This window comes from Nicotiana tabacum, chromosome 10 (assembly GCF_000715075.1).
Source record: "Nicotiana tabacum cultivar K326 chromosome 10, ASM71507v2, whole genome shotgun sequence".
Lineage (NCBI taxonomy): Eukaryota > Viridiplantae > Streptophyta > Magnoliopsida > Solanales > Solanaceae > Nicotiana > Nicotiana tabacum.
Window position 1 is genome coordinate 122,911,949 of NC_134089.1, and position 72,089 is coordinate 122,984,037.

Sequence of the window (72,089 nt, forward strand, 5' to 3'; positions counted from 1 at the left end):
ATGGCCCCGTCAATCCTGTCAAATCTAAGCTCTATATTATACCCTGCAAGGACACCTCGAAGCTAGGAATGAGAATCCTGGAATGCGCGCCTGCATCTGGAAGGCTGACTCTAGTAAGGTACTCACGATGTTGTCCCATGTTCTCTACTAACCCTGCCAACTGTGATCTCAGTAACTGAAGTGTAGCTCGAACCCCAACCCTTTCTGCTGCATGGGCCTCCTCTTCCTGGGTAAATCGATCCATCAACTATCTAAGCAATATCCGTGAGGTGGCCTCCTCGTCAAATACTCCTCTAACACGTCGTGGCAATGGCCTGCTACTCCCCACCCCCCTCGCTGAGTAGACTGTAGCCATATGAAGTACTTATGGGTATACCCAGGTGAATATGGGTCAGCAGCTAAAGTATCCCTACCCATCTTCATTGCATGACGCCAATAGGTCTGGATGTCGACCTTCCTATGCGGCATAGTGTCAAATTCCCTAATGAAGTCACGAGAATCAGGAATGTAGGGGACTTCTTGCCGCCTCCCTAACTGACGCATCACTCTAGCAGGGGTATATGGTCTAGTACACCAAAGTCCAATCAGTACCAAGAAGTCTTTCACGCGAGATCCTGCTAAGATCACGTCCAAATCAATCCATAGGTATGACCACAAAATCTTCTCTTCAGTCAAGGATCCTAAATAATCAACCCAATCCTGAACTCCGAGTGGTAAGGCAAACTTATCGAACGTCATCCTATGCTCGATGCACTTCACTTGATCTCTCAGACAACAGTCAATCACATCTTTTTCAAACATGGTGGCGGGATGTAAGTGTTCCATCATCCGCAGCTGTAGCAATAAGTTGCTTCCCTCAAAGAACCTCTCACCTTCTCGAATCCTGGTCAAAGCACGATAGATCTCTGCCAAAATTGTCGGAACCACGGTGACCTTACTACTATGTTTATCATGGAAGAGTGCAAAGGCTATTGACCCCAGACGCGTGCTAATATGTCTACCCTTCAAAGGAAATACCAGGAGACCTAACAATGCAATAGCGAAGACCATCGGACGCCTCTTCTTCGAAGAATCATATGATATGGAAAACTCATCTACGAAGGTCTCATACCCCGTAGGACGAGCTAACCTCTCAAATAAAAAGTCCAAAGGTACCCAAGATTGATCTAGACATCCCATGTTAGTTTCAAAATCCATCCCTGTGATCTAAGGAACTTGGTGCTTGAATGAGCCCTTGTGTAAATCAAATCCTTGTCTAGATATGGCAGACGAGTTAACCCGGCTATCTCAGCTAAGGTGGGTATCATCTCAAGATTCCCAAACTTGAATAACATTCCCTGTGGGTCCCAAAATTTCAACATTGCTTCTACAAGGTCGGGACGGAGAGTGATGTCCATCAAAGAAATAAAAGCCCCTAATTTACCCATCAAATCATGTTGCTCCAGTAATGTGAACATGTTCCACCATTTTACTAGCCTTCTTGGGACTTTGACCACCATTGATACTCTATCATTGGTGAGTGGATCCATACCTGAATGGGAAAAACATGGTTAATGAATCAAGACATTATGTGACACCACGACAATGCCTAGGAGACGGTTGGGCTATTTCTGCAAAATGTCCTAAAGGGCTAACAGTGGCTAAAAATGCAAACTCAAGAAAGGTGACCTCAAAGACATGGGAATACCTCACTAAAGCTTATATGAATTCTAACTCTTAATAATCATGGCCAAAAAATTAATTTGCAGAAATGACCCATTTTGCATAAATGACCGATATGGCCAAAAGTGGCTAAAGATGCAAACTTGAAAAGGACGGACCTTAAAATAATATGACACCTGGTTGTGGACTCAAGATCCTAAGACATCGGTTATTGAACCATCTTTGCGCAAATGACCCAAATTTGCAAGAATGGCCGATGTGGCCGAAAGTGGCTAGAAATGCAAGATATGGCTAAGACCCCGCAAAGTCAAGAACCTAAAATACTAGGAAGACCGGACCCTATGTGGGTTGCCTACGTATCCCGTCCCGAAAGACGAGAATCAGGTTCACGTAGTTCGGGAAGATCAGACATGGAGGAAAGCTTAAAAAAATGCAACTAATTTGGGAAATTCATTTTTTGTCCTTTTGAGAAATGGTGAAAAATGTAAAATCTTTTTCTCCCTTTTTTTTGAATTTTTTGGAAAATGATAAAAGATGTAAAATCTTTTTGGATTTTCTTTTTCTCCTTTTTTTTGAATTTTTTTTTTTTGGAAAATAATGGAAAAGTGTAAAATCTTTTTTTTGGATTCTCTATTTCATTTTTTGGAAAATAATGGGGAAAGTGTAAAATCATTTTGGATTTTCATTTTCATTTTTAGAAAATAATGGGAAAGTGTAAAATCACCTACTTCATTTTATATTTCACCCTCAAATATCCTTGGTCCGTCAAATGGCCCTTTTACCCCTAAAGAGATGCAACATGTAGCACATAGGGATGATTAAATGTCTTTTTGGGCCATAAGCCCATTTTGACATAGTTTGGGTAGGCCTCCTACCACGGGACACGGTGCCTGGGACCGAACCCTGCTAGGTTTGAATGATATGATTCACATAATTATGACCTAAAGGCTGACCTACGGTTGGGGTTCACTAGACAAGGCAATTCGGGGCGGCACGTGGTCGATGGCGGCTGCTCTAGCTGTCCGCCCACTCCACGCTCCCACGCCACCCCATTAAAGACACGGGTGACTTACAAAAAGGTTGTGTACGCTCAAACGTACTTCGGAAGACTGGTTGCAGAAAGAAGACCCGGGGTTATGCAAATGATGACAATTTATAAAGCAGTAACACATAAGGGAAAAAATATAAACAAATAAGCAACTAGCAAATAAAACGACATAAACAAAATAAAAATCAAATGAAGCAAACAAAACACATAAAAACCTCAACCGAAAATCCTAAAAAGCCAACAAGATCAAGTACTAGCTCGAACCTGCAACTCCCCAGCAGAGTCGCCAGAGATGTCACACTCCTTTTTTTTACCAAACCTCACTAAACCCTCTTAAATTAATAAAAAGATTTAGTAAAGCTTGAAAAGGGATTTATAATTAAAAAGTGACAAAATGTCATCAGAAGGAATAACTCAGAGTCGCCACCTGACATTTGATTTCGGTGAGTCAGATCACCGTTTTTTTTTCTAAAAATAATTTTTCCTTTCAAAACACTTAAGACTCCAAAACTAAGTCTGCACCAGAGATTCGGGTAAGGGGGCTCATTTGGCTCGGGAAGTAGGTGTTAGGCACTCCCCAAGTCCCGTAACTAGTATGGTTGCGTACTTGATCTAGTCGGCTTTTAAAATATTCAATTGAGGTAGAAAACACAAAAAAAAGGAAAATAAACACACAAGAGGTTCGAGGTCATCCCCACCTAAATAAAAGAAAAGGAAAAATTAAAATAAAATAAAAATACTATAAGTTTCTACTTTTGGCCTCCATTTACATTCACTTTGAGGCATACCCCTGAATAAAATATATGCAAATCCTTCGGGACATTCCCTGGATAAATTTAACTAAGGGAAACGACCTCTCGCCTCGCAATTATCAGAAGTCCTAAGCTTGCCTACCCAATGTGGTCGGCCTAACATGCTCAAAACGAGAATAAGTAAATAAGAGAAAAACTAAAAGAAATTCAACTCTGGGTCGTGTTCTATGTATTTAAACCAAGCCCAATTCCTAAAACATGCAAGCAAATTTTAATCACTAATGGGCTGCCCCGCCCCCCTCCCCCCCCCGCCCCCCACATACCCAACAACATCCAAACCAATTAGAGAAACAAAAATATAAGAAAAAGCTAGTAAAATTAAAGGTGAATTTGAGCCATGGGAAGTGCCATTAAAAGATGTATTACCTCTTAATCCTTAGTTAATCTTTCACTCTGTTAGGTCCCAAAACTAGGTATGAAGACTAAATACATGATTCAACAGGCTTACTTACCTTAAACTATTCTCCACATAACTCGATATAAATATTTTAATATGCATCAAATTACTCCAACCAATTAGTATAACAATCTTCTTAAGACTAAAAGAAAAGTTTTGAAATCAGATGTAGCTAACGAAACCAACATTCAAAGAATGTCTCGATTCTCATAGAGCTTCACTTTTGAACCACCTATCCATTTATCTTAAACAAAACTGCGAAAGATATTATTCTAATTTTTTTTTAAAAACTAAGAAAAACTTTCTTTGAGGAGGATCTTAAAAAAAAATCAGAAATATACTTCAAAGCACCTAAATAAATTAAGGATCCGAAAAGAATCAGTTGCCATCCATTTTCAGTAATATCAGAAGATATCAATCTAATGTAGAGGTTTAAGGCCAAAATTAATATTTGGAATCGGACCCAAATTCCTAACGAAGATATGGATCCACACGTTGGGGTCGAAACGTGGAAAAAACTCAACAATATGCAGAATACTCAAGCATGATCCTAATGAACTCAAAATAACTTTTAAAATTAATACTAGTATCTAAGCATCTCCGGGCAAGAAATCAACATCCATTCATAGTTCATATAACTCAAACTCATCCTAAAATAGCTCCTCTAATGCTCAGATTTAAAACACTAATAGCAAGTAAATAAAAGAGGGGAGGGACGGACCTGAAATTAGCTCTTGATTAATCAAAGTTCCGGCAATTACAGAGAAGTTAATAAGTCGCACCTGGAATCAAACTCGAAGCAGCAATGAAAATTGATTGAAACCACGAACCGAACCTCGAGCCCGATAGCTTGAAACTCTCACTCGGACACCTCAAGCAATCTCCATGTTTGCAGATCAAAAATTCAAAGTTGAAATTCCGAAATAGAAAAACAGTAAAGAGATATGTATAATTTTTTTTGTGCTATTTTTTCTGGAAATTTGCAAAGAAACGAAAAAGACTTGAAGAATTTCTAAACTCTCGTTTTCCTTTCTTCCTCCTCTCCCAGACTGACCCCCTCCACTATCTCTCCCTCTTTTTTGTTATTTATCTATCCTTTTTTGCTTGGAGAGGAAGTCTCCAAAAATCAGAAAAAGACGTGTGGTCCCCACTAATAAAAATGTCGTATATTTGTGCTCTCCTTGATTATAAAAGAAACAAATTTAAAAATGATGTGGCATATTCTAGAAGGTAAAAGAAGAAATAAAATAAGGCAAATATAAAAATACTAGATGTAATTCACTAGTAAAATCACGTACTAACATTTTAAACTGTTATTTTCCTATCTTTACTTTAGCTTTTGCCTTTTCATTCTTTTCCTTTTCTTTTTCACGTCTTCTTTATTATTATTATTATTTTCTTTCTTTCTTTCTTTTTTCTTCTAAGATTGAATTAAAAATAGCATTATAAATATACTAGTATATTTAAGATAACACAAATATTAACAGAAAACAAAAAATTACTATATTAATGAAACTTAAATACTACTCAATATATACTAGAACCTACAACTTTAAAATTAAACTAAGTAAATATTTTATTTTATTTGAAATTTTTCTTCTTATCTTTTTATAAAAATAAATAGATAAAATACCAATAAGCTAAAATATTTTTTTTTTGTAGTTTTCATTTTAAGAGAAAATAAAGCTAAAGGTCAAAAATAGGCAAATTAACAATATTAAAACTACTAGAAATATCTAAGCACTGAAATAGTATAAATTTCCAGGAATGGTCAAAATTATATGTCTACAGTGAGTATGTTTATTAGAATTAAAGATTGGGTCTTTTCATTGGATTTGAATAAAATTAAGAATGTTGATTTAGCTGAAGCTGAAACTCGGTACATAGTTGTGGTGTCAATTGTCTTAAGATTGAGCTTTCACTAGAGCTAAATAATACTAAAAACAACATTAAGAAAATTAAAAAAAAAAAAGAATGAGTATTTTACTAGAATATGAGGAGATAATTCTTGGGTAATCAGTTGTCAACTAATAAACTTAAAATATCATAGATACACTTTTCTATATTGGCTTTGTTACCGTTCCAATAAAAAAAGGTTACTATTTTGGCTGAATGTTCGAGTGACGTTGCTTATTTGGTCCTTTATTCGGTTAGTCTGCATTTGCTGGATATAGCTTCTATTTCTAAAGAGTCCATATTGGTTTGGTAGGGGATCATATTGTGATATATTATAAGACTTCATATATGGCTTGCTTCTTTCACCATTCGTCAAGTATTTTAGAAGATGAAGGAGATTTGCTTGTGCTTTCTATGCAGGAATGTGTTTCTAGTGCTACATTTAGTATGAACGTATTATGTACCTATATTGTCGTTATTTAGTAAGGGAAATGGAGTTTTGTTAAGAAAGGTGGCCATCATATTATAGTATGCTTGGTGTTAATGCAAAGAAAAAAGTTTTAGCAAATCCAAGAAGCCTTGTCAGTATTGTCGGGTTAGAAGAAAAGAATAAATTATCGTGATTATGTACACGTTCGCGTGACATAATTATGTTTCTAAAAATTGAGGTACAACTTCGACCAAACTACCTTGTAATAATAAAATTATTCTTACTATAGTTCGAGGTGTGCCATTCATAATTTGAATCACTTATGGCCCTCTTGTTAAGTGTTTTAAATATGGGATTCGTAGTTTGCTTTAGGCACGTTTAATATACTGTCGTGGTTGTGTACACGTTTGCATGACATAATTACGATTCTAAAAACAAAACCAGAGTATGTGTTCGCACAACTTTGGCCAAACTTTCTTAATAATAATAAAACGTTATTAATTATGGACACGTTCGCGTGACATTATTTTTGACGCGCCAAACAAACGTTACACGTGCGCGTGACCTGTTTAAAGATAATTTCTTAATTAAAAGGGCAAATGCACATAGGTTCTAAAATGCGTAATTAAGCAATTTTATTAAGCCAAGTATGATCAAAGTGACCATGCTAAAATCACGGAACTCGGGAATGCCTCCTTCTCCCAGGTTAACAGAATTTCTTACCCGGATTTCTGTGTTCGCAGACCGTAAATAGAGTCAAACTTCCTCGATTCGTGATTTTAAACCGGTGACTTGGGACATCATAAATTATCCCAAGTGCCGACTCTGAATTTTAAATAAATAACCCCGTTTCAATTATTGTCACTTTAATTGGAAAAACTCCCCTTATACCCTTTCGGGGTAGTAAAAAGAAGGTGTGATAGCTCTGGCGACTCTGCTGGGGATAGGAACCCAGAATCTCTGGTTCATGGTTCAGAATTCGAGCTTGTTAATATGATCTATGCTTGGCTTTATTTATTGTTCATATTATCGTATTTGTGGACCTAATGTGCTAACTATTGCTTATCTACCGCTTTGATATTATTTGAATTGTATTAAACTGTCTTCTTACGCCTCCCACCTGAGTCTTCTAAAAAATGATGCACACGTTCGCATGAACCACTTTTCTGTTAGAAGTTATACCAAAGTGAGGCTGGGCCAGCAACAAGGCCGGGCAGACTTTCGTGCTCCCGGTACGTTGCCCTCATCTCGGCTCGAGTTGTCCGCTCGATTAAACAGAGTCTAGAACATAACCCCAGGTTAAATCTAGAATAACATAGCCCCATGCCGGATCCCTAGTAGGAATGTTTGTTTGCATCACGTGCATTTGACCTTGGGGACTCAATACAGGGGTTGGGTCCGTCTAGGACATGTGTACCCAAATTAAAAGACCATCATGATGCATCTTATGTGCTATTGCATGTTGATTGGTTGTTAGAATAGGGAAAGAAAACTAAAAAAAGGAAAATAAATTGAAAAAAATCAAGAGTGAGAGGTAGGTAATCCGAAGCTCTGCTGATATTTTCAAAAAAAAAAAAGAGAAACAAAGTAAGTGATTTTGTTCAAAAGTCATGTTTCCCCTGTTCCGTCAAAACTGACCGAATTACGCGGGTTTGATTCTCATCGGAGGTGAGATACGTAGGCAAACCTCATCGGTTCCGGCCCCAATTTTCAAAATCCAAAAATATTTTTCATTACTTGCTTCTTTAGAAAGTCTTTCTTTTAGACCCTAATTTTCAAAAATACAAAAATATTTTCTTTTAGTTTCTTCTCAAAATCCAGAAATATTTTCATTCTTCTTTAAAAAATTGAAAAGAAATTCAAGATACAAAAATATTTTCTTTTTCTTTAGAAGCATTTTCTTTCATAAATTCAAAATAAAATTCCAAAAATTCAAAAATATTTCCTTTCTTCTTTAGAAGTTTTTCTTTCGAAATTCCAAAAAAAAGGTCGAAATTCAAAAAATATATATATTTTATTTCTTCTTTAGAAGTCTTTCTTTTCAAAAATTTAAAAACAAACAAACAAACAAATCGAAATCCAAAAATATTTTATTTTTAAGTCTTTCTTTCGAAAAAAGTCCAAAATCCCAAAAAAAAAGTTAGTTTATTTACTTTATTCTTAATCTTCCCGGAACTACGCAAGATCTGATTCATGTTTCCACATGATACGTAGGCAACCCACATAAGGTTCGATCAAATGATTTTGAAAAAAAGAAGAAGAAAGAAGGTGAAAAAAAAGAAGAGGAAGAATGATAATAATAAGGACTGATTGAGTCCATTCTAACATGTTTTTGTTTTGAATTGTGAAGAAAGTTGAGGTGGTCGGTTTGTGGTAAGCTAACAACACAAAATCCAAAGGAAAAATGACAAATGACATCGGAGCTATTGCAAGCAGTCATGAAACTCAGGGTCAGAGGATTCAACAAGAGTCTACTATGGTTGAGGAAAATAGAGTACTAAAATAAAAAATGACTGAAATGTGTCAAGCATGGGCCAATGGCCAAGGACCGCCTTTTTCTTCTCATGTTTTCCTAAAGTTCACATCCATCACGACTACTACCATTTCAATCTCATTGTCTGATCAATCTTATCCACCTGGGTTCAGTCCTTATCCCAACTGTACGACTACAGCTGGGACTTCTGTTGCTTGCTCTCAAAGTTTGTCATTCAAAACCAATCAGACAACCTCTACTGTTATGCCCGTCATCACCATCCCACAGCCGACGGTGGTACAGAGGAAAACTCATGAGTCACAATTTGCTACCCAGAAAGAACAATCTCACTCTCCTGAGTACCACACGTCCCTATTTGATCTTCCTGCAAAGATTGAGAAGCCTGCCCGAAAGATGGCACGGGAAGAAATGACCCAAATACTGAAATGTTTAGAGCTACAGTTGAAAAATATGCAAGGGTTGGCAGGTCAGAAGAGTAATGCCTTCAAGGATCTATGTATGTTCCCCGATGTTTGTTTGCCATTTGGTTTCAAGATCCCCAAATTTGAAAAGTATGATGGACATGGAGACCCCATAGCCCACCTGAAAAGGTATTGCAATCAGCTAAGAGGTGCAGGAAGAAATGAAGAACTGCTAATAGCTTATTTTGGGGAAAGCCTTACGGGTGTAGCCTTCGAATGGTTTATGGATCAAAAAACCTCTCACTGGAATGTCTGGGATGACATGACCCAGGCCTTTGTCAAACAGTTCCAATATAACATTGACATCGCCCCAGACCGCAATTACCTTTCAAACTTGAAGAAGAAACTAACTGAAAGTTTCAGGGAATATGCCATTAAATGGAGAGAGCAAGCGGCTAGAGTTAAGCCACCCATGGATGACTACGAATTAATCACTGTCTTCCTTCAGTCTCAAGAGCTCGATTATTTTCAAAACATGATGGCCGCAGTTGGCAAATCCTTCTCGGAAGCAATCAGAATGGGAGAAATGGTAGAGAATTGTCTTAAGACAGGCAAAATTATAAGTCAAGCAGTTTTTAAAGCCGCAACTCAGGCTGTCCAGGTTGAATCTGATAATTTTAGTGACACGAATGAGAAGGTTGAAAAAATCATGATGACAACAGGGTCGAGAAGAGGTCCCAGGAGAACATCTCGAAGGTATGAGCACCCTCATCAGGTTTCCCATGACTCCCCTGAGCACTATTATCCACCTCAGAACCCACAATACTCTGTTGCTCCACCTCAGTATGTTGTCCAGCCACCAAAACACCCTAGAAGGCGAGCATGAGCACTACAAAATCTCCAACAGCCTCCACAAAATTTTCAAACGCCCTATAACCCACATCCAAGCCAGGGGTATAAGGGGGAACAAAGGTTGAAAGATAATTTTACACCAATAGAAGAGTCCTATGCAAGCTTATTTGAGAAGTTAAACCATTATGACATGATTGCACCCATTCCTCCAAATCATGCGGACCCACGTTCAAGAATCTTTGACCCTTCTAAAAGGTATGAATACTATTCCAATGCCCAGGGGCACAATGTTGAAGGCTGTCGGGATTTGAAAAGAGAAATAGAAAGGATGATCTAGGAAAAACTGGTTGTAATCCAAGACAGTGACACCTAGAATATCGTGCAGAATCCTTTACATGCACATGATGATGCACACTTTGTAGGGATGATGCATGGTGACATGGAGAATGAGAATCCACTTGGGAACTTGCCGACTGAAATTGGAAAAGGCCATGGTGATTCTGATGAGCAAATTTGTGACTAAATATCAAGCTTAGCAATTGAAAAGTCATTCCCTCCTCACTAGAAAGGAATCTTGGTAGCTTGTTTTGATGTTTTTTCTATTATCTAGGTTATTTCAGGGTTGTGATCTAGATTTTATTTGTTTTATTGAGTCAAACCCTTTTATCCTTCTATTCTGTTTGTATGAGTCATGTTTGTTTGTCTTGTTGCTATTTTCATTATCCGGGTTATAATAGGGTTGTAACTCGGATCTTAGGTTATTTGTCTTGTTGTCAAACCCTTCCATCCTTTACTCAATGAAATACAGTTTGTTCTTTTGTGTCATTCCATGCTTAGTTCTTTCGCCGCTAGTTCTAGTGATATGACATGCATGCGGAATTTTCGTCCAGATTTTAGAAAACTGATTTAAGCTTGAATTGGATAACCGAGAACAAGATATTTTTGAGGATGAATAAAGAGTTGAAATACTTGGGAACTAGGGTCGAGTAAAATTCACCTTCAAATCATTGTGAGGATCGGGCTGGAGGATATTTAATCAATTGAAGTTTGTTGGAAAATTTGACATTAAAGGATGGAAAGTGTCTTGTGACCACGACACACCAAGAAGATAGACATGTTCGTCAATGTTGTGATCGCGAAAAGATACTATGTTTGGCGTTCTCGAGGCTAGGAGACCCTTTTTTTGCTACCCAAATATTTTATACCCTTTGTTACCCCTTTTGAGCCTGTGTTATTTTCTTTGACCACCCTCTTTTGGAATTAAGTTTAGAGTTAAAAGTCCAATAAAAAATAAAAATGAAAAAATGATGGAAAAAAGAGTTCATGCCCCAAGAATACAAGCTGGGTCAATTTTTAGAAAGTTCAAGTGAATAAAAAGAAAAAGAAAAGAATTGTCAAAGGTCCATGCCCTCAAAAAAAGGAAGCTGGGGCAACTTGTTTTGAAGACAAAAAGAAACAAAAAAAGATAGAAAAAAAAAAGAAAAGAAAATAAATAGAAAGAAAGATGAAAAATAGTTTAGGTCAGATGTTTGAACTACGTTCGACCTGATTCCTTAAAAAAGGATACGTAGGTACTCTCACGGTTCAGTCCAACCAAATAAGAATTCAAAGAAAAAGAAAGAAAAAAAAATTCAAAAATTCCCAATAGCTGAAACTGGGGCAAAGATTTTATTTTACTTTTGAAAGAGTCAATTCCAAGAGTTGTAAGTCTACAACCCTCTTTACTTTGAGTATATTTTGAGCCTTCATGACGTCCTTCCTTTCCAACCTTATCCAAAAACATTTCAAATAAAGATCTCCCGATATGCCTTCAAGAATGCCAAGAGAAGCATGCAATGAGCAACGGTTGTCACGCGACATAGAACACTGTCAAGTTGCTCACAAAAACAAGAAACAAAAGAATCGTCACGAACAAGCCCGACTTCAAAGGTCATAAGAATGGCAAAAAGGAAGATTGGATTAGTTTGATATATCATGTTGTTAAGTCCAAAATGCATGTCATGACCATTAAGGCTAGTTATTGAAAAAAAAGAAAAGGAAAAAAAAAACTCTTCCTTCTGTCCTTCTGACAGGGGCATTTCTTGTTAATACTTGTTTCTTTGCATCATTGTGTCCTTCACTCCGAGTCAGTCTTTGTCAAAACAAGCAGGAAAAGATTTTAAAATTTGCTACCAGCTTTTCAGTTGCATAAAGTAAATTTGGCCAGCACGCTCAGTTGTTATTGTTAATATACCTTGAGGATTCATGCAAAGGCTTCCCCAAAAAGACTTTTGTCAGCCTACTTGGCGCAAACAAATATAACTGGTGATTCTCTATGATAAACAGATTGCTAAAAGTAGAAAACCATCCAAGATTAAAATCATCTAAGCAAAGATCTCCAGTTTGGATAAGGCTGATTGAGCCACAAATACAAATGGTATCGGGTGTGAAACAATCAGGGTTGATGCAGCGTAAAAGTCTGTTACATTCGACTCAAGTTGATTGAGCAGAAGCCAAGCTGCCCAAGACTCAAGGCCACAAACCGACCACCACTTTCAAAACAAATAAAATTTTCTTTGTTTGAAACAGGAATAAAGCAGTGCAAGGATAGTGGTTCAAAAAAAGAGAAAAAGAAACAAAAAAAAAGAAGAAGAAGAGAAGAGCCGACAAAGGGAAGTTTCTCAAATCTTTGCCTTTATTTGTCTTGCTATTGTGCATAAAATCTTGCCATTGATCTTCACATTTTTTTCCTCCTAGGATAAAAAGTCCTAGTCTAATGGATTTTCCTCCCAATCAAGTCTTAGTCTGATGAATCTTTCTCCTAAAATAGAAAACCTAGTCTGATGAATTTTCTCCTCCTATTAAAATCTTAGTCTGATGAATCTTTCTCCTAAGATACCCAAAAAAAAAGAGACCTAGTTTGATGAATTTTCTCCTAGGATACAAATTCTTAGTCTAATGAATCTTTCTCCTAAGATAGAAAAATCTAGTCTGATGAACTTTCTTCTAGGATCAAAATCTTAGTCTGATAAATTTTCTCCTAAGATAGAAAACCTAGTCTGATGAACTTTCTCCTAGGATCGAAATCTTAGTCTAATGAATCTTTCTCCTAAGATAGAAAACCTAGTCTGATGAACTTTCTCCTAGGATCAAAATTTTAGTCTGATGAATTTTTCTCCTGAGATAAAAGACTTAGTCTTATGAACTTTCTCCTAGGATAGAAATCTTAGTCTGATAAATCTTTCTCCTAAGATACCCAAAAAAAGAAAAAAAAAGACCTAGTCTGATGAATTTTCTTCTAGGATCAAAGTCTTAGTCTGATGAATCTCTCTCCTAAGATAGAAAACCTAGTCTGATGAATTTTCTCCTATGATAGAAATCTTAGTCTAATGAATATTTCTCCTAAGATATAAAACCTAGTCTGATGTATTTTCTCCTAGGATAATAATTTTTTTTTAAAAAAGGGAAATCTGAATTTGAAAAAGAAAAGAAAAAGGAGGGGTCAATTTTTAGTTTTCTTAAGTTATCAATGTTTAGTTTTTTTTAAATCTGGGGCCCCACCTGGAGAATAGGGTCAGTCTTTACTTTAGTCAAGCTTAGTTTATAGTTTTCCGCAAGTTCAATCACGTTTAGGAGACACACATCCTAGCGGAGTCATTAATTTTACTCTCATCGTTGCATCATTCAACAGCAGCGTAGGTGATTTATAGTTTTGCTAACAACTCACAAATCTTCCTAAAGCAAACTAAGGGAGAAAATTTTCTTTTGTTGTCTGTATTGTTGTAGAATCAGCGCCCACCTGGAGAACAAGGGAATTCAGTTCAATTTTCAGGGAAAGACAGGTCAAGTTCAGCAATCAGGCGCCCACCTGGAGAACAAGGGAAAGCAGCTCAAGTTTCAGAGGAAAGAAAAGCAATTCAAGTTCAGCAATCGGGCGCCCACCTGGAGAACAAGGGAAGACAGTTCATGTTTCAAGGAAAAGCAGTTTCGAAGGAAGACAGTTCAAGTTCAGCAATCAGGTGCTCACCTGGAGAACAAGGGAAGACAGTTCAAGTTTCAAGGGAAAACAGTTCGAGTTTCAAGGGAAAGCAGTTCAAGTTTCAAAGGAAGATAGTTCAAGACATGACTCAGTTTCAGAAGTTAAAAATAAAAAGAAGGGAAAGAAATGAATCCAAATGCAGAAGTGGATGAAAGATGTGAGCTACTCAAGACATGACTGAAGTCACAAGCATGATATGGTGTCCGATTTTGATCCGAAAAGCTAAAGAAGAATGAACTAGCACCTGCAACTAGCAAGCGTCAAGGTTCAAATCTAAAGTCTGCATGAAGAATCATTTAAGACTCAAGATCAAGTTTCAGAAGACTTATATATATGAATCTTGTAACTCATAGTTGACAGACTTAGTTAGTCTTTTTCATTTTTTTTTATTTTGATGTAATAATAGGACCGCGGACCGGAACCTCGACGGAATGGCACCTCGATCGGCTCTCTACCTCGGTATACTCCATCATCTCACTCACTTTTGAACTACACGTGGCCTGATTCCTTTATAGCCAAGGATATGTAGGTAGCTCAGATGCCAGGGCTCGGTCACATTCTCCTTTCTTTTAGCTTTTGGTCTCTTTAAATAATGGTCGGGTCAAAAAACCTGTCTAGTCGTTCTTTGTCTGAAAATATTTCATATTTCCAGTCAAAGAGGGTCAGCTGTAGACATGTGATTTTTGACCCTCTCTAAGATTTTTCATATTTTAGCATGTAAATCTTTAGTTTAGGCCTAATATCGTTATTTCAATTAGTTTTGACTCTTTTACTTTATTTCGTCACAAAAAAAATGAAAAGTACAAAAATATTTTAGTTTACGTATCTTTCATAAATTTAAATAAAAAATATACAAAAAATAGTACCTTATTTTTATTTTTATATAATTTTAAAAATACAAAAATAGTTTCATGTTTTAATATAGTTTAGTTCAATTAATTAAGATTAATTTTATATTTTTATATTATAAATTGTATATTTAGAAGGAAGAGTTAGTTTTGGATTAGTTTATCCCATTTTGATCTTGTAGTCCATTTTTTTGTCTTTGGCCCAATTTTAAAGCCCAATAATACCAAACTCATACCCCTTAACCTAAAAAAATCTTTCTATATAACCAAAAATTAGTCTAAAAAATAACCTAGACTCTAGGACCCTACACCCCTAGAACGGCGGATTTCCTGATGGTTGACAACGAAAATGATTTTTCAGATGAAAATGGAATTCAATTCCTAAAGCCGAAAAAAGAAAACCGGCTTCTCTAAAAAGAAAACCGGCTAAATCATCTGCTTCTTACCTTGCTGGTGCTCAAACAAAAATAAAACACAAAACAAGAAAAAGATCGGGGAAAGGGACGAAAACAAGAAAGGGGAAAAGTGAATTTGAATTTTGGCTTCAACTTTGGCTAAAAACAGACAAAGAAGTTAGGGATTTTCGGATACAAATTTGAGAGTTTCAGCCAGTTTTTTGTCCCGTTCTGCCTATATAAAGAAGGGACTGAGGTTATATTCCAATTTCTCTTCTCCTTTTAGATTTCAAAAAACATATACACAAAAATGTTTCCATCTTAGAGTATTAGCCTGTAATTGAGTTTTCAAAAGAAAAAATACAAAAAATATTTTTGTTGCTTCAGTCCTTTTGTTTTCGGTTTTGAATATCAAACTATGGAGTTCGGTTGTGCCGATGTTTCAAGTCGATTCGAGTTCTATTCAAAGTCTGTATGAGGTCCTGGACTCCGGTTCCCTCGTAGCTGTATATTGAGCATTTAGTTCTTGTATTCACGAAAGGAGTCAATGTACAAACTGGAGAAGAAGTTGTTGCGAAGCTGGTGAGTATGTTTATTAGAATTAAAGATTGGGTCTTTTCATTGGATTTGAATAAAATTAAGAAGGTTGATTTAGCTGAAGCTGGAAACTCTGTACATAGTTGTGGTGTCAATTGTCTTAAGATTGGGCTTTCACTAGAGCTAAATAATACTAAAAACAACATTAAGAAAATTTTAAAAAAAAAAATGAGTCTTTTACTAGAAGATGCGGAGATAATTCTCGGGTAATTAGTTGTCAACTAATAAACTTAAAATATCATAGATACACTTTGCTATATTGGCTTTGTTACCGTTCCAATAAAAAAAGGTAGCTATTTTGGCTGAATGTTCGAGTGACGTTGCTTATTTGGTCCTTTATTCGCTTAGTCTGCATTTGCTGGATATAGCTTCTATTTCTGAAGAGTCCATATTGGTTTGGTAGGGGATCATATTGTGATATATTATAAGACTTCATATGTGGCTTGCTTCTTTCACCATTCGCCAAGTATTTTAGAAGATCAAGGAGATTTGCCTGTGCTTTCTATGCAGGAATGTGTTTCTAGTGCTACGTTTAGTATGAACGTATTGTGTACCTATATTGTCGTTATTTAGTGAGGGAAATGGAGTTTTGTAAAGAAAGGTGGCCATCATATTATAGTATGCTTGGTGTTAATGCAAAGAAAAAAGTTTTAGCAAATCCAAGAAGCCTTGTCAGTATTGTCGGATTAGAAGAAACGAATAAATTATGGTGATTATGTATATGTTCGCGTGACATAATTATGTTTCTAAAAATTGTAAAAATTGAGGTATGCGTTCGCGCAACTTCGACCAAACTTCCTTGTAATAATAAAATTATTCTTAATATAGTCTGAGGTGTGCCATTCACAATTTGAATCACTTATGGCCCTCTTGTTAAGTGTTTTAAATATGGTATTCGTAGTTTGCTTTAGGCACGTTTAATATACCGTCGTGGTTATGTACACGTTCGCGTGACATAATTACGATTCTAAAGACAAAACCAGAGTATGTGTTCGCACAACTTTGGCCAAACTTTCTTAATAATAATAAAGCGCTATTAATTATGGACACGTTTGCGTGACATGATTTTTGACGCGCCAAACAAACGTTACACGTGCGTGTGACTTGTTTAACGATAATTTCTTAATTAAAAGGGCAAATGCACATAGGTTCTAAAATGCATAATTAAGCAATTTGATTAAACCAAGTATGATCAAAGTGACCATGCTAAAATTACGGAACTCGGGAATGCCTAACACCTTCTCCCGGGCTAACAGAATTCCTTACCCGGATTTCTGTGTTCGCAAACCGTAAATAGAGTCAAACTTCCTCGATTCGAAATTTTAAACCGGTGGCTTGGGACACCATAAATTATCCCAAGTGGCGACTCTGAATTTTAAATAAATAATTCTGTTTCAATTATTGTCACTTTAATTGGAAAAACTCCCCTTATACCCTTTCGGGGTAGTAAAAAGGAGGTGTGACAACTGACAAAGGAACTCAGACATGGACTAGGTCCATCTTGTGAAGCACAGTTATAATCAACTCAAACATTTGATACGCACGTGAAGGAGATAAACCTAACTTACCAAAAATGATATCTCTTGATCCTGATCGAAAAGTTTGCATATTGGATTAGGAGAAAGACTCCTTACACAAGAGAAACACGGCTTAAGAAATGGATAGAGTTAGAGGATCAGACCAACTAGAACTCTTCCACCAAGGAAGAGTAGCATCTGTATTCTAATTAGTCTCTTTTTACTAACTCCATAAATATCAGTGTTGTTCTCTTTTACAGGTAATGCACATAAGCAGAAGTTAAACATGAATTGAGAGCAAAATAGCAAGGCAATTTTGCAAGCAATTTATGTGTGATTCAAGCGTGCAATCCTGAAGCTACTTGAACCAGATAGAAGAACCAGTTCCAAGCGTCTGTCTTTTTATTCTAGTTCAATTGTAGTAGGTGTTTTAATATTGTACCTTTCAGCTTTATCTAGAAGAAATTGTATTAGGTACTTAGAGTTTTCAAGTTAGAGTTAACTTGAAGTTGTCACAACAGTTGAGGATGTGTGCTACAATGAGATTAGAGTTAATCCTAAGTTTACAAAAGAGTTTTTTGTAAATGCAGTATTTGGCTTAGTGATTTTAGTGGAGAGTTTGGGAAAATCCTACTGGAAGGTAGGTCTTGGTTTATTCATCTTTTGAGCCAGGTGTTTTCCGCGTAAAATCTTTGTGTTCTTTAATTTCTGTATTTATTATTCCGAAACAATAGTAGTTGGAAAATATAGAAGAACCATTTTTCTTTTATTAGTTTTTCCTTTCTTTCCTTTTTCTTTTTTTTTTCTTTTTGTTTTCTTTTATTTATTTTTTTATTTTTTTTTTGCAGTAAAAGAAATGCGACCGGATCCGATGAGGATTGCCTACGTATCACGATGCCTACGTGAATCAGATCATTACGTAGTTCGAAACACAAATGAAAGAAACACACATTTATTGTTGAAACGGTCTTATTACAAACTACATTTGCAAAAGAAAAGGCAAACTTTGAAAATAAACCTAGACTCAAAAATAAACTAAAAATCACCCTAATGGGAAAAACAAGCAGAAGATGCTAAGATACAGACTCGACTTATGAGTACATTATGGTTTTGAAAATTGGTGTCCGCGGGGCATCGTTCGGCCTCGCCGCGGTCTTAGGTGTGAGATCCCTCTCAAGTTGCTCCAGCTCATGCATGGTCTGTCTGACATAACTCATCACTGTCGAGAGGACGGTAACGCTGGTCATGTTCTCACATCGTAGACATCGTCTGGTGATGGCATGGGCAATGGCCTTGATTCTATCTCTGGTTTGCTTCTTCTCCATGAGTAGGCGTTTTATCTGATCGCTACACATCTTGAATACCTGAGCATCCTGTATATGCTGATTCTTCAGTCGCCGTACTTCTAACTTCATCTGGGCTAACAAGTCGTACCAGTATCTGCTCTCAATTTGGAAATCCTTGGCCTGATTAGCTGCTTTGATCTCAAGTGTAGCCATCTCTCTTTTTATTTTAACGACAGTTTTCTTGTGGTCACCTTCCAGTTGATTCAAGTGTCGGCGATGCTTATCTGCTCGTGTATCCCACTGTGCCCTGAGCTCTGCTATGATGTTTTTAGATTTCTCTAAATCCTCTTGCCATTCCCTGACTTTGCTTTTTAGCCTTTTTATCAATTGCTCATCTGATCGACGCCTTGGTTGTTTATCCGCATCCATCCTTATCTGTTTGATCTGGGCTCTGAGCATTTCGTTTTCCTGAGTCAACCTGTTCCGTTCTCCCAGACCGGTAGCAACTTGTACGTTGTGATCATATTTCAGGATTTCCACTTGTTGCTTTAACCTGCTGATTTCGGCGCAATAGCCTCTTTCTTTTGCTAACCAATCCCACTGCCTTTGCGATGATTCGGCGAAATTCAGGATGTGGGGTCTCTTAGCCGGCCTTTCATGCTCAAGTTCCCTTCTATACCATGCAAGGTAACCTGGCGCCGTCTCTCCTTTGGCTCGATCCCGCACGCAAGTATCTGATTTCAAATATTGACACTCACTCCAGATTTGGTGAATCTTCGCTTCTGGAAATTGTCCGTTAGGACTTATCTCAACTGCTTGAGTGCTAAGATCTTCCTCATGAGGCACTGTCTGGCATCTTCCGAGCTGTCTCAAAACTCGGTAGGGCACGTAAGGTTGAATGCTCTTAAGCCCCATTAGTAAGAAATGAGTTTTAGCTGCCGACATATATAGGACCTCATCAACAGGCAACCATCCTAGCGTCCATTGTATTTGGCTGGCAGTAAGAGCTTGAAAGAACGAGGTCCATGCCAGGACTCCTTTGGGCAAACTGATCTCTTTGGTTCTCGTGTAAAATTCTTCTATGCAAGTCTTTTCCGGGGAACCACGGCTCAAAATCTCGGAATGATGGCAGAGGTGCTCGGTCATCCATATTTGTAGGAGCAAGTTACAACCTTCGAAGAAATTTCCCCCAGCTTTACAAGCTGTGAGAGCTCGAAAGATGTCAGATACTACCATAGGCGCGATAGTACTGTCACTTTGTGTGATCAAAGTGCTGACGATCCCGGATATCTTCAAATCAATGTTTCCGTCTTTCCTTGGAAATACCAGAAGGCCCAGGAACATCACCATGAAGGCTACCCGTCTGTGTTTGTCCCACTTCTGACGAATACCTTTACTGCACAGTTTGTTGATTGGATTATTGAATCCCTCTTCATGACCGTACCTATCATATATGAAGCATGGAGTACAAAAACCGGCAGCCAGATCCGGGTTATGGACCGTTCTGGGTATCTTCAGCGAATCCAAGAAACGATGTACCGTGACAGCTCTTGGGGCGACCAAGTATTTTTGCCTTAACGGAAGTTCAGCATTTCCGATGTACCCATCCATTTCTTCTAAAGTCGGGGTGAGTTCAAAATCAGAGAAATGGAAAACATTGTGCGCCGGGTCCCAATAGGTGACCAAAGCTCTTATGATATCTCCCCGAGGCTGGATTTCCAACAAACCCACGAGACCTTTCAGATATTTCTTAACCTCATTTTGTCCTTCAGCACCTAGATCATTACACCACAGCCGTAACTTGACAGGGATTTTGGTCATTATTGAAAAATGTTCATTTTGCATTGTGCTCATCCTACACATTTATTAAGGTGATTTTAACAAAAATGACCTGAAAAAAAATATTTTACAAAGGGGATCAAGTTTTGAACACGGCCTTTAAGCACTTCGGGGACGAAGATTTTAAGGCTGTGTGGGTCAACTGGACAAAAATACTAATCAAGACCCAAAAGTGGCTGTTTATGCAAAGTCAGCCTTCCGGCGTCCCTTTCCGGAACATTCGGCTATTTATGACAAAACAGCATCACCTACTTATTTATGACTCTTTTAAAATTTGACACATCTTTTTCTCTTTATTTTTCTTTTCTTTTTTATTTATTTATTGATTTTGGCTATTTTAGCAAAAAATGGGGTTGAACCCGACGAGGGTTGCCTACGTATCTCACATCCGGTGAGAATCAAACCGGCGTAGTTCGGGACATCATGGATAGTGAAAATAAATTAAGCCTAGAAAGCAAGAATTTTTTTTTTTTCTTTTGAAAAGAGGTAAAGCAAGAAAAAAAAAATTTTTAGGAAGTATTTGGACTATTAGTCTGAATTTATAAAAGAGGTACTACGAAAGAAACAACACATTTTTTTTGAATTATGAATTTTCAATTTTTTTTTTTACTTTTAAATAAATACCCCTTTTTTGATTTTTTAAAAGAAAAGAAAAATTTTCATATGCTTTTTTTTTTAATAAATCAAATTAAAAGACAAATGTTGGTTTTATTCCTTTTTTTTAGAAAAATTCCGGCGAGGTTGTGACACTACTTGGACATTGGTTTTATTTTCCCAAAATATGTAATTATCTCCCTTCGCTGCTATTTTTCCTCTTTTTTTAGAAACCGGTCAGCATACGGAACCGAAGCATATAAATGCGCAGAACAAATAGGATGCAGCAGGGTGGTCTTTTCATTTCAGGTTGCATGTCCTAGACGGACCCAACCCCTGTGTTGAGCCCCCTAAGTCAAATGCAACATGATGCAAATAAACGTTCCTACTAGGGATCCGGCATGAAGTCTCGTTATACTAGGTTTATACCCTGGGTATTTGTTCTAGACTGTGTACCCGAGCGGACAACTCGAGCCGAGGAGGGGGCTATGTACCGGGGACCCGCGAGATCGTCCTGCTTTGTAACTTGTCCGACCTCTTTCTTATTTCAGGTATTGACACTAACAGAATAGGGAGTCTCGACCAGCGAGCTTCTCCCCGGAGGTAAGAAGAGAAGGGTTTCGGCACAGTTTATATACAGTTCAGATAATATCAAAGCGGTAAAAGACAACATTTAGCACGTTATGCAAAAACATGTAATAAAGATCAGATAATAAAGACAAATATAACAATTATTCTAAGCTCGAATTCTTGAACCCTGAACCAGTGGTTCTGGGTTACACATCCCCAGCAGAGTCGCCAGAGCTGTCACACCTCCTTTTTGCGCGCCTACCCTGAAGGATAAATGCGTGAGGGAGTTTTTCCAATTTAAGTGACAATATTCGAAATGGGATTATTTATTTAATTCAGAGTCGCCACTTGGGAAAGGTTTGGCTTTTGGTGTCCCAAGTCACCGGTTTATCTTGAATCCCAAATCGAGGAAATTTTCGACTTTTCCAAATGAAGTCTGCGAAACAGAAATTCTAAGTAAGGAATTCTGTTGACCCGAGGGAAGGTGTTAGGCACCCTCGAATCCCGTGGTTCTAGCACGGTCGCTTAAATTGTTATAATGGCTAAATATCTGATTTAAATACATGTTGTGACTTATGTGCTTTTATTAAGTTTAAACCGCTTTTATTATTATTTTTTAATAGAATAGAATTGCAACGTCGTGAAAATGCATCTCGAACCACGTCACAATCAATGCACCCGTGGTCGTTGACACATTTTGACTCCGTTGAGATTTGGATTTGGGTCACATCAATGTGCACCCATGTTTAAGAAGGTTAAATTATTAAGCCGCGCCTAAGGAGTCTAGCGCGTTATCATTTTTGTAGAAGGCCATGAAATTCACTAAATGGCCTATCCCAAATTCTAAAAGAATTACCATGGTTATTTATTGAGGGCCCCGCAATTTTAGCGTTTTATTTGGCGAGGCTCGTCCCTATTTTAGAAAGGATATCCTAAAGTGGTTACATTTCTAATGCGTTTGTCTCTAAAACTAGAAGAAAAAGGTACATGCTAATTTAATTATATGCTTTGGCCTAATCCGGATTCTTATGGTTAATTATTTACAAAGTTGAGGAAACATTACACTTCAATGGAAAAATGCTTTAATTTGACAAAGAAATCCGTTTATTCTAACGAAACACAACATTTAATCCGAACAAACATCTTTAAGTCAAATTTAGATTAACTTGCTTAACAGGGTTAATAGAACTCCTTATTAAAGAATACTACCGATGATATTCAAAACTAGTCCTATAAACTGCCTAAAGAAATCGAAACTGGGTGATTCAAAACTGTATTATATTTGGCTAGATTTAACAGCCATTGGCCCCTACTTATTCAAAGCATGCTGAAAGAGTGAATTTGGTTTTAACAATCGCACTAAATAGTTTCACATTCCATGAGTTATATTTACATCCTGTATGCTACTAAACGAATCAAGCACCACAGTTTCAAATCAACATAAAAATTAATTAAGTACAAACTTATTAAGTATTCTCTATTAGGCTACAAGTTAAAGGATTTATACAACTTTAAAAATATTCGCAAAGCTATAAGTAAGGCAACAGATGATTAAAAATTCTTCAGATCTTTCGATTCATGCTTTTCAATGTTACAATCATCTACACCAATGTGAGACTCGAGATGTGTACCTGGAAATACTGAAAATGCAAAGGAGAAGAGGAAGAAGATAGGGAAATCAGCAGCAGCATGAAACAAAATAGCAGCAGCAGCAACAAGCAAAATAATTGGGATAGAATCAGGATCCCAGCTAGACCAAGTCCCAGAATAAACCAACGAACAACCAGCAGACACAGTTGATTTTAGAAGAAATCAGTATTTGGACAAACAGGTCAAGACCAATGAAATCAAGACAGTAGGAAAGAATGCAATTTCTAGTTTTGGCTGTCTGTGTTATCAAACGAAACTCTTTTCCAGTTTTCTATCTTTCAGAACTTCAACTCTCAATCTCCAAACTAAGTTTTTTGTATGTATTCTCTCAGTTCCCTCCCAATTCTCTCTGTCTGTCTGTATGTGTTAATTTGTGTGTGTCTCTATGTCTATCTGTGTATATCTTCAGCTCTGCTCTTATCTGATCCCCTAATCCCTCTCTAATATCCCCCTTCTCCTTTTCGGATCTCCATCTTCTATCCTTTTTTTTAACTCTGATGGAAGTCCCCTTTTATGAGCTCCAAATCAGGCTACTCGAAACAGCCTGTTAATCAATCAGGTCCCCTCCCATGTGCTATCCTCTTTTCAGATTCCACTTAGCTATTTAAGTATAAACAAAACCCCATGATATTCCCTGGCAGACTTACTTTGAGTAATGTTTATTATTTCTGAAACTAAAGTAGAGTATGGGCAGCAGAATGTAGTCTGATGGCATATGCTGTCAAACTATTTAATTCAAAAGCCCTTATGCAGGACACAGGCTGTGCACAAATGCACATGTGGTGCACAAATGCACATGTTGTGCACAAGTGCACATGCCCTCCAATTTCAGAACTGTAACTAAACAAAACATTGATTTTAAATTTCTGATTCAAATTAACATTTATAAGCACTAAACTCAGTTCCTAATTGAATCAGGCAATGCTTAACAGAAGCAAATCGATTTGTTATTGTTCAGGCGGCTGAAAATAATTGACGACACATGTCGACTCGAACTATATTAATCATAACATGTACAAACGTAGCCAAAATCAGACATTTAACAGTATCGAATCACATGATTTGAATTGTACTAACTAAACAGAATTGTACTCGAGGAATCAGTTGATCAATCAAAATTGAGGTTCGACTAATTGCACAGCACACACATATACACATTATCAGTAAAGACAGAAGAGGGACTCAATCAAACACAGAGGTTCAAGTAAGGTGGACAATTAACAGTTGATAAAAATTCAAAGACACAAATTACAACAAAACATGAACAGGCCTTTAATCAGTACATGGAATAAGGAAAAGAAAACAAAACAAAACTCACCTTAAATCCTAAAAATCAAAGAGCCTCAGGTTGGATTCGAACAGGCCTTTCTTAAGGCTGAACGAACTTTAATCGAAGTGTTTCTCATCTGTGGCTTAAACAGGTACGGAACAGGCACGAGGTTTAAACCTAATCTCTTGGTTTAAACAGGCACGGGACAGACACGAGGTTAACCCTAACCTCTTGGTTTAAAACAGGCACGGAACAGGCATGAGGAACAGGCACGGAACAGGCACGGAACAGGCAAGGAACAGACACGAGGAACAGACACGAGGACCCTAGGGTTCAAAACATCAGATCTGGGATTTGTGTTTCCCTGGTCAGATTCGGACCAAACCAAGCATGGTTTGGTCACGAGGGGGTCCGGGGACTATCTGGTATGAAACTGGGGTTAATCGGTGTAAGTTAGGTTCCGACTCGAATCTTCAAATGAAGATTCGAGAAGGTGGGAAGGGATTCGAGCTAAGTGGTTAACAGATCCATGTTCAGGGTGGCAAGGGGGTTCTATGGTGTTAAGGATGGGATCACCGGCGTCCATGCCGCCGGCTTTCATGGTGAAAGTATACAGGGGCGGCTAGGGTTTGAAGGTCTGAAGTCTGGTGAAGACGACCTAAGGCAGGGGGGGTTTGGATTAGGGCGCGGGGTGAAGGGTTGTAGGTTTATATAGTTAGTGGGTAGATGGATTCTGGCCGTTGGATGAGACACGATGAAGGTCCAGGATCCTTCAACTAACGGGAAACGGTGTCGTTTCGAGGGTGAAGGGTTGGGGTTGGTCCGGGTGAGACGGGTCGGGTCTGTTAGTGGGTACGGGGTGTGAGATCTTGGCCGTTGATCATTCAGAGATCAACGGCTCAGATCAGACTCAACCACTACGACGTCGTTTGGACGTCCTTGAAGTAGGCTGGTCCGGACCGGGGCAAGCACAGGTTTTTGGGCTGGGTTGTTTGGGCTTTGAATTTAAAATGAAAATCAGCCCAAACTGATTTTCAAACCAATTCTGCACTTATCTCATATATATTTTTTATTATTTTATTTTAAAAAAACAAAACCTAAGTAAATCAAATTAAAATTAAATAAACACTTAACACTATTATTTGCACACGTATATTAAAATATTTAAAGCAGGTAAAATCAAACAAAACAAAAATCACGGACAAAGATGCATATTTATGATTTTCTTTTTAATAACCGGATTACGGTTCCAACTACGCATGACACATACATTTTTGTATTTTGTTTTAATAAAAATAAAGATGGACAAAAATCATAAATAATTAACCAAGTGCCCCGTAAAAATTCAAAAATTGTACAGCAGGACCATTTGTTATTATTTTTATTTCTTTTGGAGCGATTGTCGCGTAAAACAAAAATCACGTGCTCACAGGTATCATAGCAGGTTATCCTTGAAGAGGCTAACACCTTAGGAACAGATCAAGATGAGTGCACCACCTGGAAACTGGGAAGGGGAATCCACTATTAGGCCTCCACTCTTTATTGGCCAGTACTATTCCTGGTGGAAGAACATGATGAGAGACCACATCATAGGAGAAGACTATGAACTTTGGGACATTGTTACTGATGGTCCACTGGCTACTACAAAGAAGAATGCTGAAGGAGTGGATGTGCTAAAGACTAGAGCTGACTGTACTGTTGAAGATTTGAAGAAGTGGGAAAAGAATGCCAAAACCAACAAATGGCTTGTGTGTGGACTAGGTCCCAGACGAGTACAACAAAATTCAAAGTTGTACTACTGCTAAGGAGATCTAGGACACTCTACAAGTGGCCCATGAAGGAACTCCTCAAGTAAAGAGGAACACTGTCGTATTCTCAATATGAGAATTTCACCATGAAGGAACGAGAAACCATCCAAGAGATGTACACAAGGTTCACAACACTAACAAATGAACTTAAGTCTCTTGGAAGAATTATCCTTGAAGAAGACAAGGTTAAGAAAATCTTGACAAGGGTCTTGCCAGTAACTTGGGAAAGCAAAATCACTGCTATTCAGGAATCAAAGAACATTGCTACTCTCAAATTAGATAAGCTGATTGGAAATCTCACTGCCTATGAACTGAGAAGGCAAACCATGAAGATGGATGCACCCAAGAAGGAAAGAAGCATGGCTCTCAGAATAACTAAAGGTGTACACTTAGAGGATGATGAAATGACAATGATCACAAGGGATTTCAAGAAGTACCTAATGAGAGGAAAGGGTTCTTCAAGAGGCACAACCTTCAACAAACCAAGGGCTCCTGAAAAACAGACCAACGAGGGCTGCTACAAATGTGGTAAGACTGACCACATGATCAAGAATTGTCCTCAATGGGAAATTGAATGGAAGAAAGAAAGGGTTGAACGAAGAAACAGGAAGAATGAACAGGTTCAACCCAAGAAGAACAAAGGCTATGGTTGTTGCTTGGGGAGAAAGCTCAAATGAGGATTTAGAAGATGAGGCTGGAGATGAACAAGAACTTATGGTCATTAGAGAATCAGATGATGAACAAGAGGTCCAAGTGAAGGGAAGTAGCCAAATATGGTACATGGAGAGTGGTTGCTCAAAGCATATGACTGGAAGTAAGAACCAGTTCTTTTCACTTGAGAACCTAAAAGGAGGTAATGTCTCCTTTGGAAATGGTAAGAAAGGTGAGATCATTAGAGTTGGAAAGATAGGTAAGACAGACTCACATTCCATTGAGAATGTCTACTTGATAGATGGCTTGAAATATAGCCTAATCAGTGTATCACAACTGTGTGACAGAGGTAACTCGGTAGCATTCACGTCTACCAAATGTTTTATGATAAATCTTACCACTGCCAAGATTTTTTTGCAGGAAAAAAAAAGTTAACAATATTTACATTGTAGATTTGTCCACTCTTTCAGAAAATAAACTCACTTGCTTAAGTGTGTTGGACAATGATCCCCTCCTATGGCACAAAAGACTTGGTCATGCAAGTCTAAATCAACTTAACAAATTAGTCTCCAAGGACCTGGTGATAGGGTTGCCCAACATCAAGTTTAAGGAAAACAAAGTTTGTGAGGCTTGTGCAAGGGGGAAGCAGGTAAGATCCTTTTTTAAAAGTAAGAAAGTGATAAGCACGACCAGGTCGATAGAACTGGTTCATATGGATCTCTGTGGTCCAATGAGAACATTGAGCAGAGGTGGTAAGAAATATGTGATGGTGCTTGTTGATGATTACTCTAGGTTTACTTGGGTATTGTTTTTAACATCTAAGGATGAAGCATTTAACATGTTTACTGCCTTTGTCAGAAAAACTCAGAAACAACTAGGTAATTAACTTGCATCAATTAGATCTGATCATGGAACTGAATTTGAAAATGCTAAGTTTGTTGAATTTTGTGATGAGCTTGGTATAGATCATAATTTCTCTACCCCTAGGACTCCTCAACAAAATGGAGTAGTTGAAAGAAAGAATAGGACTCTTGAAGATATGGCTAGGACTATGCTTCTTTCTAGTAAATTGCCTCATAATTTCTAGGCAGAGGCTTTAAATACTGCATGTTATATCTTTAATAGGTGCATGACTAGACCTCACTACAACAAAAAATACTTTTAGCGGCAATAAATATGTTATTTACCGGCAATAACTATTGCCGCAAAAACTTTTACGGGCAATTAAATATTGGCCGTTGTTTCCGGCGTCGCTAAAGGATTTAGCGGCCATTATTCCTAGAGCCAGTAAAGATCCCCAATACCGCCGCTAAAAGTACATGATCTTTGGCGGCAATTTTTACTGGCAATTAAAATGGCCATTACAACTCCCCGAAAGTATGCTAGGTCATACATGTTGTGGCCTTCTTTATTGCCGGTAAAATACCACTGAATTGCCGCTAAGGAAAAATATTTTTAATGGCAATTATAACAGCTTTCTTATGGCCGGTAAAGATCCATCTTATTGTCAATAGAAAAGGAATTTTTGATGACTTTTTTTATTGCCTGTAAATAATAAGAAAGGTCTTGCCCAAAATTTATAATGTTAGTGCTTATTTACAATAAAAATAATAATAAGATTCACTTTTAACAACTTCGTACACTTGAATTCACAACAAACAAATAAAACTAGTAATCCATAATTTTTTAAATGACAAAAACACAAAGAAATATTGAATCCAATAACTAATGTCATTTCACGTCTAATAGTTGGTGTTATCAACAGCTATAATACTATACAATGACCATTGAATAAAAATTTCTTCAACTCTTGAGCATAATAAAATCTCCCGATATGCTAAATTTTCGAATACCGTACCGTACGACCTGAAATTACAAAAGAAAAAAAATAAATGTCAACATTATGATTAGATCATGATATATTATCTTACATTTTTTCACTATGCCACAACAATCTCCATGCAACACAAAGAAATAATCTAATTATATCATTATCAAAGAGAAGAACTCCGATCTACATCGTCGTACTAGCTCATAAATCATTTGTTCACAGGTATATAAAAGATTGAAGATGTGATGCCATGCATTAATATAATAAAAAGCCTTTAAAAAAGGAAAAACTAAATGCAGCTCTAAGGGAATTGCGATTGCAGTGACACTCTGATCATTCAGAAATCATTTAGTGAGGGCACCATGTTAGCAGAAATCAGCATCAGTAATTTCTAATGGATTACATTTGGTAATAATGGCTAATTACTGAGTAAACTTATCAAACAGTGAGTAAACTATTTTTCTTTCCAACCTGAAATATTAGCAGTTCCATATTGTAGGTAGTTGCCAAAATAATAAGGACAAGCAAGATTAGAAACATACATTCAAATATAAAATGAAACTATTTTAACAGAATATCAACTTTTAGATGTCAAGATGATAATAGGTTAAATCTAGGTAATTTGGCGATTGTTTATGCTCCCATTCGATTATATTCCAATATCATAACATGGTTAATTGATGAAAAATAGGCTCTAATTGTGAATTGTATATATTGCAGGATGAGGAGCCTAGGTGATGCCTTAAACAGTTGTGATTGGAACCATTTTGGAGCAAGAAAAACCCCTCAGAGCTGAGTACGCTTGAAGACGAGGAACAGAAGTGATGAAACACAGAACTGGACATGCGCGTCCAGGTGCGCGACCGCACTCCTTTTAGCGCGTCCGTGACAGAAACTCAACCAACTAGCGTGGCCAGGTGCGCGGTCGCGCTAGTCCAAAATCCGGGAAGAAATGTTTAGGGGTAGAATTGGAAACCTGGAGAAAAACTCACTTAACCTATATAAAGTCAAGCTCGCCCAAGGAAGAAGGGGGAGGTTTTCATAGTCTAGTGCAAGAAATAGAGAGGCAAGAGGCAAGGAGGAGATTTGACCATCAAGTTCTTCTTTTCTTCTCTTGGCTTTTGCTATTTGGGATGAAATTGAACCTATTTGTGATGAACACTAGTATGAGTAGCTAAAACCCATTGTTCTAGGGTCATGGGTAAAACATGAATGTTGTTTGAAATTTAATTTGACAAAGTTGGTTTATCATATTGGGTTGTTTATTTAATTCTGCTTTTAATTATTTTGCTGAGTAGCTAACAGTGAAATACTATCTACGAATCTTTAGTTGAACTCGAAGGTGGGAACTTTAGATTGCATATAGAATTAAATAGAGCAAGTTCTTGAACCCGGGCCTCGGGGAACGGATTAGCAATTGGGATAGACATATACCCAATTGCCTTGCTTGGTTGAAATACAGGAATTGTAAATGCATTCTTGTTAATCTTAATTCCATAGACATATAGGCATTGAGTTAACTTGAATAGGCGAGTAAGGACTCGACAGATTCTTATGAGTAACATTAACCATGTCAATCAACAATCCAGGTAAATCGATTAGCCATTTTAAGCTAAGAACATAACACGATTGTTAACTAGCCTGTGACCCTGGGATATCCTCTCCTACTGTTTGTTACTCGAAATTGTTATTTGTTTGGTTAATTGCTCTAGTTAGATTATTGCTTGGTAGTTAGGTAGTAAAATAATTACATCTCTATTTTGTGAAAAACCCTCTTGAATAGACAAATTAATTGAGTTTGAATTAGTCAACAGTTAATCATAAGTCTTCGTGGGAACGATACTCTACTCACTACTCTATTACTTGACGATCACGTGCACTTGCGTGAGTGTTTTTGGTCGCAACAAGTTTTTGGCGCCGTTGCTGGGGACTTAGAAATTAGCTACTTGACTGAGTTGAGCTTTTATTATTTATTTATTCAAGTTTTAATTTTCAGTTCACTTTGTTTGTGCCAATACAGATTTTCTTTTCTTGAATGCGAAGAAGTAGAAGCGCAAACAATCTCCTTCCTCTTGATCCCGAAATTGAACGAACACTTCACAGATTGAGGAGGGAGGTGGATGTTAGAACTAGAATTGAAATAGAGTTGGACATCGTAGTTCAACCACAGCCAATTGAGATAGCAGGTAATGAGGAACGCGCGGTGATCGAAGCCGCAAGGCCCAGTCTGGCTAATATGACTCAGGCTATTGTGAAGCCTGATATCACTGGCCACTTTGAGCTAAAACAATACATGGTGCAGCTGATCCAATCCACAGGGCTATTTGTGGGTTTACCTCATGAAGACCCGCAGAGGCACATTCAGAATTTCTTGGAAATTAGGGACACTTACAATTATCCGAACGTTTCCAAGGACTATGTCAGGCCGACACTTTTCCCCTTTTCACTGATCGGGGAAGCTAAGGAGTGGTTGAATAAGGAGCCAGCAAATTCAATCCGCACTTGGGATGATCTGGCAAGGAAATTCTTAATCAAGTTTTTCCCCACTAAGAAAACAAAGATATTGAGGAGTCAAATTCTTGGATTTGAACAACGAGCTGGCGAGACACTTCGTCAAGCATGGGAAAGGTACAAGAAGATGCTCAGAGACTGTCCTCATCATTGCCAGACGGACGAGGTATTGGGTCACACTTTTGTAGATGGGTTAGATAATGCTTCAAAGATGAATCTTGATTCAGCTTGTGGGGGTAGTTGCATGGCCAGACCGTACAGTGAAATCCAAATCTTGCTGAATAACTTCACTGCTAATGATAATAACGGGCAAGGTGAGGGTGATTCACGAAAGGCAGTTAAGCAAAAATCAGCTGGGTTACTTGAGCTCGACGAAGTGTCAGCCATGAGAGCCGATATTGCAAAGCTGGCCAATCAGATGACTAGGATGACAATGCAGCAGCCACAGACAATGCAACATGTACAACAAATGACTATTTGCTGCGAACTCTGTGGCGACAGTCATATGAGTGATATGTTCCCCTCGAATCCAGAATCCATCTATTATGTGGGGCAACAGAACAGAGGTCCACCGAATCAGCATGCACAATACGGGAATTCTTACAATCCAAATTGGAGGAATCATCCCAACTTCTCATGGGGTGGAAATCAGCAAAATCAGAATCAGCATAGACCCCAAGGGAGTTTCAATCAACCTCAGAGACCACCCCAACAAATGGAAGAAAGTACCAATGATTTTCTAAAGAAGTTGTTGATTGACAATCAGCAACTCAGGACCGACTTCAGAAATCTTGAAAGGCAAATGGGGCAGTTAGCAACAAATCAAAACACTAGACCTGCAGGCGCTCTCCCCAGTGATACAGAAAAGAACCCTCAAGTGAATGCAGTTACACTTGGAAACGGGAGGGAGCTAGAGAAAGTGCCAAAGAAAAAGAGAGACAAGCCCATACCTGAGGGAGAGTTGATCCCTAAAGTGACTCACGAGCCAAAGAATGATGCTGAAATTCCAGAGTCAGTGGAGGCCCCAAGGCCACCACCACCTTTCCCCAGAGATTGCAGAAAAAGAATGATGATCGCATGTTCACAAAATTTCTCTCTATGTTGAGCCAGGTTCAATTGAATATCTCACTTGTTGATGTGCTTCATGAAATTCCAAAGTATGCCAAGTACATAAAAGATATTGTGGCTCACAAGAGAAGATTAACTGAATTTGAGACAGTGGCACTTACTGAGGAGTGCACTTCAAGGGTCCAAAATAAGCTCCCTCAAAAGCTTAAGGATCCTGGCAGCTTCACGATTCCTGTGCGCATTGGTAATATTGATGTGGGTCGTGCTCTTTGCGATTTGGGGCGAGCATAAATCTGATGCCCCTGTCTTTGTTCAAACAATTAGGCCTGGGAGCTCTAAGGCCCACTACTGTGATGTTGCAGCTGGCTGATAGATCGATAGCACACCCTGAAAGGGTGATTGAACATGTGTTGCTGCAGATTGGGAAGTTCATATTCCCTGTTGATTTCATTATCCTCGATTATGAGGCTGATGAACTGGTTCCAATCATATTGGGGCGACCTCTCTTAGCTACTAGTGATGCAATTATCAAAGTGAGAGAGGGAAAGATGATTTTGAGGGTAGATGACGAGGAAGCAGTTTTTAATGTCTACAAAGCAATCCAACTTCCCTGCCACTATGAGGAGCTCTCAATGATATCTGTTGTTGAGGCTGATGAGCAAATTCATTATCCGAGTGTATATCTAGACGATTCTCTGGAGAAAGCACTTATGTTGCTTGATAGCCTGGGGGATGAGGAGGAGGTTGAGGATATGATGCACATCCTTGATACATCTTGTACGTACATGCAAGGGATACACCCCTTTAAGCCTTTGAATAGGCTAGAGGGACCTCCTCCAAAGCCGTCAATTGAGGAAGCCCCAAAATTGGAGCTTAAACCTCTCCCGCCTCACCTGCAATATGCTTATTTGGGTGACTCTGATACTTTACTCGTTATTGTTTCTTCTGACTTGTCTAAATTGCAGGAAGAAAAGCTGTTGAGAGTGCTACGTGAGCACAAACGAGCACTTGGGTGGACGATGTCTGACATTAAGGGCATTAGCCCAGCCTTTTGCATGCACAAAATCCTCATGGATGATGGACACAAGCCTAGTGTAGAGCAACAACGCCGACTTAATCCAATCATGAAAGAGGTAGTAAGAAAAGAAGTGATTAAGTGGCTTGATGCAGGTATTGTATTTCCTATCTCAGACAGCAAATGGGTAAGCCCCGTTCAATGTGTACCCAAGAAAGGGGGGATGACTGTAGTAGTTAATGAGAATAATGATTTAATACCTACAAGAACTGTCACCGGGTGGAGAATTTGCATTGATTATAGAAAATTGAACAATGCCACCCGGAAGGACCACTTTCCCCTCCCCTTTATTGACCAAATGCTTGATAGATTAGCTGGCCAGGAGTACTACTGCTTCTTAGATGGTTACTCGGGGTATAATCAGATTGTTATAGCCCCAGAGGACCAAGAGAAGACCACATTTACGTGTCCTTATGGTACGTATGCGTTCAAGAGAATGCCCTTCGGTTTTTGTAATGCACCTGCGACTTTTCAAAGGTGTATGATGGCCATTTTTACTGACATGGTTGAGAGGTTTGTGGAAGTGTTCATGGATGATTTTTCTGTGTTTGGATGTTCTTTTGACAACTGCTTGATGAACCTTGATAAAGTACTTGCTAGGTGTGAAGAAACTAACTTGGTGCTAAACTGGGAAAAGTGCCATTTCATGGTACATGAAGGTATAGTTTTGGGGCATAAGGTGTCCAAAGATGGTTTGCAGGTGGACAAGGCAAAGGTGGAAGCGATTGAAAATTGCCCCCACCGATATCTGTCAAAGGCATTCGCAGTTTCTTGGGCCATGCAGGTTTTTATCGTCGTTTCATTAAAGATTTCTCGAAAATTTCTTCTCCCTTGTGCAGGTTGCTTGAGAAGGATGTCACCTTCAAATTTGATGTTGCATGTCTGAAGGCATTCAAGGAGCTGAAGGGAAGGTTGGTGATTGCACCAATCATAATTGCTCCGGATTGGGAGCAACCATTTGAGTTGATGTGCGATGCGAGTGACTTGGCTATTGGAGCTGTTTTGGGGCAAAGGAGAAATAAAATCTTCCACTCCATCTACTATGCGAGCAAAACTCTGAATCCAGCTCAAATGAACTACACAGTCACTGAAAAAGAGTTGCTTGCCGTAGTGTGGGCGTTTGACAAGTTCAGGTCATATCTAGTGGGGACCAAAGTCATCGTCTACACAGATCATTCAGCTATTAGATACCTATTTGAGAAGAAAGACGCCAAGCCGAGACTGATTCGGTGGGTCTTCCTCTTGCAAGAGTTTGACCTAGAGATCCGAGATCGCAAAGGAACAGAGAATCAAGTGGCTGATCACTTGTCCAGATTAGAAAATCGGAATCATGTAGCTGAAGGGGGTGCAATCAAAGAAACATTCTCTGATGAGCAATTATTGGCACTCACCTCAAGCACAGCCCCGTGGTATGCAGATTATATGAACTTTATTGCAAGCGGGGTGACACCACCAGAATTGACACCCGATAATAGAAGAAGGTTCCTGCATGATGTGAGGCTTTACATGTGGGATGAGCCATTCTTATACAGGCTCTGTGCAGATCAGTTGGTGCGGAGATGTGTTCCTGAGGAGGAGATGAATGTCATACTTCATAGCTGTCACACCTCGCCATACAGAGGTCATCATGGTGGAGACAGGACCACCTAGAAAGTGCTACAATCAGGTTTCTATTGGCCAAAATTGTTTAGGGATGCACACGCCTTTGTTAAAATGTGTGACAGGTGCCAAAGAACCGGAACGATCACAAAGAAGCACGAGATGCCGCTGCAAAACATTCTGGTAGTGGAGCTTTTTAATGTTTAGGGAATTGACTTCATGGGACCGTTTCCGTACTCCAATGGTCATAGGTACATCTTGGTGGCAGTCGATTATGTGTCTAAGTGGTTGGAGGTCATTGCTCTTCCCACTAATGATGCAAAGGTGGTGGTAAGCTTTGTTAAGAAGCACATCTTCATACGCTTTGGAACTCCCAGAGTGTTGATCAGTGATGGAGGAATGCATTTCTGCAACAAACTACTGAATAATGTTCTTGAAAAGTACGGAGTCAAGCACAAAGTTTCCACTGCCTATCACCCCCAGACGAGTGGTCAAGTGGAAGTATCAAACAGAGAGGTGAAGCGGATTCTTGAGAAAACAGTGAGTGCAAATAGAAAAGACTGGGCAGGGAAGTTAGATGACGCATTGTGGGCATATCGAACTGCATACAAAACTCCCATATGTGCTTCTCCGTATAAGTGAGTTTATGGGAAGACATGTCACTTGCCCGTCGAACTTGAACACAAGGCCTATTGGGCAATTAAAAAGCTGAATATGGATGGGGACTTGGCTGGCGAGAAGAGGTTGTTGCAACTCAACGAGCTTGATGAGTTTCGTTTGCACGCATATGAAAATGCCAAATTGTATAAAGAGAAGACTAAGAGGTGGCATGACAAGCACATCCAACATCGAGAGTTTGAGACAGGGCAAGAAGTTCTTTTGTTCAATTCGAGGTTGAAACTTTTTCCAGGAAAGCTTAAATCTCGTTGGTCAGGCCCTTTTGTTGTGGTAAGTGTGAAGCCTCATGGAGCTGTGAAGTTGCGGGATATGAGTTCAACTAGTACTTTCTTGGTGAATGGTCAAAGGATAAAACATTACTGGGGTGGTGACTTTGCACGTCACAAGACCTCGGTGGACTTGACGGGTGTTTGAGAATGTGTTGAGTCGTGCCGCGATGTTAAATCAGGCGCTAGATGGGAGGCAACCCATTGAATTGTTGTAACCGTCGTGCCACGACGTTAAATAAGGCGCTGGTTGGGAGGCAACCCAACGATAGTAGTAGTGTTAATTTTGTGTTTTAGGAAGAGCTAACCAATGCAGGTGACAAAGGGCATGTGCTAAGGCCATCGAACGGGGTAAGAACAGGTGAAAAGTTGAAGAAAAAATCGCCAAGATGCGCGCCCGCGCTACTGGGTGCGCTAAACTGCAAAGTTTCTGCCTTGGCCGCGCACCTGATCGCGGTGTTAAATGCGCTACTAGCGCGACCGCGCTACTGGACGCGCATCTGGGCGCGCTAGTAGATCTTGGGTTCTGTATTGGACGCGCTAAGTTTAGCGCGCTCGCGCATCTGGGCGTTTTTCAAGTGTATTTTAATTTTTTCATTTTTTTTTTTGTTTATTCTTTCCCCCATCTAATAAACCCTCTTCCAATACCCTCCCCCATTCCAACCCAAACAACAACAAGACCTTCCTCCCAACACTCCCAAGACCTTCCATCTTACAACACTACAGAGGTCAATGGGCCCCGCGCTGCGTTGATTTGGTGCTTTGTAAATGGTCACGACTTCGACGTGGCCAAAGTGATGCATGAAGAGATATTCGTCCCCAGCCAAGTCAAAAGGTATGGGTTCTTTTTCCCTTCTTTAGTTACTCAACTATGCAGGGATGCTCAGGTGCCCGAAAATCTAGTTGTGGATGGGTTGGTGAAAAGGGAAGGCCAATTCTGCACTGATAAGGTGACCACAGGCAAGGAGCCGGAAGTAGTAGAGGAGGAGGCGAGAGGTGGCCAGTCTGCGAGTAGTAGCTCTGATGATTCTCATGACGGAGAGGATGCTGAGGAGCACATGGGGACAGCACCGCAGGCTCAGGAGCAAAATGTGGCAGCAGCAGGACCATCTGGGACGGAAACATCTTCAGGAGCTGTCTGGGTGTCCCGTTTTACTGCGATTGAGGCGGAGATGGCTGGTTTGCGAACCTCCATGACTGATTTGGGCACTCGAGTAGACACGGTAGCTGACCGACAAGTGAAGTCGGAAAAGAAATTCATGGGCTGGCTGCGAGCTCTGGGTCGTGCGTGCCACGTCAACCCAGACATCGTCTCTGACCAGGAGTGAACCTTCGTGGAAGTTCTTTTACCTCACTGCTCTTTCAAATTTTAAGCCATGGGGACATGTCTTCATTTTTAAGTGTGGGGTGGGGATTCCTTCATTGTATGTATGTGATTGTATCAATTGACTGTTGGTTTTGTTTTGTTTCATTCTGCTTTGATAATTTTGATGTTGTTAAGTAGGAATCGTTAGTTTAAAATAGATATATGACTCGTTCCGACGATGGATCCCTATCGACGGGGTTCTTGAGGGACTGAGTCGAGAGAAACAAAAGGGCAAATACGTAGACTCTTCCTGATGACGGATCCTTTAGACAATTTTCTTGAGGGAAGTTAGTCTAGAGAAAACACCAAAAAGATTTTTTTATTCTTTTTTCTTTCTTAGATAGTGTAGCAACTCCCCCTTGGTTTTTCTTTAGGCCATGGTTCTTTTCCAAGGGTTTAACTTGAACCAGGTATAGGTAGTTTTCTTTTTATTTTGTTTTCTTTTCGATTTGTAGATTAGGTTAATGGGCTACGAGCTAGAGAATCAAAAGAGAACCTATAGCGTTGACACACCTGAACACAATAGACCAGAGAGTCTAACGTCTAGTCTTATTTGTTGAATCCCACTAAAGTGCCTTAATATGTATGTTTGTTGCTGAATTGAATGCTCGTAACGGATCGTCTTGATGAGCTGATCTGGAATGAGTCGTATGTCATGTGTGGTGAGGTTTTTGTGTAGTCCATGTATTGTACTTGTGTCTAGAACTTGCCCGGTATGTGAGTTGAATCGAAATTTTAGGTAATGCTCGGTTTGAAAAATGATTTTAGGCTTTCTTTGATCTTTTTGAGCTTAATTGCTTGTCACAAATAAAATTTGTTCCTAGTTAACCCTTTTGAGCCTATGGCCTTTTGTTTGGCACCCGCATTACGAGCCTATACCCTTTTTGTTCTTAATCGACATTGTTTTGATCCTATTACCTCTTAAAGCACTTTAATTGTGAGATGAGCGCTAAAAGAAGTAAGAAGGAACTAAGTGTGGGGTGGCTTTTGAGTGGAACCAATAAAAGGAAGAAAGGTGCACTTGTTTTGTAAACTAATACACCACTAGCGGAAATATCGGCAAAAAAAAAAGAGGAATACATTGTGTCTTGTTCCATCTAGTGGGTATGAATTATTATAGTGCTTAAAGAATAAGGGAGTATTTGTAGGGTGATATTGTTTATGGAAGTGAAGTGGGTTGAAGAATTTGCGCTAAAATTGCTCATGTGATGTGTTAAAGTGCTTAGGAGGGTTACTCAATATTCCTAAATATATCCTACCTGTCCCTTAGCCCACATTACAACCATGAAAAAGTCCTAATTGATTTTGGGTCGAGCAAGCCTACATTAGTAGAGATTTACATTAAGGGCAAGCTTATGGTACCAATTGCATGCATGTGACTTCTATTGTAAGGGTGAGTGATTTCTTTGATATATGTGAGCATATGATGCGAATGTGTGGATTGAATTCAATTTTCGTTGATGTGATTGTGAGGGCATATGATTCGTGACGGTAAAGCAAGTCTTGACTTCTATGTAGAGTACGTTGAGGAAGTATGAATATTGCATGGCACTTGAAGAGTCGACTTTTAGGGCTAGGACTGTTCACTGCTAGGCGTAATGTATGTAAATTGTTCTTGGTGTAGGGCGTTAGGGGAAATGGTTGAGTGAAGGAACCTTTAGAATGTATAGTTTGATTGCTCGAGGACTAGCAATGAAGTAAGTGTGGGGTGTTGATAATAGGTTAAATCTAGGTAATTTGGCGATTGTTTATGCTCCCATTCGATTATATTCCAATATCATAACATGGTTAATTGATGAAAAATAGGCTCTAATTGTGAATTGTATATATTGCAGGATGAGGAGCCTAGGTGATGCCTTAAACAGTTGTGATTGGAACCATTTTGGAGCAAGAAAAACCCCTCAGAGCTGAGTACGCTTGAAGACGAGGAACAGAAGTGATGAAACACAGAACTGGACATGCGCGTCCAGGTGCGCGACCGCGCTCCTTTTAGCGCGTCCATGACAGAATCTCAGCCAACTAGCGTGGCCAGATGCGCGGCGAGGTGCGCGGTCGCGCTAGTCCAAAATCCGGGAAGAAATGTTTAGGGGCAGAATTGGAAACCTAGAGAAAAACTCACTTAACCTATATAAAGTCAAGCTCGCCCAAGGAAGAAGGGGGAGGTTTTCATAGTCTAGTGCAAGAAATAGAGAGGCAAGAGGCAAGGAGGAGATTTGACAAGTTCTTCTTTTCTTCTCTTGGTTTTTGCTATTTGGGATGAAATTGAACCTATTTGTGATGAACACTAGTATGAGTAGCTAAAACCCATTGTTCTAGGGTCATGGGTGAAACATCAATGTTGTTGATTAAAGTTTAATTTGACAAAGTTGGTTTATCATATTGGGTTGTTTATTTAATTCTGCTTTTAGTTATTTTGCTGAGTAGCTAACAGTGAAATACTATCTACGAATCTTTAGTTGAACTCGAAAGTGGGAACTTTAGATTGCATATAGAATTAAATAGAGCAAGTTCTTGAACCCGGGCCTCGAGGAACGGATTAGAAATTGGGATAGACATATACCCAATTGCCTTGCTTGGTTGAAATACAGGAATTGTAAATGCATTCTTGTTAATCTTAATTCCATAGACATATAGGCATTGAGTTAACTTGAATAGGCGAGTAAGGACTCGACAGATTCTTATGAGTAACATTAACATTGTCAATCAACAATCCAGGTAAATCGATTAGTCATTTTAAGCTAAGAACATAACACGATTGTTAACTAGCCTATGACCCTGGAATATCCTCTCCTACTGTTTGTTACTCGAAATTGTTATTTGTTTGGTTAATTGCTCTAGTTAGATTATTGCTTGGTAGTTAGGTAGTAAAACAATTACATTTCTATTTTGTGAAAAAACCTCTTGAATAGACAAATTAATCGAGTTTGAATTAGTCAACAGTTAATCATAAGTCTTCGTGGGAACAATACTCTACTCACTACTCTATTACTTGACGATCACGTGCACTTGCGTGAGTGTTTTTGGTCGCAACAAGTTTTTGCAACTGATGTTAATCATCACAAAATCGCAGAACAATTAAAACAGCACAAGAAACATGCACATCAATATAATCTTTAACTAACGACTTGATAGAAAGAGTAGGTCAAGACACTCCTAACCTTAACTTGCACAGTGAAGTCTCTAGGATTTATGTTATTATAACTTGACTATGAACACCTAGTCGTATCCTGAACAAGCAGCTTTACCATCTCTGGCTCTTGCACCTAAAATAAAGAATGAGGGCATTCAGCGACAGTTTGAGATTGATCTGTCAAGAAGCAAAAAAAACAATTTAGTAAAATATTTTTCTTCACTAGTTCTATCCAACAAATGGTATGATATTATCAAATTTACGCTCAATTTTGAAAAGAACAAGTTTCATTAGCATCTTCCGGGCAATTATGAGGAGATTCATTCTTTCACAGTTCATAGGGTAACACAAACTACTAAAAACTCTTGTAAAGTAACAATACCATTCACTTAGATAACTTGTGACATAAAATATTCTTCAGAAAAAAAGATTATCACTATAAGTATAGTGCATTCCATATTCTAGTAGGTACGCACCATGAAATTGAATTTTAGTCAAAGGGAGTTGCAACTTAACTTGGAGGTCATTACATAACTGTGGCAAAGCAATATGGTTCTATGTGATCAAAGCTTCTTCATGGATCTCCAGATCTAGCACAAAGAAAATTCAAATTAAAAACTATATGTATGACTGGACAATGTAAATCAAACCATTATACATGTACATTATCCAATGAACAAGAAATTCATCTCAATCTTTACCAGTTAATATTCATAGTCTCAATTTTGTAATTTGCTATAGTTAGGATTCAAGAACTAATTGAGTTTAACCAATAATGCATGAATAGTAACTTGACATTAAAAATGTTTGAAATTAATACGAGATAGAAGTGTCCGCCAAAGTAGCTTTGTGTGCTAAATATACAATTTTCACAACGCACATGCCTTAAAAGTACCTCTAAATTAGGGTTGACAACGCAAACTCTGACTAAAGCGTCAGTACCATCTTTGCCAAGAGCCATCTCAGTTGCAACAATTGTTGTCGATTAGAAGAAATCAGAATTTTGTACTGCTAACTGAAAATTGAAACAGGTTAATATGAAAGACAAGACACACATAAGTTGCATTTGAAACTACATAAGATAACGAAAAAGATTTTGTTATATCTTATAGGTTGAGTATTGTCATTTGCCACATTTAGAGGTTGTCATTGTTAACGATCTGGTGTAGCATACCAATAGCATGATGGCTTTGCACATGAATTAAGAAACAAAGAAGCCAGAGAAAAAGGATTTGAATACAAAAAAAAGAATAAGATATCTGAAATCTACCGATATATTTTCTAAACACAATCTTTTTATTCTTTTGCAACAAAAGAATATTAGTGATAGACTAACCAAGCAAAAATAAAATGGAAAAGTTCCAAAAAGGAGAACTAGAACTTTAGAAATTCGAATTAGTGCAACTCACTATTCTATTCTAGCTATATCTAGATATAATTTTAACTATTATTTATAATTTTCTAGTTTCTTTTCCCACGAGATCTGGTTTGTTCATTTATAAAGTAATCTATAGAAAATGCTATACTCAAGTTTAATTTGATACTTGATCTTGAATGTAACTTCATTAAATCTCGACTTTTAGAAAAACTAAAGTATCTTTTCTTTCTAGCAGTAGCGACATCCATACATATTCTCTTAGTAATAAATCATAATGTGCACTTAATATTCGACAATTTGGTTATAGAACTATAGAAAATAGTATCAAAACTAACAGAACTGTAATATTAAGTATTCTTGTCAATAACTACCAATTGAACTAAAAACGGTCTTAGTATTAAGCAAAAAATTGTAAATGCATACTTTACTCCCGATCGCAATATACTTTGCTACTCTATGATGCTCCATATAAGGCTAAGCAACAAAACCAGAGAAAGGTGCACTTTAAATTCCTTCAAATACATGTAGTAAGGCAGGAAAGATTAAAAACATAACAACTTGAGGCACATTATGAATAAAAAATCAAGAGAATATAAACATTCGTTTAAACCAACATCTCTAGAGAAACAAAGGGGTTCCAATTAAATTTTGGTAAAATTGAAGTATGACAATCAATTAAAATTTAGGGATTTGAAATTTTTATAGTTCTAAATACAGAACAAATGCTTTAAATGTTTATCAATCAACAGCACGAAAGCTCTAACATAGTCGAGCTTACCTTGAGAGTTGCGAGACCATTGTGAGAGCGGGAAGGGGAGGGCCGACGGAACTATGATAGTAGAGACCGATCGTTTCATAAAAAGGTCCAGCAAGAGAAAACATCGAGATTAGAGAGAGAAACGAGTTGGGCGTTGCCGATGATTAGGGTTCTTCCTTTGATTTGGGTGTTTGCATTCGTTTTGGTGAATGGGTAAGCAACACTTTTTTTTTACGGAAAACGATAATAGAGGGAAAGTGAAATAACAAAATTTTGCTTTCTCGTAAGTTGTATCATCTTTATTGGCTGTTTCTTATTAATTGCCGGTAAAGATGTAGTGTCTCGTGGCTAATCTACATTTGTCGCTAATATTTGAGTTCAGAAAAATAATTTGCGGCAATTAACTTATTGCCCCTAAATAATTGCCGCTAAAAGCCATTTTTGTTATAGTGTCTCTTGCAGAGAAGACTCCCTATGAGTTACTTAAAAGGAGAAAATCAAATATATCCCATCTTAGGGTATTTGGATGCAAGTGTTTTGTGCACAATAATGAAAAGGACTCTCTAGGTAAGTTTGATCCCAGAAGTGATGTGGGAGTATTCTTGGGATATTCTTTACATAGAAAAGCTTATAAAGTGTACAACAAAAGAACTATGTGTATAGAAGAAAGTGTACATGTAGTTTTTGATGAAACTAACATTCTTTCTGAGAGACAGGAACATGAAGATGAAGTTATTGGGCTAGTAAAAGAGTTAAATGAAGCTGCACCAGAAGAAGGAACAGGTGATGGAACATGTTCTTCCATCTAGAGCAACCTGACAGGGGGAATTGAACAAAGAAGAACTGAATCTAATTCCCAAATGGAACTTGTCCATGAGCCTATTCCTCAGCAACAGAACATGGGAGAAACATCAAACAGAAACCAGTTGATTGTGAAACCTTATAAGTACCAATGTTCTCATCCCATTGAGAACATAATTATTGATCCAACCTCTGAAATTAAAACTAGATCTCAATTAAAGAACCTGTGTGATTTTAATGCATTTTTATCTCTTATTGAAGCTAAAAATGTTATTGAGGCTTTGTAGGATGCAGACTGGATAAATGCAATGCAAGATGAACTCAATCAGTTTGAAAGAAGTCAAGTGTGGCATCTGGTCACAAGATCTAAGGACAGATTAGTAATTGACACTAAATAGGTCTTCAGAAGCAAATTTGATGAAGGTGGAACGGTTACAAGGAACAAGGCAAGGTTGGTGGTCCAAGGTTATAGCCAAGAGGAGGGCATAGACTATGATGAGACCTTTGCTCTAGTTGCAAAACTGGAGGCAATAAGACTCCTCATAGCCTTTTGCAACACACATGGAATTTATCCTTCACCAAATGGATGTGAAAAGTGTCTTCCTAAATGGCTACTTAAAGTAAGAAGTCTTTGTCAAACAACTTCCAGGGTTTGAAAGTAAGGAGTGTCCAGATCATGTATACAAACTGGACAAGGCCCTATATGGACTCAAGCAGGCTCCTAGAGCATGGTATGAATGCCTATCCAAATTCTTGCTTGAACTTGGATAAATAAAAAGTAAGATTGACAACACTCTATTCTTGAGGAAAAAAGATAAGGATCTACTAGTAGTACAAATATATATTGATGACATAATGTTTGGGGCAACCACTGAAAAACTTAGTGAGGAATTTGCTAAATTAATGGGGAGTAAATTTGAAATGAGTATGATGGGTGAGCTTAACTTCTTCTTAGGCTTACAGATCAAACAAAGCGCAAATGAAACCATGATCCATCAGCAGAAATATGCAAAAGAGTTTATTAAGAAGTTTAAAATGGATGAATCAAAGGAAATAGACACACCCATTGCAACAGGTACTAAATTAGATATAGATGAACCCGGTTCATCTGTTGATTAGAAATTGTATAGGGGTATGATTGGTTCACTTTTGTATCTTACTGCTAGCAGACCTGACATTGTCTACAGTGTAGGGCTTTGTGATCATTTTCAAGTAAATCCTAAGGAATCCCACTTGACTGCTGTCAAGAGGATACTAAGATATTTGAAGAGCACTACTAACCTTTGCCTTTGGTACCCTAAAGGTAGTAACTTTAATCTAGTAGGATATGCTGATGATGACTATGCAGGTTTTCTTGTGAATAGGAAAAACACCTCAGGTATGGCTCATTTTCTTGGTTCATGTCTGGTATCATGGGCCACTAAAAAGCAAAATTCAGTGGCCTTATCCACTATTGAGGCTGAGTATGTTGATGCTGCCTCTTGTTGTGCCCAACTACTGTGGATCAAACAATAACTGATGGATTTTGGCATTGAAGTTGGTTGCATCTATATTTTTATGATAACACTAGTGCTATTAGTATGACTAAGAACCCAGTTCATTATAAGAGGATTAAGCACATAGATGTTAGACATCACTTCTTGAGGGACAACTATGAGAAAGAATTGATTACTATAGAATTTTGTGCTACTGATAAGCAGATTGCTGACATATTTACTAAAGGATTGAGTAGAGAAAACTTTGAAAGGAACAAGTTAGAATTAAGTATGATTAAGATCACCTAATGGGACCAGCTCAGAATGCAATAAAAAATTGAAAAAAAAAAATTCTTTTGGTTAGAAAATCTGGAACTTGTGTAAATATCTAGATTAATCGTTGCTCAATCTCATACTATAAATAGTATACTCCTGTGACATGTGTTGATATGACTCACTAATCTCTAACAAAATTTTCTCTATTTTGGTAAATTGAGGCATGATCAAGAGGATTCTTAGTGCAGAACCTGGTTCATCAGTACTGGTACATCTTAATAACGAGGTATATTTTCTATACTCTGCACAATTAGAAATATAAGTATTTAAATCATGAGGAGAGTCCTACCTATGTTCAAAAATATCAGAAAATCCTATCCGTTTATTTTTTGAACCAGTTCCGTCTCTACTAGAATTCTCACCACATAAATTGCCTAAAATCTAGGGAAGCTTAACCGCTCATTCAACCTGAATTTTCAGGTTGATTGAACTTCTAATTGACTGCAAAAAGCTACTGTAAGTCATTAATTAAGTTTCTCTCTTTAAAACCCCATCATCACCTTCTGTCACCTTCATTATTCCAAAACTGTCAAAATTTCTTTCACTCTCAACTGTTCTCTCTTCCAAAAGCCAAACTCACAAATTCTCTCACGAAATCAGTCACAATGTCAAACCCTCAAGATAACCCAAGCACTCTTCCACAACCTACCCCTTCTGATTCCTCCACACCTCTTCAACCCAGTACAACCCCCAGCCTAGGAGAAAACATGTTAAGATGCTCCCTCGTAAAACTGTGGCTACAGGTGCACTGTCAAAAAGATTGAACACACAATTGAAGGCTAGCCAAACTCAAGAATCTAAACACTTAGACGATTCCTTCATGTCTGCAAGTGAGGGGGAAGGAAGACCGGTCTTCTGATTCTAAGAAGATTTAGAGTTCCTCTTCTAAGGTACGTTCTATTTTGGTTGAAAGTGTAGAAAATAGGTTTGTTCTTGTTGGGTCTGTTAGAAATGTGGAAATTCCTGAGTTGAGAAGGAGATGAGGTAAAAATTAAAATTAAAAAGAAAAAGAGAGTGAGGGTGCAAGTTGTGATGTGAGGGGAACATGGATAGAAGTGATTGATTCGTCACCCACCTCTGAGATGGTTAGACCAGCAATTTGTGGGACTGAGGATGAAATTGCAGGAGAAAGTGACAAGAAAAGAGGGGGAAGTGGATTAGGGGAGGCTGCTGAGGATTTGGTAAATTTAAGTTCTTATGTGGATGAACCCGGTTCATCTATTGAAGAAAACATATAAGACCTTCTGAAAAAAGTAGGTGCCAGTTATAATCCCAAGAAAAGGAGAACACCAACATCTAAGGTTCCCAGCACTACAAAGAATACCAAGAAAATAAAGGCTAATTCCTTAACAACTGCTGAAATTCCCTTGCCAAAAGGGAGAGCCACAAGAAGTATGGTGAAACAGAGTGAGAGTGAATTAGAAAAGGCTTTGACTGAAAGCAAGAAGAAGAGAATGGATAAAGGAAAAGCTAAGGTTGCAAAGCCCTTTGAGGCTATTGATACTGAGGAGACGGAACAGGTCCATCAAGAGGAATATACAACTATGGAGGTTCAGACCCCCAAGCCTAAAAAGACCAAGACTTCTTCCAAGAAGTTTTCATCAGGGTCTAAGGCTGTTGAACCTTCATTGGCCAAGAGGGCAAGGTCTGTAGTGAAAAATAAACCAATGAGAATTGTTGAGGATAAGGAATGGAGTGGTGAATAAGAGAGTGAGTCTGATGGTGAACAAGACAAGCTGGCCAAGTTTGGCAAAAGAATAATTTTGAAGGGTAGATTGCTGACAGACTTGGTGGAACCAGGAATGGTTCGATTGGTTAATTCACTAGCTGCTCAGGGATGGAAGGACATGGTTCTTCAGATGGATGAAAGGCTAGCTAGGAATGAAATCATTGAATTCATGGCCAATGCAGAGGTCAAGGATGGCAGAGTTACCAGCCAAGTGAAAGGGGTTCAAGTGACCTTCGATGCAGAGAAGCTGGGTGAGATTCTTGACATCCCTGCTGAGGGATATGATGACTACACAAGGCAAAGATGACCAAGTTTAGACTCCCTTCCTACTGCCTTTGCAGTCACTAGGAGATTCTGTGATGCCACAAAAGTGAATGAGGCCAAAGTTGTGCATAAGAGTGAAATGAAGCCACAACACAAAGTTCTATTTGAATTTGTCAACAAGTGCTTGCTGCCTAGGCAGAAAAGAAGGCACATTGCTAACTATATGGACTTGGTGATGATGGAATATCTTGAAAGTGGAAGGCATATCAACTAGCCTGCATTTATTATCAAGCCACTGGACAGGGTTATCAATGGCTCCAAAGCCCATGCTACTCCTTATGGGTTTATTCTGACTACTATGCTTGATCGTTGTAATTGCCTCTAAAGAAGTGGGAAATGGCTACAAACAAGGATTACTTTGAAATCAACACTTAGATTGCTTGTGACTATGAGGTCACTGCCATTCCCAATGAACCTGATTCATCCAAGAAGACACCTATAAATAGCAAAGTCAAAGCTCTAGTGCAGGAGAGTGGGGCAAGGGATGCTGAGATAGCTAGGCTGAAGGCTCGTTTAGCGGAGGTTAAATCTGAGAGAGATGCTCTCAGAACTGAGCTCACTAAGGAAAAGGAGAAGAATGATGGCATTCTTCAAAATATGTTGAACCTTCTCCAAGCCCAAAACCAACCCTCTAGCTCTCCCAAGCCTTAGGACTTCCAACCTTCATCTCCTGACCTTGTCTAGTACCACCAGTAACCCAGATTAGGGATTTCTCTTTCTTTTGCTCATGTTTTGAATATTTTTGCTTTCTTTTTGTGGATTGTGGTAGCAATATATCTCCTATCAATGAAATCTACTATTTTTGCTCTTGTTGATTGTTACTATTTCCTTGATAGTTTGAATGTGTTTGCTTGATTACTGATGATTAATCCATGATTGCACTTGTAGTTGCCCTAGTGGCCATGAGTAATTGTTAAAATTCTGGGAATCACACTTTGTTTATGCAACTTTTCGATGATGCCAAAAGGGGGAAGAGATATTGTGCATTATATATTCTGAATAAGTGATGTTTATAACCTAATGAACCTGGTCCTTGATGATAAGTAAATTTTTCTAACATTGTATTGATAAAAAAGCTGAGTCCTGACAGGGCCTAAGTGAGTGAAAAGCACAGAGTTTGTCATCATCAAAAAGGGGGAATATTTTTGCCCAAGTAAAGGTAAAATTTTGAAGACTGACAAAGGAACTCAGACATGGACCAGGTCCACCTTGTGAAGCATAGTTATGACTCAAACATATGAGATGCACGTGAAGGAGATAAACCTAACTTACCAGAAATGATATCTCCTGATCCTGATCGAAAAGGTTGCATATTGGATAAGGAGAAAGACTCCTGACACAAAGAGAAACGCGGCTTAATAAATGGATAGAGTTAGAGCATGAGACCAACTAGAACTCTTCCACCAAGGAAGAGTAGCATCTGTATTCTAGTTAATCTCTTGTTACTAACTCCATAAATATCAGTGTTGTTCTCTTTTACAGGTAATGTACATAAGTAGAAGTTAAACATGAATTGAGAGAAAAATAGCAAGGTAATTTTGCAAGTAACTTATGTGTGATTCAAACGTGCAATCCTAAAGCTACTTGAACTAGATAGAAGAACCAGTTTCAAGCGTCTATCCTTTTATTCTAATTCACTTGTAGTAGGTGTTTTAATATTGTACCTTTCAACTTTATCTAGAAGCAATTGTATTAGGTACTTAGAGTTTTCAAGTTAGAGTTAACTTGAAGTTGTCGCAACAGTTGGGGCTGTGTGCTACAACGGGATTAGAGTTAATCCTAGGTTTACGAAAGAGTTTTTTTGTAAATGCAATTTTTGGCTCAGTGATTTTAGTGGAGAGTTTGGGAAAATCCTACTGAAAGGTAGGTCGTGATTTTTTCACCTTTTGATCCAGGTATTTTCCACGTAAAATCTCTGTGTTCTTTAATTTCTGTATTTATTATTCCTCAATAGTAGTAGTTGGAACACATAGAAGAACCAAGAACCAGGTACTTCTATAATCAGGTTAAACGAAAAATTGGGTATCACACAAATCACCCCCCTTGTGTGTTATTGAAGTATAAAATATCAGCAAAGAAATTAGACGATGTAGTGTGGGAATATCGAACCACTTTCAAAAGTCCAATTGGCATGTCGCCATACAAATTAGTGTTTGGTAACGCGTGTCATTTACCCGTAGAGTTGGAACATAGAGCTTGGTGGGCGTTGAGATAGTTGAATCTTGATACTGAAGTAGCTGGAACAAGTAGAGTAACAGAATTGCATGAGCTGCATGAGTTTAGATATCACGCTTTTGAGAGCACAAGATTATACAAGGAGAGAATGAAGACGATACATGATAGGAATAATATTGAGCGAAATTTTAAACCTGGAGATACGGTATTGCTATACAACTCATGTCTGAGGTTGTTTTCGAGCAAATTGAAATCACGATGGTCAAGACCTTTTCATGTGGTTGAAGTTCACCCCACAGGAGCAGTAGAGATTGTTGCGAATAATGACTCTCGCACATTTAGAGTCAATGGGCATAGACTGAAACATTATGTGGGCATGAAGGAAGCAAAGAAAGTGTCAATGACCCATTTGATCGAGCCTCCAAAGTTGAGAGTACCTTAAATGCGCTTATCTGCGTCGTGTCGCGACGTTAAATCAGGCGCTTCATGTGAGGCAACCCATGATTTGTTGTATTTTGTCGTGCCACGACACTGACTAAGGTGCTGGTTGGGAGGCAACCCAATGTGTAGTGATTTTAGTGTAGTTAGAAGTTGTTATTTTGTTTTTGTAAGTACTAACAAGTGCAGATGAGCTTGGGAAAGTGATAAGTCCATCAGACGCTAAAGGAATAGGTAAAAATTTGAGAAATCTTGAGGCCCAGGTGCGCGACCGCGCTCAAACCGTACAAAACACAAAGTATTCTGCCTCAGGTTTTTTCCCAGGAGCGTGACCGCGCTTAGGCTGGGCATATCGCCAAGTCTTCTGCCTTGCAAGCACGGCCGCGCTCGGACTATGCTTGTACCACTCCGCCTGCCACTTTAGTTTATTTATTTTTTATTTTATTTTCTTTTTATTTGTTTTGTTCTTTTAATTATAACATTCTAACTTAACCCCCCTCCCCCAAATCTGATATCCCTTCCCTCTCCCTCTTAATCTATTCGCGCATAAACACTTAAATCCTCCCTTACAAATCAAAAACTCACAACCCTTCCCCTTTTCCCCAAAGAACCCCACCCCTCATACTCCCCCTTCACGATCAAATCACTCACAATCCACTCTCTTCTCTATTCTAACAGTCCCTTCACCTACCTTAACCACATCTATACCAGGTAGTATGGCACCTTCCAAGAAACGCCGAACCACCGGTGTATCATCCAGCGATCAAGCTGTATCCTCCAGAGTGCGCGCTTCAACTCTGCTCGTCCTTATGATAGTAACAAGTTCATCTCCACAGCAGCTTAGGACCGTTTTGCTGACAAGGTAGCCAAGAAGCCCATACCGGAGAGGGGCATAGATATAGGGTCTCTCCAATATGGCTGTCCCAACTTGTACAATGAGTTGGTCCGGCACGGGTTGGAGATTTTCTTTGAAAAACCAGATGACACAAATTTGATGGTTGTGCGCAAATTTTATGCCAACGTCAAAGAACATGTGAGCGGTGTGTGCATAGTGTGCAAGAAGAATGTGGACGCCTCTGTTGAGGCCATTCGGAGAGCATACCGGCTGCCCGCACCTGTGGCGGAGATAGAGGATTACTATGAATCCTATGGAAGACAATACATGGGAGTTATTCTTTGAAACAATTTGTGTGCATGGCAAGGAAATTGTGTGGATGAAACATGAGTGTAAGCTCCATTCAAAATGGCACTCACTTTGAAGGGAAGTGTTGGATGTATGTCATCAACAACTGTCTGCTCCCATCCTCCAACACCACGGAAGTGAATGCTCCTCGAGTTGCATTGATTTGGTATTTTATGAATGACCACAATTTTGACGTGGCCAAGCTTATTCACGAGGAGATGTTTAGTCATTGTCCAATGAAGAGGGATGGTTTCTTCTTCCCTTCCCTAGTCACTAGGCTATGCCGGGCAGCTCGGGTGCCGGAAAACTTAAGCGTGGATGGAAAAGTGCCGAGAGAGGCAAAGTTTCGAGCGGATAAAGTGACTATTGGGAAGTAGCTTGTGGCACCTAGTGGTGATAATAGTGATGACTTGGATGCACCTGAGGAGGGAGAGGATGAGCAGGAGGAAGTGGGAGTTGAGTCGCCCACTTATGAGCATGTTGCAGAAGTCGTAGGACAATCTGGGGTTGGTTGAGTTCCTTGGTTAGAAGCCTTAGAGAAGGAGATGACAGGGCTGCGTACTACGGTCACTGACTTGGGGATGAGAGTTGATGCTTTGTCCACCCAGAATGCTAAATCAGATAAGAGAATCATCGGCTGGCTGCGTGCTTTGAGTCGGGCGTGTCACCTTGACCCTGACACTGTCTCCGATCAGGACTGATATGTCAGGGAAGTTCCTTTACCTCGCATTTATTTATTTTGTATGACATGGGGACATGCCATCTTTTTAAGTGTGGGGTGGGGGATACTTCATTTGTATGTTGTATATATGTAGGAACATAGCTTGATTTTGGTCTTTAGTTAGTTGTCTAAATATGTGATTCGACTTGTCCCAACGATGGATATCACTCGACGGGTTTTTTGAGGGTCTAAGTCTATATAATTAAAAAAAGAGAAGAAAAATTTTCTTTTGTAGGTAGTGTATCAATCCCCCCTTGGTTTTTCTTTGGACCGCGGTTCTTTTCCAAAGTTTTTTTTAAACCGGGTGTAGTTATTTTTTGTTTATTATTTTTTTATTTTTAGGTACTTATGGGCTATGAGCTGAGATGGAAAGAGAATCTCTTAACACTGTTATGCCTTGAATACAATAGACACTTTAGTGTGACGCTTAGTCTCAGTTGTTGATTCTTGTTAGAGTGACTTAAATTGTATGTTCTTAACTTGACTTAAGTAATCAGACGAGAGTGTTTTGATAGGCCAATCTAGAGTGAGTCATGTGCCATGTGTGTGAGATTTATTTTATTCTGTGCACTGCATTTGATGCCTAGAACTTGCCCTGTGTATTTGCAAAGCGAAAATAATAGTTTTATTCAGTCTTGGAAGTGATATAGGCGTTTCTTTATTGAACCAGATATGTATATTTTACCTACCTAATTGTTATATACCGTAGTTAACTTCTTTGAGACTGTAATCAAGTTTTCTTAGCAACCACATTATGAGCCTTACCCAATTGTTTGAATGAACCATTTGTTTGAACCCTTTCATCTCCCATAAGCACCTGAACTATGATGAACTGGTAAAAGTTAAAGTGTGGGGTGTTTGGTTTGACTTTTGAGTGGAACTAACGAAATCAGGAGAAAGGTGCACAATTTTTAATAAGTAAGAGCCACTTGAATGAAAAAAAATGAAAGAGAGAGAACAAAATAGTTACATTGTTGTGAAAAAATAGTCTTTGATAAGTAGTGGCTCTTGATTAAGTGTGCCTAAAGAAGCAGAGAGTTAATATATATTGATGTAAAAGGTGGAGTCTTGGTTTGACATAAGTGTGGGGTTATGAATGTGAAAATATATGTACTAAAGTGCTTAGGGAGGTGTAGTCACTCTTGTATCCAAAATGTATCCTACCCGTCCTTTAACCTATATTACAACCAAATAAAGTCCTACTTGACCCTAGACTGAATGAGCTCGATTAGTAGAGTAGTACACTACGGGCAAGCCTATAGTGCATCTTTTGTGGCATATGAATGTTCTTTCTGAGAATGAGTAAATTATGTCTATTTGAGTTCCTAATTGTTTTGAATGTTTATTGCTTGTGGAACTACTCTCGTTTGCGATGTGAAGGCACTTGATTCATGAAGGAAAGGTACATTTTGACCTCTGTGTAGAGTAAGTGAGTAAGTTAGGAATATTGCGTGGCATGTGAGAGTCAACTCTTGAGGAAAAGATGTTACACTACTGGACTAAATCCGTATGGTATGTTCTTGGTGTGATACGTTAGAGAAGTTGCTTGGCGAAGGAACCTCTGTAGATTATGGTTGATTGCTCTGGGACGAGCAATGGTTTAAGTATAGGGTGTTGATAATAGGCTATATTTATGTAGTTTAGCGACTATTTATGCCCCAACTTGACTATGCTTTATTGCTATATGAACGTTAAATGACAACAAATGGCTCTAATTATGAATTTTTTGCTTTGCAGGAGCAAGTCTTGATTATGAAGACATTGAACAGTGTTTGGAGCTAATTTGGAGCAAGGAAAGCCAATCGGAGGTGAATGCGCATGAAAGAAGAAGGAAAAAAAATAGAAAATAGCTGAACTTCATGAGGGCGGGCCAAGTGCAGCCACGCTCGAGCCGCACTCGTCAGGCAGAACAGGATGCGATATGTGCTGCCCGTCACTTCGAGGAATATTATTTTTAGGGGTAATTTCGTAAGTTAGGGGGCAACTCTCCTTAACATATAAGAAGCCCAGGTCGCCCAAAAAGAAGGTATCAAGGTTTTTGAAGGATTATTGAAGGCAAGAAGAGGCAAGAGGCAAGGCGAAAGATTCAACATAGAGTTTTACTTTTCTTCCTCTTGTTTTGATCATTAATGATGAATTCTACTGTTATGATTGTGAAAACGATTATGCATAGCTAAACATTTAATCTAGGGTTTTGATGGAACCTCTTGGAGGATGAATTTCTGATATGTTAATATAGATTTGCCTTAATAATTTCTCTGTTTGTTCAACTATTTTGTGATTGATGTTGATTGAAGGGCCCTCAATCTGTTGTGCCTATTTAGTATGCATTACTCGGAAGAGAGTGTATATTTAGGTAGTTGTTGAACAACACCCCTCCTAACATATATGAGGGATCAATACGAAGGGTTTAAAGGTGGGATTAGGGATAACGAAACCTTGGGTGCGATCTAAGTGAGTTGTAACTAAGGCCAACTAGCGTAATTCAGGAGAATATGTCTAGTATATTGTTGTAATTATTCGGGAGAGAGTTACGACACTCAGAGTGCTCATGATCGATAGAGAGAACTTAGGAAAATTTATAGCAAACATAGCGGAAAGGATTCCGACAAGAGGGGAAATCATAACCTTAGACCATTCTCATTCTTGCTTACAATTAGTCTATAGCTAGTCTTAATTTACTGCATTTTTATTACATAATATTTAGTTAATAAATACCCAAATTTCTACTCAAATGTCTCTGAAGATTGAAAACGTGAATTTCTGTGAGTTCAATAGCTGTGATTGATAGGTTAATTCCCTGTGGGATTCGACTCCAGACTTGTTAACGGAATATATTTGCAGCGACCGCTTTGTCCTTTTTATAAGGCATAGTTGGGCGTGATCATTAATTTACTGAATTAATTAATTAATTAATTAATTAATTGTAAGTCATTAGTATGAGCATGAGACTAGACTACTTGTGATTAAGCTAGGTCTAAAACAAAACTTAATACCGCTAGTTTTCCTACTTTGACTGTAGAAAATATTATATATGCAATAATTACTAGTGCAATATAATTAATTAGGAGGAGAAAAGTAAACCTAAGCAAGGGAAATCACTAAGCAAGCGTTAATTGTTAAATTAAGTGTACGAGCTTGTGAAACCGCGGACTTTCTGTGTATGCCACGGTCACTGATGTGATCAATAAAATATTAATCCACTTATAATTAATTGTGTGGCATGTAATGTAAATTCTTTTTTCTCTACCATCCATTGGTAATTAAGCAGCCTAATGTATGACATTTGCTATCCGGTCCATTTGACGTTTCAGCTTGCATAATCACTCGGTTGGATCAGAGGTAGAGGTGAACCCAGGATTTGAGCGCGATGGGATACTATTGTATGTTAATCATCAGCGATAAAATTTTTTTTTAAAAAAAACTCTGTATATATATATATATATATATAGATATAGATATAAAAGAAAAAGAGATTTCTTCGCAAAATGGATACTATGAAAAGAGAAGGAATAAAATTAATTAAGTTGACTATTGTCTATTAGCACTAAACAATAAATGAAATAAAAAAAATTGCTATTAAATATAAATTATATTGTAATCAAAGAACTAAAATATTAATTAAGTTAACTATATATAGTAGTACTAAATTATAAGTGAATTCAAAAAAAGAAATAAAAGTAAAAGATAAAGCAATTTACTATTAAATATAAATTATATTGTACTCAAAAAATAAAAATAGCACTACTAGAAAATGAGCCTATGAAAAATAGCAACGATTAAGGAACCGTTGCCATAGAGTGGATATTGTAATACAACCCGTTACAGTAGCATTGGAACGATATCAGCACACTTTAGCTGTTAAACCGTTCCTATTGCAAAATTACCGTTGCGATAGGGTTTTTTTTCATAACGGTTTTGTGAACCGTCCCAGTAAATCTGTTTACGGGAATGATTTTTGATAAAAATATTATATCAGAACGGTTTTTTTCCCCTCATTTTTTCCCTTAAAGTTTTCTAAACTCGCCAAACCCTAATTTATTTTATTAATTAATATAAATTAAATAACAAAAACATTCCACTATCGATAACTCCAAAGCTATCTCCCAATAAACCCATTCATCTCCCCAACCCCTAGAACTCAAAGGCATCAACACCGTACCTCGAAAGCTCTCAACCCCTTTCATTGCTCTTTCCTTTCACCTTGAGAGTTCCATCTATGGCTAACCCTAAATCCCCAAATCCTCAAATCAAATCGCTGGCCTAGCCCAAACCCCCAAAGTCTCAATCCTTTTCTGTTATTCGAAGAAGAGAAGGCATCAAAGAAGAACAAAGGAAAAATCTAAAAGGCACGATTAAAGGTGAGAAAACTACTTCAATCGCGAGAACTTTTCGACCCAAAAGGCACTCTGTGAGAAACTAACTTCAGGTGTAAGAGTATTTTTTTTATTTAATCATTGTTTTTTCCTTAATCCTTAGGGTGTGAGCAATGTATTTAATTTCTTGCTTTGACTGTAATATTATTCAAGAAAAGAAGCACGAAAAAATTAAGGGGCTAGACTTTGCTGTATTACTTATTTTTTAGGGTTATTTTTGAAGCAGAAAAATCATATTTTTATGGTCTTATTAGCTTTGTGTATCAGTTTATTTTTTCCAAATGTTTAGGTGTTTATTTTTAGTTTCTGTTTTGTAGGGAAGGAGGAGGGGGAGGGGGGATAGGGTTTGGTGGTTGTTGAAAAAAATGGTTTTTTTGGTAAAAGGTATGTTGGTTTTACCTAAAGATGTCTGCATTTTGATGGTTTTATTAGCTTTATATAAGTTTACTCTTTGCCAAGATTTCAGGATTTATTTAACTTTTGTTTTGTCAGAACATGCTTGTATTTTTTATTTTTTTGGTTGGAGAAAACATAGAACATGTAGTGTTAATAGTACAATGGTATAATGCTGAAATTTTCTTGTTAAAAATTAGGTAATGTTACTAGAAAGAAAGCAAATAGAATTAGAAAATCTCCAAATCTTCACACTTTCAAGAATTGGTGCCTTTCTGTTATCCGCACTTGGAAGACAAGAATAAATAAGTTTGCCTTTCCTGTAGCATGAGCTATTAAGTTGGGTAGTTTGTATCTAAGTTTGTTTTTGTATCTATGACAAGCTTATTTTCTTCCAAGTATGCAATTCCTATTAGTAGCTGACTATACTTCAGGAAAACCAACATCCTAGCTATTTTGTTAATAGAACATCAGAAGAAAAAGATATTTTAATTTCCTAAGGTGGCATTTGATGGGTTTGGGGTTTGATTTATATTTGGTTTTTGAAGAATCAGTTTTGATTTTGGCTTTTGAAATAATATGCATATGTTGGATTTGTTTTTATAAATCCCTGAATTCTTTTTCTGAGTTTTTTCTTTTCTTGTTTGATTATTTTCTTCAATTTTTCAGAGAATCTTGAAATGACTTTCTGCATAAAAAAAAAGAATTATTTAGTAAATTACTTAATTGGTTGATAATGAAAAATGGGAAGTTCAAAGATTGGTTGTTTACCTGGTTTAGAAAGAATGTGTGTTGACCATTTCATTACTCTTTTATACTAGAACAAAAGGATAAAACTTTTAATATCATCAAGGACAGGACATGTTCCTCTATGATATCAGTTAGAGCCTATGGTGGAACAGTACTTAAACATCTGAACAATAAAAATAAAGTAATTGAGTGAATGGTGAAACATTATATGTTTTTCATTTTTGTAAGCTTACAAGTTGCAAATTTTGGAATAACGGGAAAAACGTACGTAGGAAATAGGGGTAATACTAGCAGTCTAGATAAATGTTTCATGAGATATTATTTGACTAGCTAAAGTAGTAGTGATACATAAATGCATTTCTTAATTCTTGAAATTTCTTAGTCTAAGTATGGTTCTTGTGCCATCTTTTTTATCAAAAAAATATTTTTAAGCTGTTTGCTTCTTGAATATTTGGCTTTAGAGTGTTGTTCTTTGATTGAATATTAAAAAGTTAGTTTGGTTCCATGTTTGTAAATTTATAATGTTATCTTAAACTTGATCATGCCTAATTGAATTCAAATTTAGCTGTTGGGTGTTACTTGATAGGTTAGCTGATATTGATGGATAAATAAACCCTAGGCATATTTTCAATACGCTGCCATAAATTTAGGATGGCGTAGTGGCTAGAGAACACCAGAACAGTGATGGAAAGCTAGAGTCATCATTAGTAAGAAGAGTAGTGTCACTCAAATGGTCATAAAATTTAGGTGAGGACTACTAAATTTGTGGATCAATTGGGAATTTTTGGTAGGGTAGGCATAACAGCTTAAGTCTCTCTCAGAATACTATTTTAAAGTATAAGAGAATAAAAGAGAGTACTTGCATAGAGTATTAGAGTTTATTGTTAACAACATACAAGAGGCTTTTTATACAGAAGTTTAAGCTATTAAAGATGAGGAATTTTTATCCAAGTATCGGGGTACCCAATTATTACAATAGTTGTTTGACGGGGGAAAAAGATCCTATTACTACTTATATGAAATACAGATGTATTTAAAACTTTAGTATTTTGGCTGAATGAATTTTTGGTAACTAGCCTAAAAGATATCCTGGACTTGTTGGGCTTCCGTATTTTGTTTAAACAAGCCCAAATTTTGTGCTGTTTTTGGTATCTTCTTGGTACTGTTATTGCATACAAATACTTCACATTATCAAGTAAAAGATACATCACAATTCAGAAGAATATCCTATAGTATTAACCTATATGCATAGAGTGATTCTTGAACATTCTAACATATACTTACGGCATTCTCTTGACTTTCATTGGCTTGTACTACTAAATTAGTTGCTAAGAGGTTTTTAAGGAAGGAATAATTATTTGCTGGTTCAAGTGAGGAGTTAGAGAAAGGTTGACAAGCTTTAAAGAAATTATACACATACGAGAACAATAGTCTGGTCAGTCATGTGTTTACGTCCGTGTTTAACTTTTGGATAGTGAAGATTTATGTGGCATGCCACAACTAGCTTGGATTGAGATAGTTGTATATTGCTTTTGGATCAATTATTCTACTAAAAAGCCTTCACTATGACTTGCATATGCTAAAGTTTTATTATCTGGAAAAGAGATTTGGTTTTCCTTTTAGGTAGCTTTCATATGTCCTTCAGTGGTATCCTTAAGGTTTCTGATAAAAGCTTGAATTTCTTTTGTTTTCCAGTAAATTAGTTTCTCCTTAATGGATAATTCCTTATTTATTTTGAAGTTGATAACCCCTTTTGTTTTGCAGTAATTTAGAATGTGACTGCTCTCAATTTGCCTGAATATATATATGTTTACAAGTTTGGTTTTGATGATTTGGATTTGTTACTTAACTTTGGCTTCTTCATTTGTGTTAACTTGTTTCTTTCTATCTGTTAGATTTTTTACATGCAACTGACTATAATACATTTGAAAACTTTGTGCTTTATCCATTGTTCATGGACCATACCCATTCTTATAATGATAAACCAACCCTTGAAAGGTAATGACTATATTTATTCTCTTTTGTAGGTGGAGCAATTGAAGAAAGGGAAGATGGAGTTAGTGAAGATCTAGACCTTACTTAAGAACTTTGAATTGTTGTCGATGTTCTAGGAATCTTTTGTTATCAACATTTGAAACTTACTCTAACTCAATGTAAAACTTATGTGATTGGGTTAAAACATTTTGGTTTTATGGATATATTAGCTTATTGGACAATATAGATTATGAAGTATTTTTTTCTTTTTATTTATATAAATTTCAGGTTATTACAAATTTATATATATGTAAATATTCATTTACAACCAGGGCATAATAATCTAATAAAATTGTTGCAATAATCTTGCAAACCGTTCCAATAGGTCTTGCAAATCGTTCCAAAATGTGCGACAAACTGATGCAATAGGTAGTTAAAACCGATGCAATATAAATAAAACCGTTACAGTAGCGTAATGAACCCGTTAGAATATCTGTAAATAAATGTTGCAATAGCTTACATAACCGTTGCAATAATTTCCAACCGTTGTAGTAAATAATATGGTAACAATTTTCACTCGTTGTGAACTCTATGGTAATAGTTTTTAACCGTTGCAATTGGAAAGAATACTCGTTGCTTCAGGCAGAGGAAAAACCATTGCGATAGATCGCCCTATATGGTTTGGGTAACCGTTGCAAGAACCGTTACTCTAGATCTATTGGCACGCGAGCGGATGTAAAGGTAGCTAAACCGTTCCAATAACCCTATGGCAACGGTTTACCTGTCAGTTGCAACGGTTTTAGGGCCGTTGTCATAGGCTGATTTTCTAGTAGTGTAGAAAGTAGGGAAAAAAAAAAGCTAAAGGGCCAAAGGGGGTTTCGAACATACGTCCCCAGCAAAGTTGGGAATTTAAGGCCCAAAGCAACCACTTCTCCCATCCACCTCTATATTTCTGGGGCACACTTAAAATATTTAAGGGATCCTATATATATATGTATGTATATACATAGTTTTTACATACAGAGTTTTTGCCGAAACTAACGGGATCGCATGACCCCTCACCTCACCACATAGGTCCGCCTCTAAGTTGGACTATAGGAGCATAATGACACAACAGGATCTGTCGTTCGTGTTCGAATCAGAGGACAAGGAGTTTCACATGACTTTCACTTAATTACAACTAAAGTCACTAAATTATTTTTTGTAACGTAAAAATCACTTTACTTTGATCGAATATCACAGAGAGTTACTAAATATTTTTTGTAACAAAAAAATCATACTTTGCTTAAGAATCACATCAAGTCATCAAGCAATTTTTTTTAACCAAAAAGTCATTCAACTTTATCTAAGTTTCATATAAAATATTTCTTTGTTTCCTCTTAATGACTTTTCATGATACTTAAGCAAAGTAATTGAGTGACTTTTTGATTACAAATAATAGTTTAGTAACTTTTGTATACGTAGATAAAGTGACGTTTACGTTACCAAGTACGACTCCCAATATATCATCACCAAGGCAATGGAACTAAAAGTTTCAGTTTTATTGTGCAAGTTGAACATTCAAAATATAATTTCATGTTCCAAACATGAAAAGGAATTTTATATGGCACATTGGTCCTACAGCTTTAGGAAAGGTGAGCCAATAGTGGTTAGAAGAATTTCTTATGAATAAAACTCATTCTCCTTTATTTTGTTATCAAACCTTTCAATGTTCTCAGCCAAAAATGAAGATACACTGCAAACCACAAAATGAAAAACTAGTATATAACTGGTGAACTTGATTGCTACTCTGTTTGTGCCGTTTTGAGTATCTTAGTGCAGACTGTAGAGTGGTTCAAATTGTACCGGGGTAGTAGGCAATAAACTATATAAAAAAAAACACGTACTGAAGAATAATAATTCAGTCATCTCATCCATCATTTCTCTTTAATTACGACGTCATGGAGCTGACTTAATAATTGATGTATGATTCATAAACAAATGTTTAGATCCTTGAATAGTCAGAAAGCCAATCTTTCTCTTTTGTTATATATAAGTCATCTTCCAAGCAATCCCTTGGATTTGAAAGTCATTGCTGTGCCAAGTATGGTCCGCAACGCCATAGAAAATATTGGTATTTTTAATAAATCAAATAGATCTGATTTATATACACCGAAAAGAAAACGAGAAAAAAGAAAAGAAAAATGGAGCACCCATTTTTGAGATACCAAGCGTGCTCAAAGAGAGTGAAGAATACATGCTTTACTTAGTCAGCAAAATGTATTTAATAGATACACTCTAACTTTTGTCTGTAAGAAACGATCGGACAAATTTAAGGGCCGCATATATATGTATTTGGTCTTTTTTCTTTGTTACGTATAAAATATACACTTTGCCTCTTTGTACTATAACGTAATTTATTGATGAATACATCATCTTATTGAGTCACACCCATTTGTATGCCCACTTCTATCGACAAGAATAAGAATTAGTGTAGCATTAATATGTCATTAGATTCGTTGTCATATGCACCTCTATGCTGGCCAAACTTCATCAATTTTCATTTCTTCGAAATTTTCTTTACAAGTGATTTTGCAGTATTTATGAGTTGAAGCTTGATGATCTTTGCATCAAATGCTCTTTACTCGTGCTACAGACAACTGTTGATTCAGATCAAAGTTAGTCCCAAGCTGGTGAAATTCTTCCAAATATGAATGTGATGACCCAAAAGGTCATCTTCTATTTTAGAATCCGATTTCGTATTCCGAGGCCTTGAAAACCTCATTTTATCTCTCTTTGATTTGTGTGCACAGTCCGAGCGTGTATCGGAAAGCCCTTACATGAAAAATTTAAGAAATGATGATTTTTGGCTTAAAAAGATGATTTTTGTTGACTTCGGTCAACGTTTTGGGTAAACGAACCCAGACCCATGTTCCGATGGTCCCGGAGGGTCCGTAATAAAATATGGGACTTGGGCGTATGCCCGGAATCGAATTCCGAGGCCCCTAGCCCGAGAAATGAATTTTTGAAGAAAATTGATAAGACTGAAAACGTAATAATCTAAAAAAATTGATCATGTTGGTATCAGGCCTATATTTTGGTTTTGGAACCCGTTATAGGTCCATTATAATATTAAACCCTATCTGTGAAATTTGGTGGAAAACAGAAGTGATTTGATGTGATTCAGACCTTTGGTTGAGAAAATAAAAGTTTTAAAACTATCTTGAAAATTTCATCTGTTTTGGTGTTGAATTCATAGTTCTAGATGTTATTTTGGCGATTTAATTGCATGAGCAAGTTCGTATGATGTTTTAAGACTTGCGTGTATGTTTGGTTTGGAGTCCGAGGTCTCGGGTGAGTTTTGGATAGGCTATAGAGTGATTTTGGAACTTAGATATTTGCTGTTGTATCTGGTATCTGTTGCAGACCTCTGATCTCGCAACATGCTTCACAAATGCGAGCATAGTAGGCATGGCAATTGCGAGGTCTTTATCGTAATTGCGAAGAAGGCCTGGGCCAGCAGAGTTTGCAAATGCAAACATATCTTCGCAATTGCGAAGAGACTCGGGGAAGGGGTGTGATCGCAAATGCGATCTTTTTGTCGCATTTGCGGAGGTCCCTGATCGCAATTGCAATCATTACCTTCGCAATTGCGAAGGCAACAGAAGTGTGGGGAACTTTGCATTTGTGATGGTTCTTTGCATTTGCGAGCTTCGCATTTGTGAAGCTCAGGTCGCAAATGCGACATCTGCAGCTGTTCAAAACATAACTTAGACGTGATTTTTCTTTCATTCTCCCATTTTTCAGAACCTAAACTTCAAGAGGCGATTTTCTGAGGGCAAATTCTTCCCCAAATCATAGGTAAACGATTCTTAACTTATTTTTTTCAATCTATTTCATCTTTTTACAAGATTTCATCCTAATATCTAGGGTTTTTCATGGTGAAATTGGGTGTTCTTGGGTAGAACTTAGAAATTTCGAAATTTGGGATTTAGACTTCAAAATGAGGTCGGATTCCAAAACCAATTGTATATCTAGGCTCGGGGGTGAATGGATAATCGGATTTTGATCCGAATTTTGAGTTTGGATCAAGCGGGTCCGATGTCGATTTTTAACTTTTTGGGAAAATGTTGTAAAATCTATAATTATGCATTTGAATTATTTTCTTTAGCGTTAATTGATGTTATTAAGTTAATTATAAATAGATACGAGTGTAATGGAGGTAGAATCGAGAGGTAAAGCGATAATTGAGCTTTGAAATACCCGTTGGCTTGAGGTAAGTTTTTGGTCTAACCTTGACTTGAGGGATTAGGGATCCCCAACTTACTTGCTATGTAAAATTCCATGTGTGTGGCGTATAGGTGTGGTGACAAGTACCAATGCGCCACATTTTAGCCTGTTCCCTTCCCTGTTTCCTAATATGTTGTTTCCTGTCTTAATTGTTACTTGCTCGTAAATGTTTCTATGTCTAATTGCTTTATGTTAACCGTTGTTTTCTCTATTGAAGTATTAATTGTTCCGTAGTTTCATTTTATTACCTTGTTGGTTGAAGTTGGTCTGTTGGTGCTTCATGGTAAACCTTGATTGGTCTCGTTGTGTAGTATTAACTATTGAAGTTTCATAATTGTACAGATCTCCCATGGTTATGATTTGGGGTATAAATGTTGTAGAGGGTTTGAGCTATACTGTGAAACACTTGTTCTTATTTTGTGATTGGTACTGATATGTGGGATCGGGTTGCACGCCGCAATAAGAGGAATAAGGGTGAATGTGTTGTCTGGTGGGATCGGGTTGCGCGCTGCAACAAGGAGTAATAAGGGTGGACAGGTAGGATCGGGTTGCACACCGCAACAAGAGGAATAAGGGTGATATATTGAGGAGTAATAAGGGTGGACTGGTGGGATCGGGTTGCCTGCGCAATAAGGAGCAATAAGGGTGAATGTTTATATTGTTACTTATTATATGGTGGGAACAGGATGCGTACCGCATCAATTGTTATTTATGTGTTCTTTTCTGCTGAGATTCATTATTGTGGTGTTGAAACTCTCTTAAGGATTGGTTATAGCTGAGTATTGGTAGAAAGCCTGGGTTCCGTATTTGTTTAATGCAAGTTACTGTTATATTTTATTCTGCAATTCCTTTCTGTCTTAGTATAAATTGTTGAAGGTTATATATTGTTATGCCCCGCCGTAGCCTCGTCACTACTTCATCGAGGTTAGGCTCGGCAGCCGTAGCCTCGCCACTACTTCGTCAAGGTTAGGCTCGTCACTTACCAGTACATGAGGTCGGTTGTACTGATATTGCACTCTACACTTTCTGTGTAGATTTCGGAGTTGGTAGTGGCTGATCGAGAGATCGGTTACTGATACTTCAGATAGGAGACCTAAGGTAGTCCTGTAGACGTCCGCAGACCCTAACGTCCCCTCCTATCTTTACTTCATTTCTGTTTTGCTTTCTTCGAGACATATGTATTTTCTTTCAAACCATTACTTTTAGTTTTCATAGAATGTTCGTGAGTTGTGACACTAGTTTCTGGGTGGTACCTATTTTGGATTTCGTTACTAGTATATGAGTAATCAGTTAAATTATGTACTTCCGCTTTTATTTTCGCTAATTTAGTTTTGTTAATATTTTTAAATTTTAAATGGAAAAAGGAAAAAGGCAACATATTCTGTAACGTTGGCTTGCCTAGCGAGTGTAATATTAGGCGCTATCACGGTTCCGAAGATGAAAAATTCGGATCGTGACAATGAACTTATGTGTTCTTGGAATTGCAACTGTATACGTATGTGTTGCTAGTTTTGTTGTACAAGTTTTATTATTTCTAAGTATGTGAATTTGATTGAGAAAATACAATCAACATGAAATGTCCTGGAAAAAGAATTTTTTTTAATTGATGTACAAAAATATAGTTGTAGACCTACACGCGCACATTTCATAGTATGCTGGGAAAAACTTAATACATATTGAAGAACTAAAACCAAAGAAAGAAATGGTAAAAACTTTTGATTCTAAAAAACTCTCTCTATGAAATTCCAACAATATGAATCTTCATCTTCCATACCACCCAAACCACCTGATATCCTCATGCATTCATCTTCAACATCATCAAAACCTTCACAAACCACCTCCTCCGTCAGCCCAGATAGCAATATGAACATTGATACACATAAAACTGTATCAACTCCTTCTCAATTTGTCAACAAACCATACCTAAACACCCTAATCTCTCATAATATTACCTCTTCACCCTCTACCCAAAATGAACCACTACCTTCGTTTGGTGATTAATGATGAAACGGAGGCACCCTCTGACCCTTCCATTTTTATCCCACTCTCTCTTGAAGAAAAAAATAGGATTTATAAACCATGGAAACATGCAGTAATTATCAAGGTATATGGTCGCAAGATTGGACATCAAATACTTAGGCAAAAAATATATGCCTAATGGAAACCAACTGAAAATCTACCTCTTATTGATTTAGGATCAGATTTTTTCCTTATTAAATTTCAAAAAGAGGAAAATAAGCTTCATGCATTACAGGATGGACCTTGGTTTATTTTAAATCATTTTCTTTCTGTTCGTCAATGGGAACCAAAGTTTATGGCTTCTGAAACGAAAATCACTTACTCTGCTATATGGTTGCGTTTACCTGAATTACCTACTGAATTTTATGATTTTCAGATTCTTCAGAAACTGGGAAATAAAATTAGAAAATTATTAACTGTTGATACTTGCACTTCTTCAACAACAAAAGGAAGATATGCAAGGTTATGTGTTGAAGTACCTTTGGATCAGCCATTACGGACACACATTACATTGGAAATCGTAAGCAAAATATTCTGTATGAAGGATTAAATTTGTTATGCATTAAGTATGGTCGGATGGGTCATAATCAAAGAGTTTGTACTTATCAAATCCAAGACAACCATCCTACTGATATCTCTAGCATGAACTAATCTACCAATACTAACCCTAACAATTCTAACAACCCACTTCCATCTACTGAAAAATGGAAGACTGTTCAATTTCCCAAAAAAACAATCATGAAAATGAACTATTACAAAGCAAATCAATTCCAAACAGTGCCAGCTTCGAATGCTAATCCTACACGACATTCAGGTATTCATGTGAATAATCTAGACATGTCAAATACTCCTAACATTCTTCCTTTCACTAATTTAACTATTACTAATATTAACCCTCCTATTACTCATAATATTAATCCTAAAACATCCCCAACTCCTTCTTTTAATAATAATAAATTTGCTATCCTATTTTCTAATGACTTTAATAATGTTAATTCACTAAATAGTATTGCTGGAAAGAGCTCATTACACCCTATAATTTCCACTCAAGTACCACTACGACCAATAAGTCACTCGGCCCAATTAGAAAACCCTCAAACCCCAATACCTATCAAAACTCATGCAAATAGACACGTTACCCCACCCCACATGCAAGAGATACTAAATGCCCAAACACACCTTACTCAGCACCCCAAGAAAACCTACTCCACAACATATCCAATCATCCAACACATATTTTGAATACTGGCATACCATCACCCTCGAGCAACCCTACTGTAGCTCCCATGCAACTAGCTCATGATGATATCTCCACTTCTACAATTCCATCTAACACACAAACTCCAAATCTGTCAATCCAACCGGCCATATCTACCACTGATATAGTTTCCTATCTAGTTCCTCATTCAAATCCGGAACAAATTATTTCACTCAAACCCTTACCACTTCCTATCAATTTAGAAGATGTTTCCACACAATCTCAATCACTTACGCAGACAACAAAACCCAAGCAGGCAGAACATTCATCGACTATACTACAATCAAACTCCATACTCACTTCCTCCCTCATATCTGATAATGGAGCCAAACACCATCTTCTCCACTGCTCAAACACCACATGCACCAACACATCTAGCATTTTGGCTCGAGACAGGCCTCCAGAATCATGTTCTAACCTTCACAATAAAGGTCAACCACCAAGAGGTGACAATTCTCATCAATAATTCGAGGGATCTTGCGCAAATAGTAGCGGAGGGCATGCAACTAGGGACAGATATATTTGCAAGATACCACTGGTCTATGATGCAAGCACTTTATCTTGCACCATACCACCCTCTACATCTCCCAACACCATATTGGGATCCCATTCACCTTCACCCACATCTTCTTCAAATGCCTTTCTACCCCACTCCTACTCCTGCCACACCTTGGATTCAACCTTACATGGATCCACAACCACACATACCACTATTGGAACCAGTAACACCTCCAACCCCAACTTCATCACCACCCCAGTCACCACCTCACCATCCCAATCCACTCGAACAAGACATGATATTTTAGGCAGAACTCGAAGCAGCAGTCGTTTACAATAAGGAAACACGTCCAGTTCATGCATGTCTCGATGGAATCAAGGTCTTTGTCTAGAAGGAGGAGTACAAAAGAAAAATATTCATACGGTGCCCTCCAAATCTAATGACAACATCTTTTCGACTAAGGCCAACAACAAACCCAGATGTGGGAAAATATGTAATACTTCTACTTCCCACATTACGTCTACGTCCATGAGAGACCAACAACAATCAGAGGAATACAAGGAGTGGTCAACTGCTCGAACCACTCAATAGTCATATGAATTTCAATATTTGGAATTGCAGGGGAGCTCAATCATCTGATTTTCGAAGAAACTTTCGCTCACTACTTGATTACAATCGCCCATCTTTGGTTGTTCTGTTAGAAACCCACTGTCAAAGCCATCAAATATTGAAGGAAGACTTCAATTTCACTGGTATAATCGAGGTGACTGCTATAGGTCAGTCTGGAGGAATCGTAATATTATGGCTTTCTGATGTTCTTAATGTTGAGCCAGTGGCAACCAATACACAAGAAATCCATTGGCACACCCTTTTCCTTTTAAGTGTTTATTCACTGCCATTTATGCTAGTACCGATTTAGCAAATAGACAGTCTTTATGGCAAAATCTAATGTGTGTATATGATAATTATAAGGGCCCATGGCTCATAGGTGGCGATTTAAAGAAATAATACATGCAAATGATAAATTTGGTGGATTACAAATTAATAATTCACGATCAAATAAATTATTAGATTGTATAAACTATTGTCATTTAACAGATTTAGGTTATAAAGGAAGTCGTTATACTTGAAAAAATGGACGGCATAATAATTTTAATATACTTGAACGTACTGACCGTATTATGGTTAATTACGATTGGCTAAACCAATACCCTGATGCACTTGTCACACACCTCCCCCGTACTCATTCAGATCATTGTCCCATTAAACTAGAACTCCAACACTGCCCACTACCTCGTAAAAAAATTTAGATTTGAAATTATATGGACTACACACCCTTCATTCCCGTCTATAGTTGAACATGCATGGCTGGATAATTTATAATTACTACCAGCTATTAATCAATTTACTGACATAGTCCAAGAATTAAATAAATCAACTTTTGGTAATATTTTTAAATGTAAAAAGCAAATACTGACTCGTTTAGGTGGTATTCAATCTTCTCTCAATTATCCAATTAGCACTTTTTTACATAATCTAGAATATACATTAACAATGGAATTTAATAAAATCCTCAAGCTTGAGGAGGATTTTTGGAAATTAATGTCACGTATTGATTGGTTAAATGATGGCGATGCAAATACAAAAAATTTCCACCTTACTACTCTAAATCGTAGGAGACATAATCGTATAACTACGATTCAAGATCAAGGGGGAAATTGGATAACTGACCCTCATCACATTAAGGATAATATTACACAGTACTACCAACATCTTTTCACAATTCAGAAAACTGCTTCTACTTCAAAAAAAAAAATATACAGCCTTTTAATGTATTAACACCAAATGATTAGTCTTGTCTAACAAAACCCTTACAAGATTATGAAATTATAAATGCAATCAAATTCTTTAAACCTCTAAAAGCACCTGGACCAGATGTTCTTAACCCATTATTTTATCAAAAATATAGGGACATTATAGGTAACTCCGTTAAATATTTTTGTCATAAAGTTTTCTTTGACCATCAGATTGATCCTTCTATTAATACAACCTTCTTTTGCCTAATTCCTAAAAATAATAATACATCAACAATATCACAATATCGACCTATTAGTCTTTGTAATACTATTTACAAGATTATTACAAAAATAATTATAAACAGACTAAAACCTATTTTGGAACATATTATTCATCCAACTCAATCTAGTTTCCAGAAAAATAAAAGAGCGACTGATAATGCTATTATTGTACAGGAATCATTACCATATTTCAAAAAATGAAGGGTAACAATTTAAATATGCTTCTAAAGTTGGATCTTGAAAAAACATTTGACAAATTAGAATGGTCGTTTATACATAATACCTTAATCACCTTAAATTTTCCTCCAACTTTTACCAAATTAATTATGTCATGCATAACAACTGCTACTACTTCAATTCTGATTAATGGCAATCCTACAGACTATTTTACACCCACGAGAGGCATTAGACAGGGAAACCTGTTATCATCTTATCTGTTTATTCTATGCTTGAAAATGCTTTCGAGAAAAATAAATGCAGCAGTTGATTATCATGCTTGGCTACCCATTTCACTTGCAAAAAAGGGACCTCAGCTATCCCATTTATTTTTTGCTGACGATATTATTCTCACGTCAAAAATTACAGCTAACACATGTCAATCTATTGTTAATACTATTACTCAATTCACACATCAATCTGGACAAACTATCATTTTTGCGAAATCAAAAAAAAAATCCAAAAATAGCTCACCCACTATAAGAACAACTATCCTACAAATCTTTCACATGAATGAAGGAAAAAGTTTTGGTAAATACTTAGGATTCCCTATATTTATCAAGAAACCTTCCAAAAGGGATTATCAATTCTTAATTGACAATTTTAAAAATAAATTGGCAGGTTGGAAAACAAACTTCTTATCAAAAGCAGGAAGGACAACTTTAATTCGATCAACTTTAAACCACCTTCCTAATCACCATATGCAATACATTAAAATACCTAATTATATACTTTCATACCTTTATCGCTATCAACGTAATTTTCTATGGGGAACAACTCAACAGAAGAAAAAATTACATTTAATTAAGTGGTCTACAATCACACAACCTTTAGCTCAAGGGGGTTTAGGAATACAGAACCTAAGTACTAAAAAGCAAGCCTTGCATGTAAGTCTTGCATGGAGGTTATTTCAAAATCCACATCAACTGTGGGCACAAGTGTTACTACATAGTTATTTACGACCACCACAACTGATCAAAAAATAAGTTCCTCCACTTAGCATAATATTATGAGAGGGTGGTCCTACTGTTGTTTAGGGTATAAATGAAATCTTACTACCGGTCAACATGTAAAATTTTGGAATAATCTTCGGCTCAACCAGAATTACTTAATTTGTAACTGCATAAATGGACCCCTCCCACAATATGAGAAAACAAAACTTGTTTGCAATTACTATTACAATCATAAATGGCATCTAGACACATTACCATTCACACTACCAACTCATCTACAATCCACAATCACAGATATTTATATGCCTATTGTGCCCACAATATGTGATCAAATATATTGGGCTCTTACAACAAATGATATATTCTCTGTAAATTCAATGTACAATTCTATAATAAATTCCATAAATCCAATAACAACAAATCCACTATACTCTTATAAGTGAATTTGAAAGCTTCATATTCCACCAAAGATATCGTTTTTCTTATGGTTACTTTGTCATGACAGACACCCAACGGCTGTGTATCTTGCAAGATTAGGTATCCTTAATTCATCTATATGTCCACAGCGTAATATGGCCCCTGAAACAATAACCCATCTCTTTCTAGAATGTCCTAATGCCAGTCAACTTTAGACTGTACTTAAGGTCTCATCTACACATACCAATTCTTCTATATCCCAAAATGATAATATAAGTTGGTTATACCAACTTATACATACACCGTTACTATCAACCCCTCAAAAAATTCCATATATCACTCTCATACCTTTTGCATTATGGCAGCTTTGGATTATAAGAATAAGAACACCCTAGACCATCAAAAACTCACTTTAAATATACCTTTTATATTACAAAAGGCTGCGGAATTTTATTTTCTAACAAATCCTATATCAAAAAATTATTCTCTAACAACTTTATATATAAAATGGCATCCCCAAACCATAACACTTATAAGTTAAACATTGATGGGTCTTGCTCCTCTAATCAGAGCAATAATGGTATTGGTGGTATTTTTCGAAATTACCAAGGCAACTGGATTATAGGGTTTGCAGGAACATCAACACACGGGACAAGTGTTCAGACAGAACTTCTAGCACTGCTCATGGGGCTAAAAATTGATGTACAACAGCACCTCAAACCACTCATCATTGAGACATATGCACATGCAATAATCGGTATGTTTAACTCAACTACAATGCAATACACTAATCTTATTAACGATTGCAGGTTATTACTCCTACAGCTGGATAGTCCTCCTCTCCAAAGCATCTACAGAGAGCAAAATTGTGTTGCAGATAGTTTAGCTAAATATAGAACCATGCATGCATAGGATAGCTGTCTACTTTTTGGAAGTCCACCACCTTTTGCCATACCTTCTTACCAACAAGATCAAAATGGCACACTACAAAGAAGACTGATTAAAACTAAG

At 37.5% G+C, this 72,089-nt stretch overlaps 1 protein-coding gene, 3 long non-coding RNA genes and 1 pseudogene across 5 annotated transcripts in view; 3 read left to right on the plus strand and 2 right to left on the minus strand.

Annotated features, from left to right (window-relative positions):
• The first annotated feature begins 15,164 nt into the window (after positions 1-15,164).
• Positions 15,165-18,024, plus strand: LOC142164750 (uncharacterized). 2 transcript variants are annotated; one of them, XR_012695709.1, is made up of 2 exons: positions 15,165-15,835; positions 17,610-18,024. It is a non-coding gene; the product is annotated as an uncharacterized LOC142164750 (long non-coding RNA). The 2 variants fall into 2 exon arrangements; XR_012695708.1 differs by having other exon boundaries at positions 17,628-18,024.
• A 10,659-nt stretch (positions 18,025-28,683) lies between these two features.
• On the minus strand, positions 28,684-43,072 carry LOC107766458 (uncharacterized). Its single transcript, XR_012695710.1, has 5 exons — positions 42,716-43,072; positions 41,455-41,574; positions 41,036-41,149; positions 40,588-40,736; positions 28,684-28,901 (listed from the first exon to the last, which is right to left on the minus strand). It is a non-coding gene; the product is annotated as an uncharacterized LOC107766458 (long non-coding RNA).
• On the plus strand, positions 32,634-36,303 carry LOC142164751 (uncharacterized; annotated as a pseudogene).
• Positions 43,073-55,846: 12,774 nt separating the features above from the next.
• On the plus strand, positions 55,847-59,611 carry LOC107766457 (uncharacterized). Its single transcript, XR_001643697.2, has 2 exons — positions 55,847-56,237; positions 59,423-59,611. It is a non-coding gene; the product is annotated as an uncharacterized LOC107766457 (long non-coding RNA).
• Positions 59,612-71,769: 12,158 nt separating this feature from the next.
• The window catches only part of LOC107766459 (heavy metal-associated isoprenylated plant protein 16-like), a 1,546-nt gene continuing 1,226 nt past the window's right edge, over positions 71,770-72,089 (minus strand). The window contains exon 3 of the mRNA XM_016585239.2: positions 71,770-72,089. This exon is cut by the window's right edge and continues 749 nt beyond it. The gene's annotated coding sequence lies outside the window, so the exon portion shown is untranslated.